Genomic DNA, 72,089 nt, shown 5'->3' with positions numbered 1-72,089 from the left:
CTCCCTGGAACATATTAATATCTGGATTTTCAACATTTTCCTTCTTCTCTCCTCTTCCTTCAGCCTGATGAAATCATTTCCAGTCTGGGGAAGGAGTAAATCCTATACTCCTTAAATCTCCTGATCTACAGTTTAGTAGACAGTGCAGTGAAAACTAGCTCATTCTTTAGAGTAAAATGAAGTTGAATCCCTACCTCACACTATATACAAAAGTAGATTCTAGATTGGTGGAAGACCTAAATATGGAACATAAAACTACACAACTAAAGAATTAAATATTGGAGAGTATCTTTACAATCTATCACAGAGGGGAGACCTTGTAAAACCAGACATCAAAATCTCAAAACATAAGGCCACAAGTAAACGGCTTTAATTACATCAATATTAAAGATTGCTGTTCAACTACTGTATAGCATAGGGCACTCTACTCAATGCTCTGTGGTGACCTAAATAGAAAGGAAATCTGGAAAAGAGGGGATCTATGTATATGTATAACTGATTCACTTTGTTGTACAGCAGAAACTAACACAATATTGTAAAGCAACTACACTCCATAAAAACTAATAAAAATAAAATAAAACCTCCAGGTGAACAAAGAAAAAGAAGATTTCTGTTTAACAAAACACACGGTAGACAAAGTTAACAGAAGGATGACAAGTTGGGAGAAGATATTCACAGTGTTTACAACAGACATGGAACACCTGCAAAGGAACACAGACAGGAAACCTGCTTTAAAAAAAAAAAAAAAAAGGAGAATGAATGAATGAATGAGTGACTATGATGAGTGAATGTGCATGGGTGAATATGAAATGAATATAATCAAGCAAGTGCTAAGTAGATGAGAAGTTTCTCAAAATCACTGATAACCAAAGAACTACAAATCAAAACAACAATATAGAGCTTTATTCTCCTCAGACTGGAAAAGATCAGAGAGAAGAATAATGGTAATTCTTGGTGAGATGTGAGGAACAGGCAGCTTTTTGCACACTGCTGGTGAGTGTTGAGATATTGTTGTCATTCTAGAGAGTTCTCCGGCAGTACATATCTAAATTAAGTGTGCTTGTATGTGCAGAAATGTCAACCCTCCATATATTCCCAGAGTCTTTATTAAATAGGACCATAACTGGACATACGAGAAAGGCATTTATCACAGAGTTGTTTATGGCATTGAGAAGTAAAAGGCACAATGGTAAAATATGAGTAAAATATGGTGGCTCTACTCCAAGGAATTGTACCCACAGAAGGAATAAAGTCATTTTATCCTTTTATCCATTAGAAGGAATAAAAAAGATATGCACACATGAATGGGCCTAGAGATGATCACACTAAGTGAAGTGAGTCAGAAAGAGAAAGACAAATTACCATATGATATCATTTCTCTGTGGAATCTAAACTATGAAACAAATGAACTTATCTGTGAAACAGAAACAGACTCCCAGACATAGAGAACAGACTTGTGGTTGCCAAGGAGGAGGGAAGTTGGGGGAGGGATGGATTGGGAGTCTGGGGTTAGTAGATGCAAACAATTATATGTACAATGGATAAACAACAAGGTCCTGCTGTATAGCACAGAGAATTACATTCAATATCCTGTGATAAACCATAATGGAAAAGAATAAAGGAAGTCGGCCCAGAAAAGCTTGGTCATTTGAAGGGGAAGGAGGGGGACCAGGAAAGGGGTTGGTGGAGGTGATCAGTTAATCAGCTAACCAGTGAATCTCTCAAAATGTTATCCCACGGCAACTGTTTCCGGCTTCTTGGTGTTTTCAAACAGACAAAAAATATCCCATAAAAACTATTATGTAAAGAACGGATAAGCAAGATCCTGCTGTAGAGCACAGGGAACATCTGTTCAATATTCTGTGATAAACCATAATGGAAAAGAATATGAAAAAGAATATATATTATGTGTATAACTGAATCACTTTGCTGTATAGCAGAAATTAACAACATTGTAAATCAACTGTACTTCAATAAAAAAATTTTTTTTTAAATCCAGAAAAAGAAAATCTATTCCATCTCATCATTATCCTGTGACTTGGGAGAGTCTGTTTTAAATGAACCTCAGTGAGGGCTGCTACTTACAGTTGTACAGTCTGTGCACTGCACAAAGATGCCCCTGGCCAAGGGAGCAAGGGAATGCTAGAATCCATCAGGAGCTCTGTTTATAAGCTGGGCCAGCCTAAAGCCACTTTAATCACAGGTAGGAGAGTCTTTTGGTAATTAGCTGCCAGAGAGTGACCTCTTGTAACTTCTACCGAGGCATGGTATGTGCCAGCTGGAGCCCTGAGTCTCAGCCTCATCAACATTCTTATCAGAAAATTCACATGTCAACTCAAAGTTGTCTTTGTAACCTCTGCTTTTAGGACAGTCCTGAGACAATTTCACTGGTCCTTCCCTCTGCCTGGAACGCTCTTCCCTGATCTGGGCCTGGCTGCTTCCCTCCTTCATCAGGATCTCTGTTCCAATGTCACCTCTGCAGAGAAGACTTCCCTGAACATCCCCTCTAAAATCAGCCCCCCTCCCCATCCTTACATTGTTCTATCCTCTTAGCCAGCTTTCTTCACTCTACTTTTCGCTCCCTGATATCCTGTATGTATTGGATCATTGTCTGTCCCCCATGGGAGTATAAGTTCCCCAGGCGAGGGACTCAGTTTCATTCACTGGTGCCTGTCTAGTGCCAGCACGCAATAGATGCTCAGGAGATGTATATTGGATGGATGAATGGATTGGACCTAGAGGGTATCATATTCTTCTCAGAAGAGTTACAGAAAGGTAACGGCGAGTCCTTAACCAGAGCAAAAAGAAAGGTGAAATATTATTTCTTCCTTATTTCTACCCTATTATGTTAATTTGGCTAATGAACCAGTTTCTTAAAACCCATAATGGGGTGACTCAGCTTTCTCAGAATCATCAACATTGTGTCTAGCCTCCAGGACCTATTTAAGACGTAATTGGCTTCCAAGTGATATTCAGCGTTGCTTTATTTTTAAACAAAGAGTCAATTCATGATGTGTTTTTCAGATGCTTTTTGTGTGAGACACACTGAGTTTTCAGTCCCAAACAGAATGCTTTTAGGATTATTGCCTCTGTATTTGAGGAACAAAAGCCTAAGGCCTGTCTGCCTGCTGCCCACAGTCCAGCCCCCATCTTGGGCAGATGGCAGGTCCACTCTGCACTTACCCACAAAGATCCCTGCAGCCAACCCACCGCACCTGAAGAACAGGAAGGGCCACTTTGAACCAAGTGAAGGAGGATGCTGTGGGTTCTTTGATGTTTGGTCCATCCCTTTATTGCTGCGACCTCCATCCCTGGCTGTACATTGAAGCATTAAAAATCCACATTCCAGGTCCTGCCTTTTTAGATCCTGATGTAATTTGTCTGGGTCATGGCCCAGGAAATTGGATAAAATTGAGACTTTTTAAGCTCCCCAGGTGATTCCAAGCTGCAGCCAGTGTTGAGTTACTATTTTAGAAGGTCCCTGGTAGTGATCTCACCGGCGAGGCTGCAGTGAGCAGTGGTGGGAAGCGAGATCTTAATTCCCTGCCCAGGAATTAAACGCGGCCTGGATGAAAACCAGGAATTCTAGCCACCAGACCAGCAAGGGCTAGAAGCGAGAAGCTATTTTTCCCTGGCTCTTGTCCTCAGTGAAAAATGCATTTCTCACAGAGGCAAAAACTGTAAAAGCAGGTACAAAGTTTATTATTAGAGATGTAGCATAACAACAAGTGGGAGAGCACACAGAGAAACTCTGTTTAGTTAAGAGAGAAGCAAGGCAGAGATGCGCACCCGGACAGGAAGGGTGCGGGCGTCCCCCTTAATGAGGAGGAGCACAGTAAAGAGGAGATAAGTCTTTTATGCAGGGCAGTTCTTCCAGGTCTTTTTTTACCTTTGGCCAATTATCTGGTTTCTTTTTTCACACCTGAACCTGTCGTAGGACCCTCTCCATCACGCGTGCGCAACTTTTTTCCAAGATGGATTTCAGCCCAGAGGCCTATGGGAAAGGCTTAGCCTGACATATTATGGGGTGGTGCCCCCTCCTTTTTGACCCCCAAGGAGCCTTTCTGTGCATGTGTAATGTCTCCCTTGTCCCAAGGATGGGGAGTGTAGGACCTCTTGATCTGTTAACAGGGTTTAGCCCCTCCCTGACCCTACCATGAGAGGGTCCCATGTCTGGTTATTTACCCTATTCCTGTCGCTCTTCCTTATATCAAAGTGCAGATATTGAAATGTAGACAGGGGTCCAGTCATAAATACGTAGTCCTGGAGCCCGTTTGTCTCTTGTCCCAGGAAATGTAAATAGGGGGCTGGTAATGAATGTCCGGCCTGGAGCTCATCTCCTTCTCTGCCTCATGAGATGTGAACGGGAGGCCAGTTGTAAATGCCCAGCCTGGAACCTGTCTATCTCCTACCTCAGTAGGACTTGGGCAAACAGCATGAAATCCCACTCTGCCGATACTCTGCCTCCATAAATGCCCTAGGCTGCCCATTTGTCCATTTCGCTTTGCTGGCCCCTTGGTTTTCCCTTCTTGGGCACTGGCTCTGGCCCCATTCTCTCTCTAACCTCTCCAGTGAAGGAACCCATGAGAGTACTCTTTCCAGCTTTGACCTCACCCCTCCCAGAGAGGATTCCTACATGCCCTCCAGCTATGTTCCCCCCTCCTGTCTGGAAGCCTCTTCTCCACCTATCCCTACCCCTTGAGACTACGGACAAGCCCACCCCACGCCCATCGTTCCCCACATGGGCCACAGCTCCCCCACCCACACCCAACTGGTTGGGCTTCTACACTACTGCACATACTGTTCCCCCTGCAAGGAATGTCCTTTCCTGCCTCTTCACTTCGCTTTCTCCTACTTGTCCCTTAAGTCCTGGTTCATCTATTACCTCTGCCAGGAACCCTTCCCCAACATGTGTGCAGCAAAGGCCAGTTTCCTTCCTCCAGGCTCCATGTCTGCTGCTGAGACCACCTGACCCTGCCTGTGTTGGGCCCCAAGCACCTTACCGGCAGGTGGACTCTGTCTAACTCACCTCAGTGGCCACACTCTACACTCATGGGGCTTAAAGTGATGCAGCATCAGAGAACATGGTGAGGAAACCAACACACAAATGGGACATCAGAGAAAACTAGGACATTTGCCTTGGTTTTCAGGTGAATCTCAGTTTGGGCTACGAGCAGTAATTTAACATTCCTATTTTTGACTTTCCAAAGTGAGAATGATCAGAAAGCAGATGTTGCATGACACAGTTGAATGTACAAGAAGCAAATGAGTGAAAAGTGGCCTGAATCCAGCCCACAGATGTTTTCTGATTGTCTCACCTTGTACTTAAAACAATAACTAATCAACATTCAAAAATCAGGAAACTGTATTTTGTGGATTTCTGGTTTCTCTCGAAACAAATCAGAAGATGTGGCCCCTCAGGGCTCATATTCCCATGGCAACAATGTGCTGGGCTGGGAGGACTCTGCCCTCTCTGGTGGATGTGCCCTGACCACTCTACCCAGCTCCACGCTCTCTGCTGTTCTCATCACCAAGACCAAGACCAAGACCAAGACCCTCAGGCCCTTTGCGCTCCAACCGCTGGTCTGCCTTAACCTTGCACATGGCGATTAGTGTGTACTCCACCATGCACTGTGGTGTTAAGAGCAATTAACCTTAAAAAAAAACACAAAAAACCAAACTTTTATTGGAATACAGTTGATTTACAATGTTGTGTTACTTTCTGCTGTATAGCACAGTGATTCAGTTATACATATACACGTAGTCTTTTTTAGCACTCTTTTTTAGATTCTTTTCTCATATAGTTCATTATACAGTATTGGCTAGAGTTCCCTGTGCTGTACAGTAGATCCTTATTAGCTATCTATTTTGTATAGAGTTCAGACCTGAGAGTGTCCCAGAAGTCAACTGGTGGGTTGCCAAGTTACCTTCAGGGAGCAAAACACAGAACTTTTCCAGGACTACATTCTTCTCACACCTGCCCCCGCTCTTTTCCTATTTCACATGGTGTTTGACGCTACAGAAATTGACCCAACATCCAAGATGGGAAAACAGTGCGAGGAGGAAGATTGCAAGAAAGATGTGAGAACAAGGGAAGGAAGTGATGCCCACGTAATGCAGTCAACCTTCAATAACCCTTATGAGTTTAGCTCTTTTCTAGCCATGAGTTGACCCAGTCTGCCCCTCCTCCTGGGAGATATGAATGGTAGTAAGTCTTTTTGGTTAAGAACACAAGCTCCAGAGGCCTTGGGCCACTATTTAATCTTTTTATACTTCACCTTGTCCACCTGCAAAATGGGATTAATAGTATCTCCATCATATAGCAGTTAATGGGAATATTAAACAATGACAGTATTAAACAAACAAAAAAAAAAGAGCAATTAACCTGGAATCAGGCAGACCTGCAGTCACAGAAGCTGTGTGGCATTAGGTATATTACTTCACAGCTCTGAGCCTCCTTCTTTGCCTTATCAGAGCTCACAGACAGGAAGAGGGGACAGACAATGATCACAGAAATTTATGAGATGAAATAAGTGCTCTTACAACATTAATATCCAATATTTATACCAAAGTGTGCACCCAGTGGAGAGTACAATAAAGCGCCCGACAAACTGAAGGAAAGCTTCCTGGAAGAAGTGTCTTTCAGCTGGGTTTTGAGGGATGTGTATCAGTTTGCCCAGGAATCAAGACTTTCTGGGGAAAGGCATTCCAGATAAAATTTGTACAAAGGCAAAGAGGAAGAAAACAACCTGGTACATTCTGGAAACAGTGAGCTGGTCGATGTGTCTCCATCAGGGTTTAAGGCAAAAGGTGTAACTGATTGGAGGTTAAGGTCAGTATCAAAAAGCCTCAAATACCATACCAGGGAGGTTGGACTTTATCGGGAGGCAAGAACCAGCTTTCATGTGGGGAGTGACATGTGCTTCAGATCTTGGAAAAATCACACCAGAGGCAGAAATTAGGTAAAAACACATACCCCAAACATATGAACTAAATGCAAAAACAAAACAAAACAAACAAAAAAAAACGCTGCTCTTTTATCCATAAGAAGATTGTACATGACTGTTTACATCGCAGCTGCTTTATTCATAATAACCCCAAATTGGAAACACTGTAAATGTTCATCAACTGGGAAATGGACACAGCAATTGTGGTCTATACATATGAAGTAGAATTCTACGCAATTGGAAAAAAAACTACAACTACATCCAACAACATGAATACATCTCAAAGACATGCTGAGTGAAAGACACCAGACACACATGTAAAAAAGCACATACTGTATGATGCCGTTTAGATGCAGTTCTAGAACAGACAAAACTAATTAGAAATGAGTGCTAGGCATCACAGAAGGCAGGTGACAGAAGTCCAGAGAGTGTTACCCCAGGAGAAATCAAGGAGTATGTTGACTGAGAAAGTGCATGAGGGGACTTCCTGGGGTGATCCCCTTACCCACCCTTGTGCGAGTGGAAGGCAGGGGCCATCAGCCTCTACAGAAAAGTCTTGATGTGGCGCTGGCACTTGACCTCAGCTCAGCCAATCAGATGCACATGACCAGACAGTGGCAAGTCCATTCCAGCATTGGCTGCAGTAAGCAGTTCCAGGAGCAGTAGTGACTCTTGTGCAAGCTGCAGTGTCCTACATGCAAGGGTGGAGGCTGCAGGGTCCTCACCTCAGTGGTGCTGTGGCATGATTTCAGCAGGCAGGGTAACTGCAGCAAGCATTGTTCAAGGAGCTGAGAATATAGTGGCAGATAAGGCAGACAGGATCCCTGCCCTTATGGTGTAACATTCTAGCAGAAGAGACAGAGAAGAAACAAGTCAACAAATAAGTCAACAAATAAGTCAACAAGGTGATTTGGGGTACTAAACGTGCAGTAAAAGAAATAAAAGAGTGATGAGCTCCAGTGGGAGTAGGAGGGGCTACTCCAGACAGGTGGTTAAAAAAGCTTCTCTGGGGAGGTGATATGTGACCTGAAACCATCCTAGGCAGCAGGAACAACATATGCAAAGGGCCAGAGGTAGAAATAAGTTGGCTTGTTTGGGAGTCAGGAAGTTTAGTGATATTGACATGAAACTGCAGAAATAAGACAGGACAGATCATGGGGGTCCATAGCCCATGATGGAAAGTTCAGATCTAATTGAAAGTAAAACTGGTAGCCATTGAGGATTTTAAAGCAGGGGATGAATTGATCTGATTCACATTTTTAAGAGATCAGGAGATGGATTATTCGAGGAAAGAGTGGAGTGGGGATATAAAATCAGGGGAAAGGTAGTGTGATGCTTAGTTTTATGTGTCAGCTAGGCTAACCTAGAAACCCAGGTATTCAATTAAGCAGTAATCTAGGTGCTGCTGTGAAGGTATTTTGTAGATATGTTTAATATCTGCAATCAGTTGACTTTGCATAAAGAAGTTTGTCTTCCATAATGTGTGTGGGCCTTATCTAAGTAGTTGAAGACCTTAAGAGCAAAAATTGATTTTCCCAGAGAAGTTCAGCCTTTGAAGACTGCAGCATCAATGAGATTTTTCAGCCTACTGGTCTGTCCTATAAATTTCAGGCTTGCCAGCCCCCACAATCATGTGAAGAATTTCCTTACTAAAATCTCTAGGTAAGTAGGTAGGTAGTAGATTGATCAATCAATCAATTGATCAATGGATAGATAGATAAATGGATAGAAGGATGGATGGATGGATGGATGGATGGATGGATGGATGGGTGGCTATGAGATAGAGATGTATCATATTGGTTCTATTCTCTCAATGAACCCTAACTAATACAAGTAGTTAAGGCTCAGAGTTTCTCTGAGGACTGGAGAAGATGTTTGTGAAAGTGCCCAACTCACAGTGGGCACACAATGGCTGTTATTCCCCTATGTCCCTTCTCCTATAAGGCTCCAGATAAACAGCGGTTTGATTAGGTCAGAAAAGGAAATCCTAGAAGGAAACAGACTAAAAATCTCTCAGGGAGAGTGCTGGGGAACAGCACGGCATGTGTGCGTGAGTTTTTCCATACCTCTCAATTCATATGATTACGTACTTCTTTCGTTATCATAAATAACTTTGCTAATAGCATCTGGAACTTAAGGTTTTCATTTAAATATTAATTTAGAAGAAACACATTATCTCACTGAATTACCTGTTCTACCATGAGGAAACTTTCATCTCGTGATATATTCTGCAAGATCTTTGCTGAACTCACTGAACTTTCACTATGCTCAGAAGTGTCCCCCGATCTTTGCTGACTTAAGCGTTGTTTTGTTTTTGCCATGCCCTGTACAGTTCAAAGTCCATATTAAAATGCCAGGGTTTTGCAACCTTTGTCAGTGCTAGCTTAGCAAGAATTCCCAAGCCCTCAGTTTCCTTATCAACAAAGGCAAAAAATACTATTTTAGCTTCCCTGGAAGCTGTTTCTGAAAGACATTTATTTAAAACAATGGTGGGAACACATATGGACACCTGCTTTTTTTCTTTAAACCTTAGCTCATTTCTTCTTCCTTCATCTGCCTTCTTTTCCTTGATTCTTCAAATTTGGCTTCATTCAGCTCAAATGTCACCACTTCTGTGAACCCGCAGTCAGCCTGAGACAGAACCCCAACTCAAAAGAGCTTATGATTTAAAAAAAAAAAAAAAAGTGTATCTGGGTGGATTTATTGGCTCCTATAACTGGAAACCCAGTAGGTAGATCTAGCTTCAGGATTGGCTGAGCCCAGAGCCTGCAATAATGTCATCTGAACGCTCTCTCTTGCCATCTTTCAGCTTAGTTTCAATTCTGCAAACAGGCAAAAAGAGCAGCCCTGGCAGTCCCTGATCCGCATTCTCCCAGGTTAGCAACCCCTGCGGGGCAGAGGAGGGGGATGACTTTCTCTTTTTCCCAGTATCTACTGGGAATCTGGGTGGGATTCTGTTTGGCCAAGCTTGGGTCACATACCCATAACAGTGGCAGGCGTGAGAAGATAAACCCCATGATTGACAATCTGACCAGGATCAAATGAAGTGAGAGTGGGGGTCTCCCCAAAAGAAATTGGGATGCTGGGAAAGCAAAAGACACACAAGAAAGAAGTTTTGAAAGATAATGCCCCAATTCTTCACTTGTCTATATATCATATCTATTTATAACGTCCCTTTGCAGCTCCTCCCATTAAGAAATAAAGAATCTGGGCTGGTCTTGTGACTTGGTTTGACCAATAGGCTAAAGCAGAAGTGAAGGCAACCTTGAGTATTCTCTCTCCATTACTTTGCTGGAAAAAGAAAAATGAGGCTTGGAACAGAGCCAAGTCAGTCCACTTGTCCAAACTGAGGCTTCAGACAGTAAGAAAGCTCTGCCAAGACCACAAAGCCACCAATTGAGTAAGCCTTGCAGAGCCCGGCTCTGATTGGTAGAACTGGCAGCCAATCCAGAGATGCAGGAACAAGAATAAACATTTATTATTGTATACTCTTGAGGTTTTTGTGGCTATGCTGTGTAGCATCATTGTGGCAAAGGATAACGGATACACTTTGTATCTACCAGACCTCTCTGGTATCCCCACTTTTCAGGCAGAGCTAGGCATCCCTCTGGTACTCTCAAAGAGCACTGACTTACACAGCCCACATTATAGTGTTACAATGTTTATTTTGAATTGTAGTCATTTATTGTAACTACTTGTTTATATGTTTATCTCCTTGCCACTAAGTTATTTGAGGGAGGAATTTTCTTTTAATCTTTTTGAGCCCAACACTTAGCACAATGTATGGTAAAGAATAGAAACTGATTAAACGTTCCTAGGAGTTATGAGGATGAGAGGTGCCACCAAAAATCTATCTGTGAAGACTATGCTGAGTGCCCAAATCGCTAGCCAGGTTGGATATCTGTTCTTAGGTATCAGGGTCATTTGTTTTTTCCTTCTCTGTGAATTGCATGTTTCTGCGTGTTTTTCTGTTGGATTGTTTCTCTTTTTTCTTATTAATTTGTGAATTTTAAAACATCTCCACATGTATTCTTTGCCAGATCCATGTATTGAAAATATTTCCTGCCAATCTGCAAACGCTTTCCCTTTTATTTTTTAGTTTTAATGAAATGAGTGAGTTTTTTAGTTTTAATGAGGTTTAACTTTTTCATCTTTCCTTTACAGTCCATCCATTTTGTGTTTATTTAAGAATACCTCATTATCCTCAGTCACAAACATTCCCTCCTATGTTGTCTGCTAAAAAGTTGGGAGTTTTGTTTTTCATATTTGGGTCTTTAATATGCCTGGAGTTCAGTTTTGTATATGGTTTAAGGTAGGGATTCAATTGCCCCCACATCATTTAGTGAATATCTAATCTTCCCCACTCACCTGGGATGCATCTAATAGCAGGTTTCTCTATGTGCAGGGTCTGTGTCTGGTACCTCTATTTGGCTGCACAGTCAGTCAGGAACAGAACTCCAACTCAAAAGATCTTATGATTAAAAAAAAAAATACACAACCTCTCTGTGTTCATAGGACAAGTCACTCCATCTTGCTCTTTTTCTTCAAAATTGTTTTCGTTATTTCTGGCTCTTTATTTTTCCAATTACATTTTACAGTCACCCTGTCAAGTTATACACCAAGCTCTTATATCCACTAGAGTTGACAGGTTTTTGTTTGGAATTGCATTATATTTTTCAGTTAATTTGGGGAGAATTTACCATTTTAAAAATGAAATCTTCTTATCCATGAACATGATGTACTTTCACCACTTACTAGATTTTACCTGTCTCCAAAATATACCCAGAATCCAATAATTCTCACCGCCTCCCCTGTTACCAACCTGGTCCAAGCCACCATCATCTCCCCTCTGGTTAGCCCCCGGTAGCCTCCCTACTGGCCGCTTTCTGCCTCCATGTCGCCTCCCCTACAGCCTATTCACACAGCAGCCAGGATAATTCCTGTTTAGACATAAATCGGGTCGTGGCCCTTGTACCACCTAAAATCACCTTGTAGCCCCAGCGGTGCCAAATCCCGCACTTTGGGAAGCAGTGGTTTGAATGAATGAGCGAGTGAATGAGGGAGTGAGACGGTGCGGACTCTACGTAAGACCCTGGGAATTGAGAAATGATCAAGTAAGGGGTCGATCTCGGGGAAACCCAAATGGGAAACATGGCCCTGGCCTGAGCGGAGCCCGGCACCGCGTTGAGGATGAACCAGGGAGTTCATGAACGAGCCAGAAGCAAAGGCGCGGGCACGAGGGATGGCGCCTGGACGCGGCGGAGGCTGCGCCCAGGGCGCGGCGACTGCGAGGGCGCGTCCCGGGCCTCCCGCGCGCGGCCGCCAGCCCGGCCTCGTGGTTCCGCGCGGGGACGCGCTCCGAGGGCGCGCTCCGGGCGGCGGCGGCGCGCGGGGCCGCCGTGGCGGGAGAAGCGCTTCCGGTGGTGGCGGAGGCGGCGCCGAGCGGGTCCTGAGAGCGGCGCGGGCGGTGGCCCGGGGGGGAGCGGTGAGTCGGGGCTGCGGGCCCAGGTGCCGTGGGTGGGAAGCGCGCAGGGAGCCTGGCGAGAGGGGGGCGCGGGCTGGAGCCCGGGCGCGCGCCCGCGGGCTGCCTGCGGGGGGACCCTGGGGCTGGGCGGTCAGACGCCCCCTCGCCATCCTGGGGGCTCCCCGGGCCAGGGGTCCCTGCACCTCGGAGATCCGCCCACCCCCCGCCATCCCGCTGCCTGCGCTCCCCATCTCCAGCAGCCTGACCTCCTCTGCGCTCCGCCTGAGCCCCCGCGGCGCCGTGGGGCTCCCGGCACGGGAGGGGCTCGGCCCCCCACGCCCGCACGCGCCCGGCCACGCTGTCCCCGCGGCCGCGTGACGGCAGTCGCCGCGGGGAGGGCTCCCAAGATGGCTGCCGCGGGGACAGGCCACGGCGGGGACGCGCGCGGGCGAGTGCTGGGTGGCCCGCAGGCACCGACCCCCACGCCCCTCAGGCTCCTAGCTCCTGGCTTTTCGTCCCGGTGCAGAGCGGGGCTGGGGGCCGGAGACCACCTGGCCGCTGCCCTAGAACTTGCCGTCTAGTAGGGCAGAGATAGGCAGGTGATGGGAACAGGAGTGGTCCTGCTGGGACCTTGCATTTCCGTGCTGACCTCCTGAGCTTTCCCACTTGTCACGGGCTCTCTAACCTTCTCAGAATGACAGTAGCCGCAGTGTCTACTAAGTGTGTGCAGGTGATATGGATCCGTCTGCTTTTACATTCCTCCAGCCCCTTCAGCCCCGGGAGGTACTTGGGCTTGCCTTCCTAATCCAGATGGGGGAGGGAAACTGGGGCTCAGAGAGGTTGTGTAACCTGCCTAAGGTCACACAGTTGGTCATCTGTAGTCTCGGCTAAAATGTTACTTCCTCAAAGATGCTCTCCCATGGCTGAGTTGTTTGAAATTGCCCCCTCATGCACACATCCTTTTGCTACGTTACCCCTGTGATTTTTCCTTAAGAGAGTTTGTCACCAGTTGAAATTAACTGTTTACTTGATTGTTTGAGTCTCTGCTTATAATCAGGGCGTCTGTTTGTCTTGCTCATTGGTCTGTTCCCTGCACCAGGTAGACTCTCATTGAATATTTGTTGAGTGCCTGAATGAAAAAGCTCAGCATGAGTGACTTCAGAGCTCAGGCACTTAACTACTCCATGGGCAACTGTCTTCTGAACCCCCATGGCATCTTGTTTTTACTTTTCTCAAAGTCATAATCTCTCTTCTGCCTCATCTTCTAAATTTTTACTTGTGTTGCCTCTAGCTTTTCTTTTCCTATGCCCATCCCCATTTTACTGAGCTGCTTCCATGTTCCAGTCATTGTAATAGGTGCAAGGCGGGTATACAGGTAAATAAGGAGGCTTTTGCAGCTCTCCTCGTGCTGAACTCAGACTTGCCATGTAAGAGCTGTAAGATGAGAGGCTCTGGGAGGATGAGTGAAGGCTCCACCAGGACGTTCTGGGACCTCAAGCAGCTCCTTTCTCCCCTCAGCACTGCAGGTGTATAGTTTGCAAAAAATGATGGTTTTTGGAGAGGAGGATATATCGGTTTCTATCCAGCTCTAATATATAATTGTTTTAAGGGTTTGAATGAATGGGCAGGCATTTAATTTAAGTCCCATGGGCTTTCAGGAAAGAGATCATATCTGTGGTTGCAGTTGTCAGAGAGGAAGCTGTATAGCAAGAGGTAGCTGTAATTCAGGATCAGGAAAATATTTAGAATGCTTTTAATATTCTGTAAAAGTTTTATGAAATCCCATGTGGATGAGGATAGAAAGATGTTGGGGAGAGGGAGGGAACCCCTTCCCTCTCCTCACTGCCAAAGAAGCTGAGAAGACAACCAGAGCAGCAGTGACCCTTAGAGCAGATCCATCATACAACTTCTTTGCTCTCTGATGCCTTAGAATGAAATATGGCATCTACATCCTACTAAGCAAGCAGTGGTTAGATGCATTCAGTTGGAGTATAACTGTGAATGGAATCAACCTTTTGTTTGAGGTTAAGGGTAAGAAATCAGCAGTAAGTCATTTTTTTTTTAAAGGCAGGCTATTGCCTAGACAGTGAAAAATTAAGTCAGAATACAAAGTAAACCTACACTTAGTTATACAAAGTCCAAAGTTATTAAGTTTTTAGTTAAATACTATTATTTTGTGAAGTATTTTCATAGACAGTATATATGACCTGTGACTTGATTCTTTAAAGTATGTGGTAAAGTATTCAACTGAATATGTCCAAAATATTACAGTTTGGGAGTATTTTATTATTTTTACAGGCTGATACCACCATCTCAAGTATAAACCAATAGAGTTTTGTTTTTTTTTTTTAATAAATGGATAAGAACTTCACTCATCGTAAGAAATTGTTTAAGAAACCTAAAGTTGATCTTGAGGTCCACCAGAATATGAACAATGATTGTACAGACATTTAGGTGTTTTAAACTTTGTCTAAGAATGGGGTCTGCCTTGTGGACTGGGAGGTGGGGACGGGGAGGATGGTGGCAGGGAGACAGACAGAAGGCAGTCATTGCCCATGGCCCCATGTCTCCATGCAGACCTATCCCTGGAATGGAGGAGGGTATGCAACAGAAAGCCATTGCTAAGGGGAAGCTGAGACGAAGTGAGAGAGTAGCATGGACATATATACACTACCAACTGTAAAATAGATAGCCAGTGGGAAGTTGCTGTATAACAAAGGGAGTTCAACTCGAGAATGAATGATGCCTTAGAGGACTGGGATGGGGAGGGTGGGGGGGAGTGGAGGGAGGGAGGGAATATGGGAATATGTGTATAAATACAGATGATTGAATTTGGTGTACCTCAAAAAAAATAATAAATAAGAAAACAAAACAAAACAAAACAAAAAAGAATAAACAACAACAACAAAAAAAGCCATTGCTGAGTGGAAATGCTCTTTGGAAGAATCTACTTCTTAGCACAGGGTTCAACTTTCTGATGTATAATTTGATCTCCTGGGTGACCACACCCATAATCAAGCAATGCTGTGTGTGGATGACCAGCACAAAGCCAAGTTAGGAAATGTGCTCCTGAATGAACATGATTGCCCTTGCTGGACACATCACTTCCCACCCTGCAAGGGTCAGAAGTGGGGTGTAAAGTCAGGCAGAACTGCCATCTGGGGCATGGCACTTGATTTCTCTGAGTAACTCTACAAAATAGGGGGAAGTTTCTTAGAGAACTGAAGTGAGAATTTAGCAGTCCAGTAATGCATGGAAAACCCTGTCTGACACACAGTGGACACTTGGCTGTGTCGCCCTACAGTGACTTGGATAGGGTATGTCACACCCCTCTGGCCCTAACTAAATAAACCAAAGGCAACCAGACTCTTTTTCAACTTTTTCAAATGCAGTTGTTTGAACTAACAATGTTTCCAGTTTAATCATTTAGTTATGATTGTTAATCTTTAGCCAGGGTTAAGTCTTTCTTACCAAGTCCCTGAGAAAGCACATTCCCTGCTTGTTTGATTTCTGTGAAGTTTTGGAAAATTCTTTTTTTTCCGGTAGTTAAGTATTTTCTTGGCAGGTAGCTAGAAGTTTGAAATAAAGCTTATCTTGGAGAAAAGTTATTTTTCTTAGGCATCGTCTTCAGGAAACTCAGGCAGCCAAGCACCATTCCATTCACCACCTCTCCCCCTCCCCCCCCCCCCCCACCCCGACCCCACCAGTACCACCAGCCAGTATTTTTATGGACAGAACTTCAGCCAGTGAGGATAGGAGATCCCACACGTGGAGAGTGATGTGTCAGTAATGATCCCACCTTTGTTTAGTCCTTCACACTTAATAAAGGTCAATAAAGCCTTCTTGTCCACCTCAGTTTTCTAATTCTTCCAACTCTGTCAGCCACCTCTCATCTCCATCTTACAGATGAGAAAATTGAGCTTCAGAGAGGTGGAGTGACTCACCCAGTGACATGCTTAGAAAGGAAGCAACAGAATCAGGATTCTAATCCAGATTGCAGTGGCTCAAGTCTGTCCGTGGGTTGTCAGGGTAGGCTCTCAGGGGACCAGGCCACAGGGCAAGGAGCCTTCCTCCCCAGGACCCAGCCAGCAACCAGCGTGAGTGGCCATGGAGCTGTCTAAACGTTTATATTGCCCCTGAAACAGGGTGAGAATCTTGCCTTAACTGGTAGGGCATTTGGTTATTTATAAGTTTTATATTTTCCCACATAGTGTTTCCCAAACTTAGCTAATCATAGAAAAGCGCTGGTGTATTTCTTAAAAATCGAATTCCTAGGCTCCACCCCAGCTTTATTGAATCAGGATTTCCAGGAAGATGCTTTTCAGGTCCCTGCTCTAGGGAGCAGGGAGTCTGGAGCCAGATAATATAACGTCACATTCTGGCAGTACCACTTCCTCAAGCAAGTTCGTTTAGCATCCTTGTAACCAAACCGTTATGAGGGTTGGATGGGATAATATAAGGAAGACTCTTAGGATAAGTGGTTATTAAACATCAGTGTTATTAATATCCTAACTTTGTTGATAAAGATACAGAAACTTGGGGCAGTGGGGTAAGGTGTACAAGGTCACAGAGTCATCAGTGGAGCTGGGATTTGAACTCGGATCTATTGCCTCCACAAGCATAAGCTCCTAACCACTATACAGACGCGCTCCCTCATCACCTCCACTTGAGGATTCCAGGTTACAGGACAGTTAGGGAGGTGTGGCTTGGAGCCAGTAATTCAGGTTCCACTAACCAGCTGGTTCAGTAGACTTATTCGGAAATGAAACTGATCACTGTTGTCTAATTGGAGCAAACTGTTTACCAGCCATGAAGGCTTATGTGTGGTGGGAGGTGGTCCTGGGCCTCTGAGTCAGGGCTGCTCCTCGCCCTTGCATACCTGTGCACTGACTGTGCGACATCCAACCTAAAAGGGAGACAGTATTGCCCTCCAGAATTGTTCATGAAGGTTGTGCTATGACTTAAATAATGACTTGAAAAAAGATGGGAGTTAAGTACCATTTCCAATAGGCCTGTAATGTGTAATACAGTATTATGACTTGGGAATCTTTGTCATGGCACTCATTTTGACTTTTTTTAAATTTTATTTTATTTTATTTTATTATTTTGGGGGGCTGCATTGGGTCTCGTGCTGTGTGCGAGTGTCCTCTAGTTGTGGCGAGCTGGGGCTACTCTTCCTTGCAGTGCACAGGCTTCTCGTTGCAGTGGTTTCTCTTGTTGCAGAGCGTGGGCTCTAGGCTCGCAGGCTTCAGTAGTTGTGGTACACGGGCCTAGTAGCTCTGCAGGATGTGGGATCTTCCCAGACCAGGGATCAAACCTGCATCCCCTGCATTGGCAGGTGGATTCTCAACCACCACCAGCGAAGTCCCCATTTTGGCTTTAAAAGCTTATAAATTCTTTGACTGAGTTATTGTGGATTTTAAAGCAAGTTTATTTCATTGAAATAATGGGTATTTTTGGAAAGTGTGTACAGATTTGGATATTAGAGTTGTTAATATCAAGTCTTCAGTAAGGTTTACGCAGGTTAGTAATCTGGTAACTCAGCTGAGGACTGCATCAGCTGAGGTGGGCGATGTCCACCCATAATAAGCTCTGTATGGGAAGCGTGTCTATAAGTACGTTTGGGGAAATTTAGGCTGTATTCATTAGAATGTGTTTGCTTTTCAGTTTATTTGCTGCATGATGGGTCTTTCCAAATTCAGGGTCAAGCCAGTGTTGGGTATAGGAGAGGCCTTAGGTGCATATTGAATGCATATATTAATTTTGTTTGCAAATGAATGAATAAAGAAAACTTGAAGAAATTCATTTTGATAAGTTTTGATGAGGCTTCATGATACTATATTTACCCCAAACCTTAGCCAAGAGGTAGAATTTAAACAGGTGTTTTTCCCTCTAAGAGATTATTTCTATCCTCTTTGAGGTGTTAATTAATGTATTAACATATATAATATGTAAAGTAATATCTTCACAAATGATTCATTTGAATGCAATCTAGTGCTATAATTATTAATGGCCCCAGATAGCTGACGTTCTTAGTTTATTGATTTTGTCTTTAGGTGACAAAGCCTTGACTTTATTTCTTAGCATAAGTGGTGTCAGTCACCACAGAAATTTTTTTCTAATCTCGCTTTTTTTTCTCATACAGAAAAAAATTTCATACCTTTGAAATCCAGGTTTTTCTTTAAAATCATTAATAAAAAAAGGATTCTTAAGTCAGAATTAACACCTCAATTGGTCAAGCGTCAGAAAGCTACATTATAACTCTTTAAATATACAGAGACCTCCTTTCATGAGTCAGTTCCTGTTAATGCCTCTGTTTCAGAATCTTCCAGCCTCCTTTGCTTCTCTATACCGCCTATTCCATCATTTCTTCAGGTCACGGAAATTGAATTTGTTGAACATCAGAAATCTGCTGATACGATTGTTTGTAAACCATAACATTCCTCAGTTAACCGTCCGCAGCTATTCAGTCAACTGGTCACTGGTTAGTAAATTTCTCCTTGGGAAGCTCTTCACTTAATCTATCTGTAGCTGTGATATTTCCACCTTTCCTGTCTCTCCTTCTATAGCCTCTCTAAATTTCTGAAGATATTTCAGCCCTCTGCATAACTGTCAAAGCCTCAGATAGACGTGGCAGAGAGAAGATCCTGCCACTGATGTCTTCCAAGTCTATCCATGGCATCTTTCAGTTGCATGGGTTGCTGTAAAGCTGATAGACTCGCACATCCTGGAACACATTCTTTGGCATCCTGTGCAGTCTGTCCTTGGAGGTGTGGCATTTTCCCTTATCCCTGCCACCCCTGGAATTGGACGATATATACATATAGATAGGTAATAGATAGATTAGGTAGATAGATGGATGGATGGATGGATGGATGGATGGATGGATGGATGGATGGATGAAGGTGAGTCAAAAATTATCCACACTCTGAATTTACTTTAGAATTTACTTTAATTAACTTTTAGAAAAGACCAATACATCATTTTTTGACATAATTTCCTTGCTTTTCAATACACTTTGTCCATCTGTCAACAAGCTTTTGTATTCCCTCATTTAAAAATGCTTTAGGCTGAGCTGTGAGCCATGAAGGCACTGCTGTCTTCACTTCTTCATCCGAAGTGACTCTTTGTCCTCTTAGGGCTGCTTTCAGAGGACCAAACAGGTGAAAGTTTGATGGAGCAAGATCAGGACTATAGGGAGGATGCTTTAACACCTCAAAATGAAGTTTTTGCAGAGTGTTAACAGTGTGGGCAGAAGCATGCGGACATGCATACCCTCAGACCACAAAAAATGAATCACTGCACACTCCTCTTCTTTCATGCAGATGACAAATGTGGCATCCATTTTTGCTTACACTGCAGTCACAAATGAACTGATGTAACATGTTCATACCTGCACAGCAGTGACTGGGGAGACAGTAGCCTTGAACAGAAAGCACTGACAAGACAGTGTGGCCAAAAGAAGCTTTAATATAACAGGAGTGCAGATAATTTTCGACTTGTGTGTGTGTGTGTGTGTGTGTGTGTGTGTGTGTGTATCTTGTTCTCTGAAACTTTCTTTTGAGCCATTGTGGCTTCGCGATCATCCACACGGTCCCCGGTGTGGTCACGAGGGCTGTACAACAGAATGACTTACCCAATCTAGTCTGCAAAAATCCCTAGCTGAGAAGCACTTGTCCTGAACTGTCCCCGTCCACTGTCATGAAATACTTATCAGAACCACGCGATCAGCAGTGCTTAAGAACTCTCTTGTAAAGTGTCTGATCTTTGACCAATGTCAACCTTGGTGGGGAGACAGGGAGGAAAGTTCAGGGACCGCAACTTCAGGGGTGGCTGTGCTCTTCATGCGTAAACTGGACTGTGGGGAAGTCAAATCCGTTCCTTCCCCTACCACCCCGGGGACTTTGCTTCCTCCCACGAAGGTGCCCACGGTGGCCCCGGCCCCACGGCCTGGTCCATTGGTCGGTACGGAGTGTGCAGAGTGGATGACCCTGAAGCACAGACCCCAGCAGCCAGTGGCTGCCAGGGATGCTGCAGGTCCCCTACCAAGTGACCTGCCCCCAAGCCCCGGTGATGAGGCAGGAGGAAAGGCAGTGCACCCCCCACTGCAGCCAAGGCCATGGCGGTGCCTTGGCCCCAGAGGCCGCTACCATGGCCCCCTGCCCCATGGTCGGATATGCAGAGCTGCTCCCGGGTCCACAGCTGGGGGGAGACGAGTGATCCAGAGCAGCAGCGCCTGGTCCCACTGGTTTTTTAGTGTAAAATAAGAAATAATTTTTTTGGAAACTGGACTCCTAATTATAGAAACTGGTTATTTATTTAGAGTGGGAAAAAAGTGAAAACCATTCCTGGGCTTGAAGGTTGGTGTGTGAAAATGCTTGTCTATGGGAACATGGGAGTCCTAGTTAATAATTAAAATTTTATCTGGTTTGAGATCAGCTGTCTTTGTAAGAATGTTCATATGGCATTCCTGATTAGCCTTTATGGCTTTGAAATTGGTGGGGACAGGCTCTCAAGTCTAGTTGGTATTTCTTATGCCAGTAGAGAGTTCTATTAAAATCCTTCTTAAAATTTTTTTATTTATCTATTTTTATTGAAGTATAGTTGATTTACAATGTTGTGTTAGTTTCAGGTGTACAGCAAAGTGATTCAGGTATATATGTGTGTGTATATATTCTTTTTCAGATTCTTTTCCCGTATAGGTTATTACAAAATACTGAGTATAGTTGCCTGTGCTATATAGTAGGTCCTTGTTGTTTATCTATTTTATATATAGTAGTGTGTATATATTACTTCCAAATTCCTAATTTATCCCTACCCCCACCTTTCCCCTTTGATAACCATAAGTTGATTTTCTAAATGAACTTATTTACAAAATAAAATCCTTTTAAGTAGGGAAAAGAGAGCTGTATTAGCAGCCTATTGCTACTTAGCATATTAGCACAAATGTCGTACCTTAAAACAACTACGTATTATCCTAAAATAACCATATATTCGCTTATTGTTCTGAAGATCAGAAGTCTCAAATGGTTTTGTGTTGCTTCTGGAGGCTCCAAGGATGAACCTGTTTCCTATGCTGTTTCCAGCCGTCCAGCGGCTGTGCACCTTCCTTGGCTCGAGGCCTGGCATCACTCCACGCTCTGCTTGCCCCTCGTCACATCCACTTCCCTGACTCTGCCTCTCCTGCCTCCTTCTTCCTCTTATAAGGACCCGGCCTGAATAATCCAAGGTAGTCTCCTAGTGTCAAGATCCTTAACTTAATCATACCAGCAAAGTCCCTTGGCCACGTAAGGTGATATATTGAGTCTATGGGAATGGGAAGTGGACACTTTTGGGGGCCATGATTCTGCCTACCACAGGTCTATACAAAGTGGATCAGTATGAGCCTTCAATGTTGGGGTGTTGTGGACTTGTCCTGGTGTCTGATGGTAAGCCTGCTTCCTCCCTTGCCGGGTAGATAAGGGAATCGCTGTGAGTGACATCTCAGAATCTTACTTTCCTCTTCTGTGAAATGTGAATAATATGCGTAAAGCACAGCGTTGTGAAAACTGACGTAGACTGTTCTGCCACTGGCGCATAGTAGGGGCTTGCACTCTCAGGCAAGCTTCCAGCCCAGTTCCTCATATGTAATAGAAACTCTGAGAACGTTGGCGTTCCTTTTCCCCATCTGTCCCCTTTTTCTTTGCCTTTTTAAGAAGAGACTCAATACACACACTCTATATAAAACAAATTACAAAGTCCTGCTGTATAGCACAGGGAACTGTATTCAATATCTTATAATAATCTACAATGGAAAAGAATCTGAAAAAGAATACATACATATGTACATATGTAAATATATCTGAATCACTTTGCTGTACACCAGAAATTAACACAACATTGTAAATCAACTATACTTCAATTTAAAAAAAAGAACAAATTCGGGAGTGTTCCTCTGCAGTTTTTTGGAAGAGTTTGAGAAGGATAGGTGTTAGCTCTTCTCTAAATGTTTGATAGAATTTGCCTGTGAAGCCATCTGGTCCTGGACTTTTGTTTGTTGAAAGATTTTTTATTACAGTTTCGATTTCATTACTTGTGAAAGGTCTGTTTATATTTTCTAATTCTTCCTGATTCAGTCTTGGAAAATTGTACCTTTCCAAGAATTTGTCCATTTCTTCAAGGTTGTCCATTTTATTGGCACATAGTTGTTTACAGTAGACTCTTATAGTCCTTTATATTTCTGTAGTGTCAGTTGTAATTTCTCCTTTTTCATTTCTAATTTTATTGATGTGTCCTCCCTTTTTTTCTTGATGAGTCTGGATAAGGATTTATCAATTTTGTTTATCTTCTCAAAGAACCAACTTTTAGTTTTATTGATCTTTGCTATTGTTTTCTTTGTTTCTATTTCATTTATTTCTGCTCTGATCCTTATGATTTCTTTCCTTCTACTGACTTTGGGTTTTCTTTGTTCTTTTCTCTGGTTGTTTTAGGTGTATGGCTAGATTGTTTATCTGAGATTGTTATTTTTTGAGGTGAGATTGAATTGCTGTAAACTTCCCTCTTAGAACAGCATTTGCATAGGTTTTGGGTAGTTGTGTTTTCATTGTCATTTATTTCTATGTATTTTTTAATTTCTTCTTTGATTTCTTCAGTGATCACTTGTTTATTTAGTAGTACACTGTGTAGCCTCCATGTATTTGCGTTTTTTACAGTTTTTTTCCTGTAATTAATTTCTAATCTCAAAGCATTATGGTCAGAGAAGATGCTTGATACAATTTCAGTTTTCTTAAATTCTCTGAGGCTTGATTTGTGACCCAAGATGTGATATGTCCTGAAGAATGTTCCATGTGCACTTGAGAAGAAAGTGTATTCTGCCACCTTCAGGTGGAATGTCCTATAAATATCGAATCTATCTGGTCTGTTGTGTCATTTAAAGCTGTGTTTCCTTGTTTATTTTCTGTTTGGGTGATCTGTCCATTGGTGTAAGTGGGGTATTAAAGTCCCCCACTATTATTGTGTTACTGTCAATTTCCGCTTTTATGGCTGTTAACATTTGCCTTATGTATTGAGGGTGCATAAATATTTATAATTGTTATATCTTCCTCTTGGATTGATCCTTTGATCATTATGTAGTATTCTTTCTTATCTCTTGTAGCAGTCTTTATTTTAAAGGCTGTTTTATCTGGTGAGTATTGCTACTCCAGCTTTCTTTTGATTTCCATTTGCATGTAATATCTTTTTCCATCCCTTCACTTTCGGTCTGTATGTGTCCCTAGGTCTGAAGTGGGTCTCTTGTAGACAACATATATGTGGGTCTTGTTTTTGTATCCATTCAGCTAGTCTGTGTCTTTTGGTTGGAGCATTTAATGCATTTACATTCAGTGTTATTATTGATATGTATGTTCCTAGTACCATTTTCTTAATTGTTTTGGGTTTGGTTTTGTGGGCCTTTTTGTTCTCTTTTGTTTCACTCCTAGAGAATTTCCTTTAGCATTTGTTGTAAAGCTGGTTTGGTGGTGCTAAATTCTTTTAGCTTTTGCTTGTGTGTAAAGCTTTTGATTTCTCCATCAAATCTGAATGAGACCTTGCTGTGTAGAGTAATCTTGGTTGTAGGTTTTTCTTTTTCATCACTTTAAGTATATCCTGCCACTCCCTTCTGGCCTGTAGAGTTTCTGCAGAAAAATCAGCTGATAACCTTATGGGGTTTCCTTTGTATGTTATTTGTTACTTTTCCCTTGCTGCTTTTAATATTTTTTCTTTGAATTTAATTTTTGTTAATTTGATTAATATGTGTCTTGGTGTGTTTCTCTTAGGGTTAATCCTGTATGGGACTCTCTGTGCTTCCTGGACTTGGGAGACTATTTCTGTTCCCATGTTAGGGAAGTTTTCCACTATAATCTCTTTGAATATTTTCTCAGACCCTTTCTTTTTTTCTTCTTCTTCTCGGACCCCTATAATTCATATGTTAGTGCTTTTAATGTTGTCCCAGAACTCTCTGAGACTGTCCTCAATTCTTTTCATTCTTTTTTCTTTATTCTCTTCCTTGGCAGTTATCTCCACCATTCTATCCTCCATCTCACTTATTCATTCTTCTGCCTCAGTTACTCTGTAATTGATACTTTCTAATGTATTTTTCATTTCAGTTATTGTTGTTCATCTCTTGTTTGTTTGTTCTTTAGTTCTTCTAGATATTTGTTATACATTTCTTGTATTTTCTTGATTCATGCCTCCATTCTATTTCCGAGATTCTGGATCATCTTTACTATCATTCCTCTGAATTCTTTTTTGAGCTAGGTTGCCTATTTCCTCTTCATTTATTTGGTCTTATACGTTTTTATCTTGTTCCTTTGTCTGTGACATGTTTTTTTGTCATCTCTCTCTCTCTTTTTTTTTTTTTTTTGATTGGTGGGATTGCATTCCTGTCTTATAGGTTGTTCGGCCTGAGGCTTTGAGCACTGCAGTTTGTAGGCTGTTGAGTAGAGGTGGGTCTTAGTGCTAAGGTGAGGACCTCTGGGAGACCTCACTCTGATGAATATTCTCTGGGCTCTGGGGTTTCCTGTTAGTCCAGTGTTTCAGACTCAGAGCTCCCACTGCAGGAGCTCAGGCCTGATCCCAGGCTTGTGAACCATCACCCTGATACCAAAACCAGACAAAGATATCACAAAATAAGAAAATTACTGACCAATATTATTGATGAACATAGATGAAAAAATCCTTAACAAAATACTAGCCAACAGAATCGAACAACACATTAAAAGGATCATACACCATGATCAAGTGGGATTTATCCCAAGAATGCAAGGATTCTTCAATATACACAAATCAATCAATGTGATACACCATATTAACAAATTAAGGAATAAAAACTATATGATCATCTCAATAGATGCAGAAAAATCTTTTGATGAAATTCAACACCCATTTATGATAGAAACTCTACAGAAAATGGGCACAGAGAGAACCTACCTCAACATAATAAAAGCCATATATGACAAACCCACAGCAAACATTATTCTCAATGGTGAAAACTGAAAACATTTCCACTAAGGTCAGGAACAAGACAAGGATGTCCACTTTTGCAACTCTTATTCAACATAGTTTTGGAAGTCCTGGGCATGGCAATCAGAGAAGAAAAAGAAATAAAAGGAATACGAATTGGAAAAGAAGAAGTAAAACTATCACTGTTTGTAGATAACATGATACTATACATAGAAAATCCTAAAGATGCCACCAGAAGACTACTAGAGCTCATTAGTGAATTTGGAAAAGTTACAGGATACAAAATTAATGCACAGAAATCTCTTGCATTCCTATACACTAACAATGAAAAATCAGAAAGAGAAATTAAGGAAACAATCCTATTTACCATCTCAACAAAAATAATAAAATACCTAGGCATAAACCTACCTAAGGATACAAAAGACTTGTACTCAGAAAAGTATAAAATACTGATGAAAGAAATCAAAGATGACGTGAACAGATGGAGAGGAATACCACGTTCTTGGATTGGAAGAATCAATACTGTGAAAATGACTATGCTGCCAAAAGTAATCTATAGATTCAATGCAATCCCTATCAAATTACCAATGGCATTCTTCACAAAATTTGAACAAAAAATTTTACAATTTGTATGGAAACATAAAAGACCCTAAATAGCCAAAGTAATCTTGAGAAAGAAAAACGGAGCTGGAGGAATCAGGGCCCCCGATTTCAGACTATACTACAAAGCTACAGTAATCAAAACAGTATGGTACTGGCACAAAACCAGAAATATAGATCAATGGTACAGGATAGAAAGCCCAGAGATAAACCCACACACATATGGTCACCTAATTTATGACAGAGGAGGCAAGAACATACAATGGAGAAAAGACATTATCTTCAATAAGTAGTGCTGGGAAAACTGGAAAGCTACATGAAAAGAATGAAATTAGAACACCACCTAACACCATACACGAAAATAAATTCAAAATGGATTAAAGACCTAAATGTAAGACTGGACACCATAAAGCTCTTAAAGGAAAACATAGGCAGAACACTCTATGACATAAATGACAGCAAGAGCCTTTTTGACTCACCTCCCAGAATAATGGAAATAAAAACCAAAATAAACAAATGGGACCTAATGAAACTTAAAAGCTTTTGCACAGCAAAGGAAACCATAAACAAGACAAAAAGACAACCCTCAGAATGGGAGAAAATATTTGTAAATGAAGCAACTAACAAAGAATTAATCTCCAAAATACACAAGCAGCACATGCAGCTCAATATCAGAAAAACAAACAACCTAATCCAAAAGTGGGCAGAAGACGTAAATAGGCATTTCGCCAAGGGAGACATACAGATTGCCAACAAACACATGAAAAGATGCTCAACATCACTAGTCATTAGAGAAATGCAAATCAAAACCACAATGAGGTATTACCTCATAGCAGTCAGAATGGCCATCATCAAAAAACCTAGAAACAGTAAATGCTGAAGAGGGTGTGGGGAACAGGGAACCCTCCTGCACTGTTGGTGGGAATGTAAATTGATACAGCCACTATGGAGAACAGTATGGCAGTTCCTTGAAAAACTAAAAATGGAACTACCATATGACCCAGCAATCCCACTACTGGGCATATACCCAGAGAAAACCATCATTCAAAAAGATACATGTACCACAATGTTCATTGCAGCACTGTTTACAATAGCCAGTACATGGAAGCAACCTAAATGTCCATCCACAGATGAATGGATAAAGATGTGGCACATATATACAATGGAATATTACTCAGCCATAAAAAGGAAGGAAATTGAGCTATTTGTAGTGAGGTGGATGGACCCAGAGTCTGTCATACAGAGTGAAGTAAGTCAGAAAGAAGAAAAACAAATACCGTATGCTAACACATGTATATGGAAAAATGGTACTGATGAACCTAGTGGCAGGGCAGGAATAGAGATGCAAATGTAGAGAACAGACTCGAGGACATGGAGGATGGGGGGAGAGGAAGTTGGGACATAGTGAGAGAGTAGCATTGACATATATACACTACCAAATGAGAAATAGATAGCTAGTGGGAAGCTGCTCCAGAGCACAGGGAGATCAGCTAGATGCTATGTGAAGACCTAAAGGGATGGGACAGGGAGGGTGGGAGGGAGGCTCAAGAGGGAGGGGTTATGGGGATATATGTATGCGTATAGCTGATTTACTTTGTTGTGCTGCGAAAACTGACACAATACTGTAAAGCAATTATACTCCAATTGAGATGAAAGGGAGAAGGAGGTAGAGATGGAGAAGGGGACTTTGTGAGGCTTCCACAGCATTTTTTTTTCTCACATATACTATGGAGGCGCCATAGGGTTAGCATAGCACAGAGCTTCATGGTGTGAATAGAGCTGTTTTTATTGAAAGGAAAAAAGGAGGTCCTTGAAGATGCCAATTCTGTGCAGATGTTAATTGCTGTACTTTGGGGCAATGAGTGGCCAGCTAAAAGAGAGTAACGAATCCAGTCCGGCTTTGCGCCTTCGCCCACTTCCTTCTGCCACCAGCACCAGGGACACACCCTGGACAAGTTGTTTCCCCCTGTGTGCCTCTGTTTCCTATATGAGGAGCACATTGGGTGGATCGTTTTTAAGATCCTCTCCAGCTCTTATGCAATTAAAACATTTTTATTTTATAAAGTACCATGTTATAAAACCAGGTCATGTTTTCAACAGCTTGCCCTAAAGTTTGCCCTATATTTAACAAGTTGGAGATGGTTTATTATTAAGAACTAGATTTCTATGAAAGCTACATTTTAATTTTTTGTTGGTGCTATTGTTATATAAATATAAAGGGGAAATAGTGATAGTGAGAATTAGACTTTAAAGGGAAGATAGATTGCTTAGTATTCAGTTTTATGAGAAAATGTCACTATCAGATATCCACTGGGGAGCGTTGCAGATTGCCCAGGCCTGAGGGAAGACAGTCAGTGCAGAGAAAGATGCAGGGAAGGAAACAGCTCCCAGCTTCATGTAGAGTCACAGCCTGGTGCCCGGAGAGCTGGAGGCCCAGGCCCAGAGCGCCTGCAGAATCACACGCCCGGCCTTATGTTAGACCTCCTAGATCTGAGTCTCTAGAAGAAGGATAGTACTTGTCTTTTTCAAAAGCTCTCCAGGCAATTTCCATGTGTTCTGTTGGGTAGGAACCACCAGTCTGTGCCAGCGGCTTTGCAGGAATAAGCAGTGCCCCAAAGAGGGGGCTTTTCTTGTGCTGTGTGTTCACTCCCTACTGGCTACCACATTGCTTAGAATTTTAGAATTTGCAGAGATAACTATCTTGGCAGTGTTCCCATTCCCTAGCTGGCCCTTTGGGAGTTGTATCCCCCTCCTCACTATTCCAAGATGGGAGTAACCAACTAAAGAAAGGTGTTCTTCCTTTCAGCCAGTGGAGCTACCAATAGACTCACTTCACCTGTCCTCCAGGCTGCCACACTGCTGAGTTCTTACCCACTGATCACTCTTTCTCAGCCACCTTTGCTATAACTTCGTCTTTCCTGACCTCTTAACATTGGAGGCCTTGGATCTTTCTCTGTTTCCATTCACGTCCCTGTTGATCTCCTCCCACTGGCTGAGTTTCAGTAGTCTCTGTGCTCACAGCTCCCAGATGAAGATCTGCACACTAAACCTCTCCTCTGAACTCTGGACTCGTGTTCAGCTGCCTCCTGGACATCTCCACTTGGAAGTCTCCTGGGCATCACAAACTCCATCCATCCAAACCTGAACTTTCTGTTTTCTCCCTAACACCTGCTCCTCCTCCAGTCAAACATCTTAGGAGTCCTGCCTTTTCTTTCTCTCACACCCAACACCCAAGCTATCAGGAAATCCTGTTGGCTCCCTCAACAAAATATCCAGAATGTCAGCACTTCTTGCCACTTCCTTGCTAGCACCTGTGCCACCATCGGCCCTCTCCCAGATGCCTGCAGGAGCCTCACAATTGCTCTTCCTGCATCCATTCTTATTGCCCCACTGCATTCTCCACACAGCAGCCAGAGAAATCCTTTTAAATTGTAAGTCAGGTCATTTTAGCCTTCTGATCAGAGCCCACCAATGACTCTCATTTCCCTCAGGGTAAAATGCAAAGGCCTCACAGTGGTGACGAGGTACCAAACAGTCTGATTCCAACTTAAACCCCTTCCTGTACCTCTCTGACCCCTCATCTCCTGTCTCCCTCTCTCTCTCCACTCCAGCTGCATACCTTCCTGCTGTTCTTTGGAGGCACCTGCTTCAGGGTCTTTGCAATGTCTGCTCCTTCTACCTGGAATGCTGTTCCCCCGAAGTCGCAAATGATTCCTTTCCTCGCTTCTTTCTGATCTTGCTCCACTGTTATTTTCTCAATGAGGCCTACCCTGACTGCCTGTTTAAAAATATTGTCTGTCCTCATGATGCTTCCCATTCTGATTTTTCCCAAAACCATTTAATCTTCTAATGTAATGGATATTTGACTTACCTTTTTATTGTTTGTCTCCCCTTCTATTGCCACCACCCAATGTCAGCTTCACCAAGGCAGAAATTTTTTTTTGTTCACTGATTTAGCCCAAGAATCTGTCACATAGTGGGTGCCCAGTCAGTGAACACTAAAGATAGCAACATTTTCTAGATCTTAAAGAAAAAAAACTTAAAGTTTTGTCCTGGTAAGGATTTCTTCTGTTCTGTATTTAATCTGTGATCTACTAGAGGGAAGGAATTATACCTTATATTGGTCCATTCAAAACCAGGAGCAAGTTAGACCAGATTATGTTTTTTCCAGTTATATGATTATATCTAGCATAGAAAGTATAATTATAGAAACAAATTGTGACCTTTGTGCATAATTGTGAATGCAAATTGTGACCCTTGGACAAGGCCAGTGTGAACTGTTTGTTACAGATCCATACTGGGAAAAGTAAAGAAATTGGAAGTAAGCATTTAGAAGCTTTCATAACTATCTGATAGGGTTCTGTTATATCTGCTGAACCTAATATAAAAAATGGGGACTTTTATTTTGTGTCCAACTTTTTTTCTTTTTTTCACAATTTATTTTTAATATAGTTTACAAAAGCATTGGTTCATGATGGGGACTGGAATTAGAACAAACAAAGCAGGTCCTTCACAGCACGTAGTTTTAAGGAGCACTAATCAAATGGACACCAGGGTTGACTTAGGAAGTTGGAATAAAAAATAGCTTGAGACTTTCTGTACCTCTATAAATTGTCTCATAGATCTTCAGATTGTCCTCTCCTATAGTGATTTTCAACTTTTTTCTTTTTTGCTTTATTTTCCCCCGAAGCAGTAGAACCCTCTCTTTAAATGATCATTGCCATAAAACACAGATGTAGAGGGCAGATGAAAGCAGACCTGCTCTATCTGAGTATAAGCTTAGAGGCTCAGAACCCACCTGCTTGAATCCCCTCCACTACTTGGAGGTCACTAAGGTGCCTCAGCAGAACCCTAGGTCTCTGCATAGAAATCGGAAAACTATTCTCCTGGGTGTGAATTTGTTTTGCTTCTTGTACATTTTATAAATAATACATTTGATATATTCTCATTTACAATTGAGACATTTCTTCATACGACACAGCTCTTTGAAGTGCATTATATCCTTATATCCCTGGACTTGACCTACATGACTTGGAGGTGTCCTAATCTGAAGTTTAAACACTTCCCTTCTCATAACCCAATTGGCTGAAAACCAGCAGGGACAAACCTTAGTTAAACAAAGTTATGTGTGTTTCCATGAGGGAAACTACACACTGGAGGAACCAGGAGTGTCTCACCAACAAAGGAAGAAATAGGTCTTTCAGAGCATCTTGGCGAATGGTGGGATTTAGGGAAGTTTAATGAAGCAATATTTTGATTGGCTCAAAGCAGGGCTGGGTGTAAAGACCTGAGCTATGAATTAGCTCCATGATCTCGTTTCCTTGGAAACTACAAAGTAAAGAAAGACGTGGACTATTGTGTCCAGAAACTCCCTAATCTGAAATTCTGTACCTGGGCTGGAAATCCAGGCTCCTTTTCTGTGTCAAAAGTGGGATGTTTTGTTCTTGTATGATTTTTTTTTAGGTTTTATTTCTTTTGTTTGTTCTATTTTTTTTATTTTTAAGAACTTTTATTGAGATATAATTGACATACAATGAACTGCATGTATTTAAAGTGTACAATTTGATTTTGTTTTCTTATTAGTAATGTATATATGGCAATCACAATCTCCCAGTTCATCCCACCCCAACCCCTCATCCGCTTTCCCCGCTTGGTGTCCGTATGTTTGTTCTCTACATCTGTGTGTCTATTTCTGCCATGAAAACCAGTTGATCTGTACCATTTTTCTAGATTCCACATATATGCATTACTATACGATATTTGTTTTTTTCTTTCTGACTTAATTCACTCTGTATGACAGTCTCTAGGTCCGTCCATGTCTTTACAAATGTCCCAATTTTGTTCCTTTTTACAGCTGAGTAATAGTCCATTGTATATATGTACCATATCCTCTTTATCCATTCATCTATTGGTGGACATTTAGGTTGCTTCCATGACCTGGCTATTGTAAATAGTGCTGCAATGAACATTGGGATGCATGTGTCTTTTTGAATTATGGTTTTCTCTGGGTATATGCCCAGTAGTGGGATTGCTGGGTCACATGGTAGTTCCATTTTTAGTTTTTCAAGGAACCGCCATACTGTTCTCCATAGTGGCTGTATCAATTTACATTCCCACCAACAGTGCAGGAGGGTTCCCTTTTCTCCAGACCCTCTCCAGCATTTATTGTTTGCAGATTTTCTGATGATGGCCATTCTGACTGGTGTGAGGTGATACCTCATTGTAGTTTTGATTTGTATTTCTCTAATGACTAGTGATGTTGAGCAGCTTTGCATGTGCCTCTTGGCCATCTCTGTGTCTTCTTTGGAGAAATGCCTACTTAGGTCTTCTGCCCATTTGTTGATTGGGTTGTTTGTTTTTTTGATATTCAGCTGCATGAACTGTTTATATACTTTGGAGATTAATCCTTTGTCTGTTGATTTGTTTGCAAATATTTTCTCCCATTCTGAGGGTGTCTTTTCATTTTTCTTATAGTTTCCTTTGCTGTGCAAAAGCTTTTAAGTTTCATTAGGTCCCACTTATTTATTTTTGTTTTTATTTCCATTGCTCTAGGAGGTGGGTCAGAAAAGATCTTGCTGTGATTTATGTCAAAGAGTGTTCTTCCTATGTTTTCCTCTAGGAGTTTTTTATAGTGTCTGGCCTTACATTTAGGTCTTTAATCCATTTTGAGTTTATTTTTGTGTATGGAGTTAGGCAGTGTTCTAATTTCATTCTTTCACATGTAGCTGTCCAGTTTTCCCAGCACCACTTATTGAAGAGGCTGCCTTTTCTCCATTGTATATCCTTGCCTCCTTTGTCATAGATGAGTTGACCATAGTTTATCTCTGGGCATTCTATCCTGTTCCATTGATCTGTATTTCTGTTTTTGTGCCAGTACCACATTGTCTTGATTACTGTAGCTTTGTAGCATAGTCTGAAGTCAAGGAGTCTGATTCCTCCAGCTCTGTTTTTTTCCCCTCAAGATTGGTTTGGGTATTTGGGGTCTTTTGTGTCTCCATACAAATTTTAGGATTTTTTTGTCCTAGTTCTGTGAAAAAATGCCATTGGTAATTTGATAGGGATTGCGTTGAATCTGTAGATTACTTTAGGTAGTATAGTCATTTTCACAATGTTGGTTGTTCCAATCCAAGAACATGGTATATCGCTCCACCTGTTTGTGTCATCTTTGATTTCTTTCATTAGTGTCTTATAGTTTTCTGAGTACAGGTCTTTTACCTCCTTAGTTAGGTTTGTTCCTAGATATTTTATTCTTTTTGTTACAATGGTGAATAGGATTGTTTCCTTAATTTCTCTTTCTGATCTTTCATTGTTAGTGTATAGAAATGCAAGAGATTTCTGTGTGTTAATTTTGTATCCTGCAACTTTACCAAATTCATTGATTAGCTCAAGTAGTTTTCTGGTGGCATCTTTAGGATTTTCTGTATAGTATCATGTCATCTGCAAACAGTGACAGTTTTACTTCTTCTTTTCCAATTTGGATTCATTTTATTTCTTTTTCTCCTCTGATTGCTGTGGCAAGGACTTCCAAAACTATGTTGATTAGTAGTGGCGAGAGTGGACATCCTCGTCTTGTTCCTGATGTTAGAGGGAATGCTTTCAGTTTTCCACCATTGAGAATGATGTTTGCTGTGGGTTTGTCATTATATGGCCTTTATTATGTTGAGGTAGATTCCCTCTATGCCCACCTTCTGGAGAGTTTTTATCACAAATGCGTGTTGAATTTTGTCAAAAGCTTTTTCTGCATCTATTGAGATGATCATGTGGTTTTTAGTCCTTAATTTGTTAATATGGTGTGTCACATTGATTGGTTTCCATGTATTGAAGAATCTTTGCATTCCAGGGATAAACCCCACTTGATCTTGATGTGTGATCCTTTTAATGTGTTGTTGGATTCTGTTGGCTAGTATTTTGTTGAGGATTTTTGCATCTAAATTCATCAGTGATATTGGTCTGTAATTTTCTTTTTTTGTAGTGTCCTTGTCTGGTTTTGGTATCAGGGTGCTGGTGGCCTCATAGAATGAGTTTGAAAGTGTTCCTTCCTTTCTAGTATGATTTCAAACAGCAAAGTTTCTGACAGTCTGTGGTTATGGAGAGCAAAGTTTCCCCGTGAGATTAAAAAAAAGCAGTGGTCACCCAAAGAAGGGGGTTGTTATGACCCCTTTTAGGTGCAGTGTGACCTTGGTAGAAATATGGTTTCCTGTTAACTTCGCAGCTGACTTCACCTGTGTTTGTCATCCCAGCCTGCTTTATGAATAATGGGGCTGATTTTTCTCAGTCTCACTGACCTGCTCTTTCACACACACTAGATTCCTCACATCTGTGGGCTGAAATAACATGCTCAATTTTGATCCAGTGGGCTGTGATATGTGTTAATTTGGGATTCTGATAAAGTTCAAATGACAGGGATTTGCATCTGACATCGTAACATACCTATGATCTGGTGAAGCACTGAAAAATAACTTAATGAAAAATGACCTGGAAAAGAAAGCCACTATAAGAGCCAATATTAGAAATGTAGCACGAGGAAACAGGTATGAGAAAGCGATGGTTTGAAGCCTTAATAGTGATAAGATCCTTTGAGCTGCTAATATCATGTAGAGAGATCTAGTTTAAGGAAGTCACCAACTATGAGGAAAAAGATTAATAGATAAGGATACAGCATTACACCTTCAAAGTTTGTGTTATTTTCAGTTTTTCACCATGAAAAGTCATGCTGTGCTCATGAAATAAGTGCAGTAGGAAACAATCAGGATATTAAAATATAGAGTATGGTATCAACTTTATTTTTTAATTAGATGATAATATGTATAGAAAATGTCTGCAAGGAAATATACCAAAGCATCAACAATGGTTATTTCAGCATGGCTAAATTATAGCAGATTTTGTTTCTTCTTTATTTTCTACAATAAGCTTATATTATTCAAAATACTACAGTAAGCATGTATTACAACAATACAAAGCAGTTCTAAAAATAAGCATATATTACTCAGAGAAAGAAATTAGTTACTTTAGAAAAAAGTAATGGTTCTTAGCCAGAAAATAAGTATTTTATGAGGAAAATTATATGCTCTATGTTATTACTATTCATGGGGTTGTCAAAATGTGTTTTTCTGACTATGACCCTGTTAGATTAAAGAACATAATTATTCATTTTTGATTGGTGCTTTATACACTGAATAAGGCTGAATGAATCTGAATCTTTTTTAAATTGTAGAATTTTTAGCATGTAAGCCTTTTTTGCATAATTAGTCACTTCTACTTGTAGCAATAATAAATTTAGTAAACCAGAATGCCGCAATAGTTTGACGTTGGTTCTTTCACCCAAAAAAGGGGTTTCAAACTTCAGGCTGAATTAGTGTTGATGTTATTTTTAACTTTTTCTATTTTTTTTTTCTAAAACCTATCTTTTCTAAAGATGGGTTTCCAAAAGTAAGGGATGATGAAATACTATGTCCTTATAAAAAGAACTGTGTGGGAAATTACTGAAATTTGGTTAGGATAAATTGAGATTTACAGACAAATTTAGCTTTGGATTTAAATTGTCTTTCTACCATTTATAGCAAAATTATTTTCATAAGTAGGAATGTACATAACTCTTTATTTGAAGATTAGTGTGACTACAAAGTTTCTAAATGTGTAGTGGCTTTGTAAGTCTTAACCAGGCTTGTCTTTTTGACGCTCTACAGTCCAGGACAATGTCTGGAGAACTTCCACCAAATATTAACATCAAGGAACCTCGATGGGATCAAAGCACTTTCATTGGACGAGCCAATCATTTCTTCACTGTAACTGATCCCAGGAATATTCTCTTAACCAATGAACAACTGGAGAATGCAAGGAAAGTAGTGCATGATTACAGGTAATGTTAACAAGTGTGCTTAATATATTCATAGATCATCATGTTAGCCTATTGTCTTTAAACCTTCCCTTAGTGATTTTTCAACATTTTTTTTGCAATTGAATACATTTACAAAAAATATATATATAAGAAGTAGGAAGACATGTTTTATCCCCCACTGTTTACCCTTAACACAGATATCCAGGGTTCATAGTAACCTGAAAATAAGCAGCCATCCCTCCAACTCACAGGTGCCAATCCGTGAGGTCCCCTTTCTAGTGCCCTGCCTCATACTCTCCAATGCAACCACCCCTGCACCCACATCTTTCTGTCTCCAGATGGAGACTGCATCTTACAAAAAGCAGGTTGTCAAGAATTAGGGGGTAGGTTGGGCTTCCTAGGTGGTACAGTGGTTTAAGAATCCGCCTGCCAATGCAGGGGACACGGGTTCGAGCCCTGCTCCAGGAAGATCCCACATGCTGCAGAGCAGCTAAGCCCATGTGCCACAACTATTGAGCCTGTGGTTTGGAGCCCATGAGCCACAGCTGTTGAGCCCATGTGCCACAACTACTGAAGCCCATGCGCCTAGAGCCTGTGCTCCACAACAAGAGAAGCCACAGCAATGAGGATCCCGCGCACCACAACAAAGAGTAGTCCCCGCTCGCCGCAACTAGAGAAAGCTCATGTGCAGCGATGAAGACCCAACACAGTCAATAAATAAATAAATAAATTTATTAAAAAAAAAAAAGAATTAGGGTAGGTTGGTTGCTTCTTCTCAGATAAAGCCGCAATGAATAAACCCTACACATAGTAGCTCAGATGGGAAGGATGCTGGTGGCACAGTTTGTAGGTTTGGGGTGGACTCTGTTAGTTCAAAGAGCCAGGCATGAGGTGAGAGAAGAGACATGCTCTAAGGCAATGGTCGTGACTTTCTTTTTGGTTTTTTTTTTAATTTGTTTAACTTTTTAATACAATTTTTAAAGGTTACACTCCATTTACAGTTATTACAAAATATTGACTATATGCTCCTTGTACAATACATCCTTGAGCCTATCTTACACCCACTAGTTTGTACCTCCCACTCCTCCACCCCTATATTGCCTCCCGCACGCTGGTAACTGCTAGTTTGTTCTCTATATCTGTGAGTCTGCTGCTTGTTTGTTAAATTCACTAGTTTGTTGTATTTTTTAGATTCCACATAGAAGTGATATCATACAGTATTTGCCTTTTCCTGCCTGACTTATTTCACTTAGCATAATGCCCTCCAAGTCTATCCATGTTGCTGCAAATGGCAGAATTTCATTCTTTTTAATGGCTGAGTACTATTCCAGTGTGTGTGTGTGTGTGTGTGTGTGTGCGCGCGCGCGCAAGCACACCACATCTTCTTTAGCCATTCATCTGTTGATGGACATGCAGCTTTCTTGATAAAAGACCATATAAGAAATATTTCAGGCTTCATGGACCACCAAGGACTTCCATCTTATTCTGCATGTTCTACCTATTCTTCTTAGTTTCTTGGGGGTTTGTTTGTTTGTTTGTTTGTTTGTTTTCTAGGGCTTTTTGTTTGGTTGGTTGTTTTACAGTCCTTTAAAAATCACTCTTGGGGCTTCCTAGGTGGCACAGTGATTGAGAATCCGCCTGCCAATGCAGGGGACACGGGTTCAAGCCCTGCTCCAGGAAGCTCCCACATGCCGTGGAGCAACTAAGCCCGTGCGCCACAACTGTTGAGCCTGAGCTTTAGATCCTGTGAGCCACAACTATTGAGCCCATGTGCTGCAACTACTGAAGCCCACGCACCTAGAGCCCGTGCTCCACAACAAGAGAAGCTAGGACACTGCGGAGCCCACACACCACAACAAAGGGTAGCCTCCGCTCGCCACAACTAAAAAGAAAGCCCGCGCATAGCAAAAAAAAAAAAAAGACCCAACAAGCCAATAAAATAAATAAATAAGTAAATAAATTTATTTTTAAAAAAATCACTCTTAGCTAGCCAGCCATACAGGACACGGACAGTGGTTTGCTGACTCCTGCTCTTAGGGAAAGTCAGCTGGAAGCTGAGAATTGGATTAGCGGGAGCTGTGAGCCTAAACATGCCGTGACTAATGCCTGCAGGTGCGCATTTGATTGTCACATGCGTAGTCAGTGAGGCCACCAAGGATGGTCTGTAAACTTTGTTGCCAAACACTGAGTCTGGCCAGGTCTTAGCATGCACAGCTGTGCGGAGAGAGGGCTCCCCAAGCAACAGAACGCCGTGGAGCCCTATGAGCAAGTCCTGAGGAACGAGGCAGAGGAGGAGAGCAGAAGCATATTTCAGGAATTCCGGCGAGTCAATGTTCCATGATTCTGGAACAAAAGCCATACAAAGAGGAGAGGTGGAGATGTAAAGGCAGCTAGAGGAGCTGCAGAGAAGCCACAAAGGGTATTACAAAGCCCCTACACTTGTAAGAGCAAAATTAAAATCTTCACGGGAGGCAGTGCTGGAGAAGTAACGACAGCAATGGTACCAAGAAGACGTGGAGTCAGATTCTGGGGATCAACCTGAGGTCGCTCTCCGAGGATGAAGATCCAAGGTTGGCACACTTTTTCTGCAAAGGGCCAGATGGTACATATTTTCAGCTCTGCAGGCCCAACATTCTGTGTTGTGTTGCTTCTTCATCACCCTTTAAAAATGGAAAAAGCGTTCTTAGCGCACCAGCCATTCAGAAACAGGGCGTAGGCTATAGTTTGTCAACTTCTGATATAGATGAAAAGGTGAGAGTTGACAGGGATTATATTTCAAGGGGCTAGAGGATGGAGAGTGAAGATGCAACTCACTGATGCTTCTCAAGGAGAAACCAGCAACACGCAAAAGGTCATATTAAGTAGATAAAAGAATTCTCCTGTAGCGAGGAAAAACATCCACAGATTAGGTTCACCCTGCTGTTTAGGCAAAGAGACCCACATATGGAGATTTTTTTTCCTTTTCTTTTTTCTACAACTTTTAAAAATTTCATAAGCATTCAGAACAGGGCAAAAAAGTTATTAAAAAGAACAAATGACAAGAGAAGTCTCAATCTTTTCATCTACCCACTGAGCACCAGAAAACAGCTAAGCAACGTGTGCCGAGTTTCCAGGAAAAAGCATGTAACCCAGATATTTTATACCATAGTGTCTCTGTTTACAGAGGCGACAGAAAAATACACAACAACATCAAAAATCAACTCCTCATAAATCCTTCTTGAGAGGTCAGGAGATGAAGCAAAAGTGAGTTCAAAAATAAAGAAACCATAGTATGTGATGATTCCTCAAACAATTCAGAATGGAATTACCATATGATCCAGCCATTCTACTTCTGAGTATGTACCCAAAAGAATTGGAAGCAGGGTTTGAACAGATATTTGCACACCCGTGTTCATAGTGGCATTACTCATACTAGCCAAAGGTGGAAGCAACCCAGGTGTCCATGGATGGATGAATGGAAAAATAAAATGTGATATATTCACACAATAGAAAAACTATTCCGTCTTAAAAAAAAGGGGAAATACTAATACATGCTACAGCATGGATAAACCTTGAAGACATCATGCTAAGTGAAATAAGCCAGTCACAAGAGGACAAATTACAGCATAATTCCACTTGTATGAGGTGCCTAGAGTAGCCAAATTCGTAGGGACAGAAAATAGAGTGGTGGTTGCCAGGGCCTAGGGGGCAGGGTAATCAGGAGTTATTGTTTAATGAATACAATCTCAGTTGGGGACAATGAAAAATTTCTGGAGATGGATGGTGGCAATAGTTGGACAATAACATGAATATGCTTAGTAACAAAACTGTACACTTAAAAATGGTTAACATGGTAAATTTTATGTTATGTATATTGTATTACAGTAAAAATAGAAAAAGTAAGAAAGCTGTAATATAAGTATACTAGTGATGAATGTTGAAATTGTTAAAATAGAAATAGTTGTTACATTTCTAGTTATAAAGCATTGTATAGGCAAAAAGAAGTTTTGTAAAAAATGGTAATATCTATCTGAATCTAAAGCTCTAGATTGTAGTATTAAAAGAAAAAACAACAACAACAAAACAACAACAACAAAAAAAAACCAAGAAGAGGAAGAATTAAAAGTGTACCAAATATTTATCTTAAATAGGAGGTGGACTCAAAAGTATATATGGTTTGAGTCTTCACTGTATTAGAGAAATGCATTGTAGAACAGTTTTGAGAATCTTAATAGTAACCACTAGTCAAGTTAAATCTTAGTATATATCTGCTAAAACCCCAAAGGCATAAAAACAAAGACAGTGTAATAAGTGTAACTAAAGATAAAACCAAAAAACTGACATAGAAGCTTTTAAAATAACATAAAACAAGAGGGAGGAGGCCAGACAGCTTAGTAACAACGGTATAGGTAAAAGGAATTAAAACCCTCTATTAAAATCAGAGACTTTAAAATTGAGTAAAAACACTTAAAATACTCAACAATGACATGGCATCCTAGTGAGAATGTGTGAGGGTTGCTAGCTACGTGACTAATGTATGAGGTCATCGCGGGTGCAAAAATACAACGCCTTCTTCCAAGAGTCGCTGAGCACCTCACCTTCTTTTCTTTTCACCTTTTAAGGAATATAAAGCCCTTAAAGTCTGTGTCATAAATTGCTCCACTGGGGATTGGAGGTAATGCTGCTTTTATCATGTCTGCTTTTATATTTATTGTCTATCTATCTATCTATACACACACATATATATTTATTGGTAAAACCCATTGTTGAATTAATGGATAAGAAATACCCCTGAGTTCTCCCCCTCCCCACTAAGAGACAAATTAGCTGTGAACTTTCAGGGGAGAATAGCTCAAAGGGTTAGTCGGGGTCGAGGAAGTATCATATACAATGTACCTTCAAGGAGTATAAATACCAATAATCTATAGTCCTCGTGGGATACCAACAGTGCTATTTTAATGTGAACCCAAAGGGAAGTAATAAAAATAGCTAACATTATAAAGCAGGATGAAGGTGGCTGCAGATAAAAAGGGAGCTGTATGAAAATCAGACAGAATTCAATTCAGGGCAAATAGATCAGAAAAATTTGATATTTATGAAATGATCATGTTGGGTATTCATGAACTAGTTAATGCTGCATCAAAAAATACAAAGAAAAGACTGTTAGAAATACACACAGAACTTGATTAATCACATCAGAATTGTTCACTACTTTCCTTTAACTGTACCAAAAGAAAAACCAAAAGTAAAATTACAAGGTAAAAACAATGAGAAAATTACTATGAAAACTTAAGGCATTGTGCCAAAATTGTACTCTGAATGGAAGTTTATAGTTTTACACATCTTTCTGATTAAACATAAAAGGCTGATGACAAGTGAATTGAGACTTCAGCTTAAGAAATTAAAGAACAATGCAAAATAATAAACAGAAAATAGCAATACCACATAGCCCATGCTGTGTACTGATACTGCCTGATTGCATTCATTTGAGCCTCATGATAGCTGTTGCAGGTAGGTGCTGTTGTTTTGCCCATTTTTCAGATGAAAGAACTGAGGCAGGAAAGTCAGAGTCCTACCACTACTAAGTGGTACAGCCAGCATAGAAACTCAGACCTTCTGACTCCAAAGTTCATGTTGTTAAGACATACACATTGTTTTTCAAAAAACACAAAGAGAAGGTCATATTTTTTTAAGGTCAGAAAGTAGTAGAGTTGAAAAATAAATGAAAAGCTGGTTCTCTGATAAGCCCAGAGAAAGACAAGTGTCTAGCACGTCTAATCAATATAAAATAAACTCAAAATATGTAACAAGAGGATAAGAAAGTTGCTTATGAGAAATAGAAATATAAAAAGAAAGCCTACTACGTAGCTCTTTGCTAAAAAATTTTAGAAATATTAGTGAAATATCTAGCCTTCTATGAGTATATAAATTACCAAAATTGACTCAATCCAAAAGAAGGCAAGGAAAGAGAAAAAAAGGAACAAGAAAAGACGAGACAAATAGAAAACAAAGAACAAGATGGTTAAATAAATAAATAAATAAATAAATAAATAAAACTTTCCCACAAAAATTTGCAAGGCCAGTTAGCATCACAGGTGAAAGAAATAATTTTTTCACAGGAAGAAACTATACCAATTCCATCACAAACTCTCCCAGAAAATAGAAGAGGGGGAAAGACTTCCTCACCCATTTTATGAGACAACAGATAGCAAAACCAAAGGGATTACAAGAAAAAAAGTACATACCAATATGTGTCATAAACATAGACACAAAAATCCTCAACAAAATTCACTTAAATCTAGCCTCTATAAAAAGAATACCCAAAATAAGCAGAACCCAAGTGTGGTTCATTACAAGGATGCACGTTCATTTTAACATTTGGAAATCACTGTATCAGTAGACTATGACAGAAAAACATACAGTCTTCTCAGTAGATGCAGAAAAAGCAGACAAAATCCAACATCCATTCATGGTAAAACTCTCAGCGAACTAGGAATAGCAGGAGTAAAGTATATCTAAGAAAAGCCTACAAACTAACACCAAACGTAATGATGAAAGAATGAAAACTTTCTCCCTGAGATCAGGAAAAAGGCAAGGAGTTCAGTTTTCACTACTTCTATGCATCACTGTGCTGGGTAGCTAGCTAGTCCAGTAAGAAAAAAAGCAAGAAAAATAAAACACGTACAGATAGGAAAGGAACTAAAACTCTCTTCATTCATAGAAACCATGATCATCTATATAGAAAGAATCTACGAAAAATGCAAATACAGTGTGTTTAGCACAGTCACAAGATATGGTATAAGATCAATATACAAAAGTCAGTTGGGTTTCTATATAGTAACAATTAACAACTGGAAATTTAAATTTTAAAAATAATATTTTCAGTAGTAACAAAAATATTAAATGCCTGATTTTAAGACTTGCTATAAAGCTCAAGTAATCAAAGCAGTATAGATATACAGATCAGTGGAACAGAATAGAGAATCCTGGAATAGACTCAAACATATATAGTCAATTGATTTTTACATAAAGATGTCAAGATAATTCAATTGAGAAAGAATATTCTGTTCAATGAGTGGTTCTGGAAAAAATGGATTTTTATATAAAAAAGAAGTATTAATCCTTAAACAAAACCATAAACATAACTTAACTTGAAATGGATGATAGACCTGAATATACAAGCTAACACTATAAAACTTCTAGAAGAAAACAAGATAAAATCTGCATAACTTTGGGAGAGGCAGAGATTTCTCAGATAGGACATAAACATGAACAATAAAGGAAAAGGTATGTCTCTCCACTTCAGGAGAACTGTTTAAAAACAAAAATGCAATTCATGGACTGGAAGAAAATATTTGCAAAACTTATAGCTCATAAAGGATTTATGTCCAGAAGAGATAAAGAATTCTCTTTTTTTAGTTTTTAAAATTTTTATTTATTTATTTATTTGTTTTTATTCTTGGCTGTGTTGGGTCTTAGTTGCGGCACATGGGATCTTCATTGAGGCATGCGGGGTCTTTCGTTGCAGTGTGCAGGCTTCTCTCTGGTTGTGGCATGTGGGTTTTTCTCTTCTCTAGTTGTGGCGCATGGGCTCCTGGGCATGTGGGCTCTGTAGTTTGCGGCACACAGGCTCTCTAGTTGGGGCACATGCGGGCTTAGTTGCCCCGCGGCATGTGAGATCTAAGTTCCCTGACTAGGGGTCCAGCCACATCCCCTGCATTGTAAGACAGATTTTTTACCACTGGACCACCAGGGACATCCCAAGAATTCTTTTAATTCTAACCCAATTTGTTTAAATGGTCAAAGATTTGAGTAGGCTGACAACACTAAACCAAAGAAAATATAGAAATATCAAGTAAGCACATGGGAAGATGTTGAGCATCACTAGTTGCTAGGGAAATGTAAATTAAAGCCACAATGAAATATCACCTCACACCTTCAGAACCAAAAAGACAACAAATAACAAGTGTTGGAGAGGATGTGGAGAAAAGGGAACCCTCGTGCCCTTTGGGTGGAAATGTAAATTGGTGCAGCCACCTATGGAAAATAGTATGGAGGTTTCTTTAAAAATTAAAAATCGGGGTGGGGGCTTGGGGTGGGATGAATTGGGAGATTGGGCTTGCCATAGACACATTACTAATAAGAAAAAATTAACATAGAACTACCATATGATCCAGCAATAACACTCCTGGGTATTTATTCAAAGAAAACAAAAACACTAATTTGAAAAAAATATATATACCCCTATGTTTATTGCAACATTGTTTACAATAGCCAAGATATGGAAGTAACCTAAGTGCCCATCAATAGATGAATGGATAAGAAGATGTGATATAGATATGTAAAGCATATATTACTCAGCCATGAAAAAGAATTAAATTGTCATTTCCAACAACATGGATGGACTTGGGTGTACTATGCTCAGTGAAATAAGTCAGACAGAGAAAGACAAATACTATGTGATTTTACATACATGTGGAATCTAAAAAATAAAACAAGTGAACATAACAAAACAAAAACAAACTCATAGGTACGGAGAACAAACAGGTGGTTGCCATAGGAAAGGGGGTTGGGGAGAGGAGAGAAATTGGTGAGGGAGATTAAGAGGTACAAACTCCCAATTACAAAATAAATGAGTCACAGGTATGAAATGTACATTGTGGGCACACGTCAATAATTATAATTTTTATGTCTTTGTAAGGTGACAGATGGTAACTAGACTTATCGTGGTGATCATTTTGAAATGTACAGAAGTACCAAATCCCAGGAACTAACACAGTGTTGTAGGCCAATTATACTTCAAAAACAAATAAACAAACTCATAGAAAAAGAGATCCGATTTGTGGTTACCAGAGGCGGGGGTTGGGAGAGGCGGAATTGGCCGAAGGCAGTCAAAATGTACAAACTTCCAGTTATAAGGTAAATAAGTACTTGGGATATGATGTTACAACATGATAAATAGAATTATCACTGCTGTACATTACATATGAAAGTTGTTAAGAGTGTAAATTCTGAGTTCTCATCCCAAGGAAAAATATTTTTTCTGTTTCTTTAATTTTGTACCTGTATGAGATGAATGTTCACTAAACTATTGTACTGATCATTTCATAATGTATGTAAGTCAAGTCATTATGTTGGACACCTTAAACTTATATAGTGCTGTGTGTCAACTATATCGCAACAAAACTAGAAGAAGAAAAAGAAAAGAGTATACACTGGAAAGTCTAAAAGTGAAAAACAAAACAGAAACAAAAACCACAATGAGATACCACTTTATACCTAGTAGAATGGCTAAAAAGAGAATTAATAAATAGCTGTGGTTCACTCATTGAATAGAATACCACTGAGCAATTAACCAGTTACTGACACAACAGAGATGCATCCGGAACCACTACGCAAAGTGGAAGAAGCCAGACACATAATGCTATTCACCGTATGATTCCATTTATGTGAAATTCTCAGAGAGGCAATACCATAGCGGTAGAAAGCAGATCTGTGGTTGCCAGGAAGTGGGAGAGTGACTCCTAAGGAGTCTGAGGGAGGTTTTGAGGAGGTGAAAATATTCTATACCATGATTCTGAAAGTGGTTATGCCACCATGTACATTTTTCGAAACTCATCAAATTGTATACTTAAATGAGTGACTTTTAGAATACTTAAATGATACCTTAATAAAGAGATTTAATTTCTTTTAATGTTATGGAAACACAGAAAACAAAAAGAGATGCTTTCCCCTTTTGTAACCATAAGTTTGTTTTCTATTAAACAGTATTTTTAATATCATTCCTAAGAAATGTATATATATATATAAAATAACTAGGAATTAACTTACCCAGAAGTGTGAGGCAAGTGCAAGACCACTGGGCAATTAAAAGAAGACTTTGAGTAACTGGAGTAATATGTGGTAGGCCTAGATAGAAAGTCTTATTGTTTTAGAGATAACAGTTCTCTCCAGCTTAATACAGTTTTGGTCAAAACACACAATTGTGATCACCTATAAAATTAACAAAATAATTCTAAGGGTTATCTGGAAAAATAAATTCCTGAGTGTAACTAAGTCACTTTTGAGAAAGCAGAGGAAGAGTAACGGAGTGAGGGACCATTGCTCCACCAGATGTTAAAATGGACCGTCCATTAAAATGATGGGTTTGGCTGCATGAGATGTAGATGGTGGGAACACTGTAGAAAGTCCAGAAATCAAGCCTAACATTCACAGAAGCTCACGATGATAAATAGAACACTGAAATCTTGGTATTGGAATGGCAGACCAGCCAACTGGAAACTAAAGTTAAGCAAGTTTACGTATTCCTATCATAAGATAAATTCCAAATAGATTAAAAACTTTAAGTGACACACACACAAAAAAGCTGTTATGAAAATACAAGCAGTAAGGTGAACATACCTATAATCTTGAAGCAGGTCACACCTTCCTAGGCAGAAACTTCATTTGTTCCTACCTGACTGCATAATGAGAAAAATTTTCAGGGCAGCAGATAACATAATTAAACATAATTATCCACATTGTGTAAAGAATACGACAGGTTACCTAAATAATATGATGCTTCTGCTGCTGGGGATGAGACACAGAGACATACTCAAGTAGAGAAAAAGCATAAAAGACATATTTGCAATTTTAATATTTTACATAGCTTTTGTCTCAGCAAATGTACTCTTTTCTTTCTCAGTAATCTTGGATATGGGAAGAGTTTTATTTATAAGGATATATACTTCCTTATCCTTTACCAATGGAAAAGGTTAAAAGCAGTTAAGATGTCCAACAGTAGGGGATTGGTATAATTTCTAAGGCTGCCGTAACACGTTACTGTAAACTGAGTGGCTTAATACGCAGAAACTTACTCTCTCACAGTTCCAGACTCTAGAATTCTGAATCAAGGTGCTGGCAGGGCCCTGCTCCCTCTGACGGCTCTAGGGCAGAATCCTTCCTTGCCTCTTCCAGCTTGCTGTGGCCCTAGGCTTATGACTACCTACCTCAGTCAACTCCCTGCCTCTGTCGTCACATGCCCTTCTTCTTTGTGTGGCTGTACTTGGTCTTATTAAAGCATCAGTCATTGGATTTGCTCCCCTCCCCCAATCCAGCGTGACCTCATCTTAACTACGTAATTACATCTGCAAAGACCCTGTTTATAAATAAGGTCACATTTTGAGGTTCCAGGTACAAGTGAATTTTAGGGGGGCACTATTCAAACCAGTACAGATGATGTAGAAGAATATCTAAAGATATAGAGAAATGTTTACAAAATATTATTGAATAAAAAAGGTGATTTGATACAAGGCCTTTAAATAAAAACATCATGTATGTAGATCCTAGGAAAACCTGAAAGGGTATTCACCAAAGCATTACCGGTGGCAATGAGTCGGGAAAGGCTTGAATGATTTTGAGTGCATTAATGAATTTCTGTATTTTCTAAATTTCTCGCAATGAATATGTCTGATAAGAAGGAAAAATAATCAGCCTTTCTAATCTAGGTTTTCAAACTATAGTTTAAAAATGAATTCATATTCTTGATTGCCACAGCTTTTGTCTAATGAGTTAAAAATATCGTAGCATTTACAGAGTTCAAAGTACATTTTTAAATGTCATTTAAGGCAAAGAATATTTCAAAGCTGAATACGTCCCTTGTATACAAGATGTTTTTGTTTTTCCAAATTATAGATAATTTGAGCTTTATGGGTTTGACACGCTCATTTTAAGTTATTGTCCTTTGTGTTATTAGAATTTCCCTGACTCTGTAATATTTAGATCTGTCACTCCATCCAGATGTTCTAGGTAAACATAAATGTGAGAACCTTGTAGCTACGTGTCTCTAGAGTGCTGGTGAGATATTTGGAGTGAACAATTGCCATGTTATTTGTTGCTGTTTTCCTAGGCAAGGAATTGTTCCTCCGGGTCTCACAGAAAATGAGTTATGGAGAGCAAAGTACATCTACGATTCAGCTTTTCATCCTGACACCGGTGAAAAGATGATTTTGATAGGAAGGATGTCAGCTCAGGTTCCAATGAACATGACCATCACAGGTTGTATGATGACATTCTATAGGTAAGTTCTGGCCATGTAACAACAGTTCGTTTGCTTTATATTCCAGAAGCTTAAAGTACATTTTTGTATGTAAGTGGTTTTATGGGAACAAATGTCATTTCAGTGAAGTTCCATTTTGTATAAATGTTGCAACTCTAGGGGGTTGTTTTACCTTTTCCCTCTATTGAACAGAACTCTCCTTCTTGCCCAAAAGGCGGTTGAATTTTTCCCTAAATCTTAGACCCAAAAGAAAACAAGAAAGAAAATAAAGAGCCTGTAAGCAGAGTCTCTTTTTAATCCATTCGTATGATATAGGTATGAATATTGATGTGGGTGTAGACACATAGGCTTATACTTAGCCTGCAAATGGCTTTTTTCCCTAAGAGAAGGGCTCTGACGTTAATGACATTAATTGAGTGCCTCCTCTTCGTTGGGCTCCCTTACAAATTTAAGATAACATTTAAATAAGGTAACTCCATCCTAACCCTAATGCTCTGTTTGTTGCTATACATATTTAATGAATGAGGAAACAGAGAATCAGACAGGATAAAAATCCGCCCAGGCACACAAGGTCCTCGGGCTTTGACCCAGAACGCAGTCCTGGACCCAGCATTCTCCCTCTGCAGTCTATCTGCTCTCTGGTTACTGGTGATGGCGTTGTCCATTCTGCGTGGTGGCAGGATCACAGGGACGGTGGGTGTGTGATGGCTCGCTGTGTTTCATGTTTCAGGACCACGCCGGCAGTGCTCTTCTGGCAGTGGATCAACCAGTCCTTCAACGCCGTGGTCAATTACACCAACAGAAGTGGAGACGCTCCCCTCACTGTAAAGTAAGACTGGAAGAGTGAACCGTCCTCTGCACTTCTCTGGTGTCCATTTGATTCGGTGGTGATGCTCTCCTGGTTAAAAAAGTATACTTGTACAAATTGTTTATATGGTTCGGACTCTTAGGGACCATATTTCTCAGTAGTATTTCTTTTCCTCCCTTTCTATCTAGATAGTGTTTTTTTGCAGCCTGCCTTCCCAGACATTATCCATGCTGTTGGCAGGGCTGGTAGGGGGACATGACAGCTGTACTCTAGGGCACATCCCCTCCCCTTCCTCCCACAGAACACACAGCAGGCAGTTCAGGGCTGGCCTGTGGGAAATGACACACTGTACCCTCATCCACCCTGTGGGTGTAGACAAATACCAACATCAAAAGTAGTGGCATCAACAGTGTGATCTCTGCAGAAACCCCGGGACTTTTATATCTGATTTGGCTTTAAAATAGGGCATCTCTTGAGCCCAAAAGAAAGTGAATGGATTTAAAATTTTGCTCATGGGAAAAACTGTTCAGACAGGCTAAAGTGATTAGTTAACCAAAACTCTGAGCCTAATTTATGTAACACTTCAAAGCATTTTCTTTTTTGTTTTAACTCTTAAAATTGCTTTTGACTATCTGTATTCTGTTATCCTACGGAACAAAGAATATTGAACTCAGCAACTCAGCAGTGCTGATCGCACCTTCGTTTCATCCAATCCTTGAATTAAAATTTGTTTTAAAATAAGAGAGAACCGCTTGGGCTTAATTGTATTTTGAAGATGAGACGTTTAGTGTTTTTATACAATAAGATGTCATGTTAAGAATGGCAGCACTGAATTTTTACTTTCAGTATGTATAGTGATATTTTGAAAAGTATTTTTTATTCAAGCAAATAGGCTACAAAACTTTTAAGCTAGTATGCATTTCTCCACATTTGTAGCTTCCTACGCAATCCCAGCTTCCTTCCTTCCCCACCCCTACACATACATATTCTCTGTGTCTATGTGTTTGGCGTGGTGGTTAGGTTACATGTGAAGAATGCCATTTTTGTATATGCGTCTGCTTCCTTTTCCTATGAATATCTCTCCTTGTAGAGTGATGGTGAATGTTGTTTTGTGGAATCTTTTTTTTTTTAATTTATTTTAGTGAAGTATAGTTGATTTACAATGTTGTGTTAATTTCTGCTGTGCAGCAAAGTGATTCAGTTATATGTATATATACATTCTTTTTCATATTCTTTTCCATTATGGTTTATCCCAGGATGTCGAATATAGTTCCCTGCACTACACAGTAGGACCTTGTTGCTTATCCATCTTATTATAAAAGGTTGCATCTGCTAATCCCAAACTCCCAAACCATCCCCCCCCACCCACCTCCCCCTTGCCCACCACAAGTCCATTCTCTATGGCTGTGAGTCTGTTTCTGGTTCTTCGGTAAGTTCATTTGTGTCATGTTTTATGGAATCTCTATCCTTAACCTTCTGCATTTCTTCCCCAAGTGTTGGACTTGAGTTTTCTGACATACGCTTGTTGTTTATGTACTGTTCTCCTTCTTTTCAGTGAATTGGGAACAGCTTATGTTTCTGCAACAACAGGTGCTGTAGCAACAGCTCTGGGACTCAATGCATTAACCAAGGTACTCGGATTTTTATTTCCATAGTAGTAAAGCTTCTTAATTTGTTCCCACTTGCCTGGCTCTAAATCTGTTATTTCTCAAAATAGTTCACGCCCTGTGGTTCTCTTATTAGAGTCATTATCTGCAACTGCTTTTTTAAAGTATATCTTTTAATAAGCTTGAGAAGGGGGGTCACTGATAACATCTACCAATCACTGATAACATCTCGGGGCTAACCTCTGAAGAGGTGGAGGAGTCAGCATCTGAACCCAAGACCATGAGACTCCACAGCCCCAGCTCCATCAGCCACGTGAAGCCGTCAAAATATCTTAGAAGTCCACCTTGTCCTTGTCTCAGTATGCCCTGGCTGGAGATAGAAAAATAGCTCCAGGAAACAAATGTTGAACGTACTCTTGACCGGAGTTTCTGTACAAATAGGGCTCTGTATTTGTAGCAGTTCTCAAGAAGATATAAGTATTTACATTCAGTACTAGAGGAAAAATAAGATCTCGCTTTTGGAATTATCTCTTCTGCAGCACGTCTCTCCGCTCATAGGACGATTTGTTCCCTTCGCTGCGGTAGCTGCTGCTAATTGCATTAATATTCCATTAATGAGGCAAAGGTAAGATTAATATGCACTCTTAGAGAGGACTTTTGCTTGACAGTAAGGTCTTATAATAATTTGCTTTGTTGAAACTTAAAAAGATTTGTATTTTACTATTTACTGATGAAGTTATATGAAGTCTGGGATCTGCTTCCAGATAATCTGGTGTTGGGGGTGAGGATGGGTCCATTGGTGAAACAAGCTTAGCTCTGAGTTGCTGATTATTAGAATAGGCTGATGACCATATAGGGTTTAGAATAGTCTTTCTACCTCTGTATAATAAAAAGTTTAAACGATAGATCTCAAACTTCCATCTATGCCCAGAAAGCTTATTCTATAAAATAGGTTCTTCCCCCTTCCCCCCAAATATTCTCTTGGGGTTTAAAATAATATTAATCTATATCTTTGGAAGTATTTTTTAGAGCTGGCAAAAATTAAAGGAGAAGAAAGAACGAGAAAAAGCGTTTGGGAATGGAAAACGCAGAACAGGGTAGCAGTGGGAGCTATAGTTCAGCTTTAGTGACCGTCGTTACACACCCAGCAGCCCTGGACAGGGTAGCAGTGGGAGCTGTAGTTCAGCATTAGTGACCGTAGTTACACACCCAGTAGCCCTGAACAGGGTAGCAGTGGGAGCTGTAGTTCAGCTTTAGTGACCGTAGTTACACACCCAGCAGCCCTGGACAGGGTAGCAGTGGGAGCTATAGTTCAGCTTTAGTGACCGTAGTTACACACCCAGCAGCCCTGGACAGGGTAGCAGTGGGAGCTATAGTTCAGCTTTAGTGACCGTAGTTACACACCCAGCAGCCCTGGACAGGGTAGCAGTGGGAGCTGTAGTTCCGCTTTAGTGACCGTAGTTACACACCCAGCAGCCCTGGGTACTTGTGACTCCTCTGTCAGTGTGCCTAGTTTACTTCATCACACTGCATATTGTATCTGTCTTTGGAAAGTTGCTCACATTTGCACAGGAGCATGGAAGTTAGCCTTATCTTTAACGTAGTCACCCCTTGAGTCCTATTGTTACTCAAAATGCTGCCCCTTTTTTTCTTACAAAGTTTACGAGTGTTATTTTCCTTTTGTGTCTGTCACACGAGAATTACGCTTGTTCGTGGTATTTAAAAATAGACTTATGAGTGCCAAAAATGACACTGGAGTGGATTTTTGGCTTAAGTAGGCACTTGGTCTTTCACAGTATAAGTACTGTTTCCAGCCGTTCCTCAGAGGCACCTGTGAACTTCTTTGCATGTGTCTTGCTCACTAGGGAGCTCAAAGTTGGCATTCCTGTCACAGATGAAAACGGGAACCGCCTGGGGGAGTCGGCAAATGCTGCCAAACAAGCCATCACGCAGGTGGTCGTCTCCAGGATCCTCATGGCGGCCCCCGGCATGGGTGAGTAGAGCTTTGCCATCCATTCATTTGTTCCGTACATTTCAATCGAACAGACGTTGGTGCACCAGCGAGCTGCAACCACAGGAGATCCCTCCCCTTGGTGGACCTTACTTTCTGGTGGAGGAGGCAGAAAACTGACAAAATAAGTAAAATATGTGAGATGTGAGATGGTTCTAGAGCTAAGTGGGAAAAGAGAGTTGGGGATCTTGGGGTAGAAATATTATCGAACGCGAGTCCATGTGCCGCATGTGCAGTGAGGCCAAACAATATGCCAAAACATCAGAGTTTGGAGCAGAGAGCTGTTTATTGCAGGGCCATGTGAGGACAACAATGGCTCATTCCCAAAAAAGCCCCTGAAGGGTTTCAGCAAAGCACTTTTAAAGGCCAGGTGAGGGAGGGGGTATCCCAAGATATGTGATCAGCTCATGCACAATTCTCCAATTGGTTGATGGTGAAGTGATAGGGCAGTTAACATTTTCAGTCCTTAGGCAGCAGAAGGTCTGGAGGCTGTGTCCTCATGGTCAGAAAGTAGTTAATTTCTTCCACTTGGTGGGGGTTTTCAGCATCTGAAAAGCTCAGGAAATATGCATGAGCTACGATCAGTATTATCCGGGTGCTTCAGAGAGGAGCTGCAGCAGAGGATGTGGGGGAGGGGTCTGTCTCAGGAAGACCCCATAGGGTCCTGCAGTTACAGCAGTAGACTGGACAGAGGGCAGGGAGGGAGCCAGGTGATTCCAGGGGCAAATGCTCTGGGCGGACGGGAGAGCGGGGAGCCTGCCTGGTGTACCGGAAGCGTCACAGGAGGCAGGTGCAGCTGGAGCAGAGAGAAGGGGGCAGGAACAGTAGAAAGGAGTAGCCGGGGCCCCAGTGGGCAGAGCGCGGATGGCCCTGCAGGCGTTTGGAGTCCTGGCTTTTAGTCCAAGGGTAGGAGGCCGTGGAGGGTTTTGAACAGGAGAGTGGTAATAATAACCCAACTTGGGTTTTAACTGCGGGACTCTGGGTGCTGTGTTGAGAGTAGGCTGAAGAGGGAACAAGAATGGTGGTTATTCTGTTCAGGAAGCTGTTGGCTGCTGCAGGCAAGAGATGATGGTGGTTGGACCAGGGCGGTGACAGTGGAGGTGATGAGAATTTGAAGGAAAAGAATTTGGTCTTTGTAAATCTTGAAAAGAAACTTCCAGGGACTTCCCTGGCAGACCAGTGATTAAGACAGCACTCCCACGGCAGGGGGCATGGGTTCGATGCGTGGTCAGGGAACTAGATCCCACATGCCAAGGGGTGCAGCCAAAAAATTAAAAAATAAGAAACTTCCAAAAGTTCTTGACTAGGAATAATTTCTACTGAAGATTTATTTGTATCAATTGGAAACCCTTAGAACACGAACCAAGTTGGGTTAGTTAGAGGAGCTGTTGATATAATGTGTGCCAGCACGGACTCAGTTTTGTCCATAGGGCTTGGACTCAGCACAACCAAAAGCAGAAAATCTCCTTCATGATTTAGTTCCTCTGAGAATCTCTGATCCACTCCTAAGGCTTCTTCAGCTCTCGAGAAGGTTCTCAGACTTACTCAGAAACCAGAAGGCCTGGGAATACATCACTCTTTGCAGAAAAAAAAAAATAGAAAGGAGTTCATGTTTAATTTCCTCATCTAAATAGAATGCAAACAGCACTTGGGTATTAACTAAGCTCTCAAAAGAAACATCCTTGATCGAGTGCTGTCAGGTTTTCTCACTCATATTTTTTGTTGTCTTTAATTCCTTTGGTCGCTGGGAAAGCTCATCAGCAGACAGGTAGGAGTGGGCAGAGGAAAGTTGAAGAGAAGGGCATGAAAAAAAACTCTGAGGCATATTCCAGCTAATTGCACTGCAGCTACTTGGTTAGCTGATTTAACCACCATTAAGTGATTTAACAAAGAAGCACCTCCGTGCCCTCATGAGACAGCAGTACGCACTGAAGGGGTGCGTGAACTGTGGAAACCACAGACATGAAATGTAGGCCAAGAGTCCCCTGAATCTGGGACCAACATGCTGTCACTAACCTACAAGGAGGCTGGGGAGGCGGCCCCGGCGCACCTGCTGAGCCCAGATCTCCAGATTTGCCAAAATCAAGGTGGCCACTCCAGCTTCTACCCTGGCTTTTGGTTTTGATCCTTTCCATTTTGAAATATGAGGCTCCTCTTTGGAGTTCAGCCAGCCCAACAAATTTGTTTCCAGTGGCTTGGTTATTTTAAACATTATTTAGTCCCCAGGGAAGGAACACAATCTTTCCATCCCAGCAAAATCTCGAAAGGTAATTGACATACTGAAAATTTTTTTTTCGTTAGTTTACTTATTTTTTGGCTGTGTTGGGTCTTTGTTGTTCTATGCGGGCTTTTTCTAGTTGTGGTGATGCACAGGCTTCTCATTGCTGTGGCTTCTCTTGTTGTGGAGCACGGGCTCTAGGTGCATGGGCTTCAGTAGTTGCACCATGTGGGCTCGGTAGTTGTGGCTCCTGGGCTCTAGAGCGCAGGCTTAGTAGCTATGGCGCACGGGCTTAGTTGCTCCGCGGCATGTGGGATCTTCCTGGACCAGGGATCGGACCCGTGTCCCCTGCCTTGGCAAGCGGATTCTTAACCACTGCACCACCAGGGAAGTCCCAACATATTGAAATTGATGTGACAGTTTAGTCTAATAAAAATCATGAATAAATGAACTAATGCTATCTGATGTTTTACATGCATCATTGCATCTAATCATCCTGGCTAGTTTGATACAATTATCCCTATTATATAGATGAAGAAAACAGAAAACCGAGGCACAGAGAAGTGTCTTCCAGGATCACCCAGCTAGGAAGTGGTCTTTATAACTGAAGGCAGGAATCTTTACACTGTACTCCACACGGGATGAACACCTGGGGAAGGCTGCGTTTGTTTCATTGGTATAGGAGGGAAAGGTTCCTGATGTTTGCATGGTTGCATATTTCATGTTAAATGTACAGTTATCTTCAAGATCATAAAATTTTCTGGCTGGCAAAGAGCATTGCATTGTTTTTCAAAAATCTAGAGAATGGAAACTGTGGATTTTTTTTTAAATGCTAAGGTATTTTAAAGCATTATTGCAATTGCTTTTACTCTGCCAGTGTGAAAATAGACTAAACGTAATATAAGCCTTTTGTGAAATTGTTGGGGGGAAAAAAACATGAGCCGAAAATAGGCCTGAATGAGGATTTAAGCGGATCTCTCTGTACTTCCAGCCATCCCTCCGTTTATCATGAACACTCTGGAAAAGAAAGCCTTCCTTAAGGTGAGCCCCAGTTCTGTTTATCCTTGTCTCCGCGCCTTCGTCTTGTTTTCAGACTTCGAACGGTACAGAATGTTTCTCACGTGAATAGTGAGTAAAGAATTTGAAGGCCAGTGGCAGTTGGGCACTTTATGGATAATTTTATTTCTAATATCAGATATTTGAGAAAGCTCTCATAAATCCTCATTTATTCGATGCTGCTCACTTCTCTTGAGAGGTTATAACCAGGTACACACTTATCTTCGTCACCAGTCAGATCCCTAGCTAGGTAATAATGAAGAGCCGGTGTGAATTTGGAATGATTTGTTTGTACGTCCCTATACATACTATCAGAAAGGAAGAAATAATTTGGAGCGGTAGCTTCACAGAACACTGTCTTTAGCGCCCAGTGTATTTTTATTTGGTGATCGTATCTAATAGTCCATTAATCTATCAGCCGCCTCCCCTCAGGGCCTGAAAATATTACAGGACGAAACTGTCACTGAGAAATCTCTGTGCATTGTCTGCCTTCTTTTTGTAGCTTCCATGATTTAATGCAACCGTATTTATGCGTCCCCTCAGCTTTCCAGGTCTTGTAACAAGTAGGGAAGAGTGGGACAGGGCGACTTGTTTGGCTCCTGCTGGCACCATTACACCTGCTGGGAGGAGAAGGTGTCTTGTAGACACTGCAGCTCTCTTGGGGTGCATGTTTTGGTCTTAGCGACAGAACCCTCTCATTGAGAGGACACGATCAGACTTTGCAAAAAGGACATGGTTCACAGACCAAACACTTCCTGAGTGATTTTGGTGATTAGGAGAATTCTCAGTGTCCAAGAGGTAAATGTTCGTTGACCTGTATTCACCCTATGGGCTCCAGAAGGAAAATTAAGGCCAACGCTAAATACTTTAAATAGTCGCATTCTTAGAAAAATAAGCCCAGAAATTATGTTTTGAGAAAACAGTAGCGTTGAGTGCCTCATTTGACCAGCATGTCAATGCACCAATCCCATGTGAGGGAAAGGGGACCCTCTCTTCAGCACCCTCCTCACAGTCTTCCTTGGGAGCTTTGGGTATGTGGGCAAATTATATTCCCTGAGCTTCTTCCTCTAGCAATCTTACATGTCGATGTGAATTGTGTGATAGGGTGTCACCGTGGGTCTTAGTGATTGAACTGTCCCATTGCTCCTGGGAGCGTTCCCGGGGGGATTCAGAGACCCCCCCCCCCCCGGGCCTCCCCAGGAGGCTGCACCCTCAAAAGCCCCCTGAGTCCCCATCCATCTCCTGTGTGGGTTTCTACAGCCTTAAGTGTAGGATTAAACAAGAATATAAAACAGTTGCCACTGATCTAATCAGTAAAGACCAAAATGTAGAGGTGACCTGATTTGACATTTCACCTACTTTGATAAGCTCTTATTTTGAGGATTCATGAAAAGGCTTTGATGAAGTCTGTTTCTGCTGCAAAATTTAGAAAAGATGAATTCTTTAAAGCTGTTCGGGGATTAGTTTATGTACTGGAACAGGGACTAGATCTTGAAATTACCAAATTATGTAAACGGATGAACTCTTGAAAGCTTCCAAGGAATTATTCTATGTCCTGGAACAGAGACTAGACCTCAACACTACTAAATTATGTAAACATCTAAAACTCACCAACTTTGACATCTCAGTGCTTTTCAGATGATCTGAAAAAACATTAATGCTCCTTCCTCTCTCCATCCCTGCTTTCCTCGTGGGAAGTGACTTAGGCATTGAGGGAGAAAACCTATCCAAAGAACTTAGAAAGGGGGCCGTCAGCATTACTCTCCAGGGTGCTAGTAGGAAGTGGCCCCTCCAGTGGGTCCATAACTTTGCAGACGTGGAATTGATGCCCTGTGTTCTTCTTCACTGGCTCGTGATCTGCTAAGTCATTAGGATGATAGTATTTCTGCAAGAGCATATGCTGACCCCGGCAGCCTTTGGATTTGCCTGGTTGTTAATTTCTTAAGGTATTGGCGTGCCAACTTTGGGGGCAATGGAGAATCAAAAAACATATTTAATAAACCTCCCCCACTCCCCACGAAATGTAAGCAAAATCAGGTTTTTAAAGCAAGACCGGATTTCTGGGTAGATACAAGGCTTGGAAATTGTCATTTCATCGTGTTCGTTTGTCTGACACGAAAGTGGACTTTTGCAAGAGAGGAGCAGTGAGCATGGGTCTTTCCACCGATAGTGTATGATTGACGTGAATAGCAGGTGACTGTGAAAGCGCTTGGGCGGCGGCTTTCAGTGGCAGTATCCCCGCCATCGAAGCTTTCCCATCCCTTTCTCTCTGCCTCTCAAATGCCACCCAACACCCAATTAGCAGAGGGGTGTCAGCAGCCCAGCTCTGGAGCGGAGGCCCCGCATCTTACTGGTTGCCATGGCTGATGGGACATCATTGCCTGGAGTCTCACTCCTGGCCGAGGATGTTGAGCACGCATGGCTGCTAACGTGAGCTGATCGTGGCTTGGGATTCCAGAAATTCTGTAAGAAAGTCTGCATTCAAACCTACATTCATGCTGAAAAGTTAGATGACCAGGGAAAACATGTGACATGAACTTGGTCCTTTACTCTCCCAGCCGTCATGCCTTTGAACTCCTCAGTGTTGTAGGAAAAGTTGCCACAGTTACTCTAATACCTCAGTGATAAACACTGGACAGGAGACATAATTGGGCATATTGCATCGTTTTCTTGCTGGAACACACAGAAACTGCTACAGATACAGCCTGGCATTTTCTTCCACAAAAAGCACCCAGCAAATGGTACAAACAGTTAGCCGCTATTGCCACACTGCCCTCGGCTTTTCACAATGATACATGAATAAATATTGTTTTCCTCCCTCTCCTTAGTTTGTGGTTTTCAGCTTTGCTTGGTACCACATCCTTTCAATAACCATTTGGAGGTGTGCCACCTCTCTTCCCCTCTGCCCCCACTACTCCCCCACTTAAGGGCCTCACATGGAGCCAGAAGGGGCCGCTGGCAGCAGAAGCCATGGGTCAGGGCTGGTGGAGGCAGTCAGAGTAGCTCGTGGGTCAGTCTGAGCACCTCACCAGCTGCCAAGGGTCTGGCTGCAGCTGAACTTGTTCAGCCTTCCGTGGAGGCTGATGCTTTCAAAAGCAATGGCTAGATGTTGAACTCCTCAGACATACATCCCACGTTCAGGGTTGCTGTTACACCGAAATATTGCATTTTGCCCATGTAGCGAGTACCGTAGGACTTCACTGATACTGTGGCCACTGTAAAAGCATCCGCAGACGCAACTTTTATTCCTATCCATACGTTTCCATCTGCAAAGCACGTTCACATGCTATTTTGAAAGGCAGGCCTCTTTTATAAAGGCTCAGAGATCTTTTCCTCAGCCGCTCATCGTGTCCACGTGGGTGGCATCTGCCTGGGTCGGTCGGCCCTCTGTTCCCACAGCTCCAGCGGCCAGATGTGCCTCTCTGCAAGGATGCACTTATCTGGGCTTTTACCTTGAATATGACCAAACTCCTCTGCAAACATGAAATGAATTGAACGTTCCTGGCTTTTTTAAATGGTGAGCTTGGGGAGCACTCGGCATGACTCATCCTTCCCCCCACGCCGTATCTTTTTCCAAATGCAGCACTGGCAAAAAGCATCAGCTGTGGGCAGGTGACTCACAGAAGTCTTTGCAGTACACCAGAAAGTTCACGGCTTAAAATCTGGTGCTTTACCCAACAGTTTTCTTGAAAAATAGCTCCTGTTGTCTCTTTACCTTGTTGGCACTTTCATTAGGAATAAAGTTGATATGATTTGGGTCCGATAAGAGCTCCTCATTCCTTAAGTTCTAGTTCATTTATATTTTCTTTAGTGAAAGTGGAGGGCTCTGTCTACTCAGTAGGTTTTCAGGGTTGTCTCCTAATGGAGTATGGATGTAGCATTTATTTACTCGTTTCTTTCATTCAGCAGCCCTCTGTGGATGCCTGTTGCATGCCAAGCAATGTGCCAGGTCTTAGCAACATAGAAACAGGGCTTGGGAGCTGCTCTCAGGACCATATAGTGTGGTGGTGGGGAGAGGCACAGGGCAGGTGGTTCCAATACATGGTGACTGCAGTGTGGGGCACAGAGGGAGCACAGAAGAGGTTTCTCCCCCAGCTGCCACAGGTAGGCAGAGACTCGAAGATGACTGGCCAGAGGCACATGCTCTGCAGGAACTCAGAGAGGACTCAGGGCATGGCTCGTTGTGAGACTCGTGGATGGTCAGGTCGCCTGGGATGTGGGCCATGTGTAGGGAATGGACTGCACCACATGTAAAAATCAACTCCCAAAGGTTCGTGGAATCTAAATGTAAAAGTCTCCAAGGTCAAACTTCTAGAAGAAAATAGAACAGAACATCTTTGAGGTCTAGAGTTGGGCAAAGATTTCTTAGACGTAGCACCAAAAGCACAGTCCATAAAAGAAAAAATTGACCGATTAGGCTTTATCAACATGTTAAAGTTCTGTTTTTTGAAAACTACAAAGAGATTGAAAAGACAAGAAACAGACTGGGAGAACATCTATGCAAAGTGTGTGTCTGGTAAAGGACTTGTATCCAGAATATATAAAGAACCCACAACACTTATTAAAGAAAACAACCCAGTTTTTTTTTTTTTTAGAAAAGGGGCAAAAGGTTTGAACAGACATTTCACCAAATGTATATAGATATTAATATCGTGTGCAAAGATGCTCAGTATCATTAGTCATTGGGGAAGGTCAAGTTAAAAACCACATTAGCTACCATTAAATGCCTATCGGGATGGCTAAAATTAAAAAGACTGAGCATAACAAGTGTTGACGAGGATGTGGAGGACCTGAAACTCTCATTCCCTGCTTGTGGGAACGTAAAATGATACAACCACTTTGGAGAATAGTTTGGCAGTTTCTTAAAATGTTAAACGTATGCTTATCGTATGATCCAGCCATTTCACTCCTAGGTATTTACCTAGAAGAAATGAAAATATACGTCCATAAAAGGCAGGTGTTCAAAGCAGCTTTATTTGTAATAGCCCCAAACCGGAACAACCCAAATGTTTATCAACAGGAGAATGGAATATCAAATTGCAGTGTGTCCGTACCACGGAATACCTAACCCAGCAGTAAAGCGTCCTGAACTATGGTTACTCATGGCAGCATGAAGGAATCTCAGAATAATTACACAAAATAGTAGATACTGTATATAAACTCCTAGAAGATATAAACTAATGTATAATGAAAGAAAGTAGAAGATCCGAGGTTGTCCGGGAACGGGGACAGGGTTTAGAGAAGAGAGTAGAATTGCCAAGGACACAAAAAACGAGGAAAACATGAAGGATGATGGTTAGGTTAATTATTTTGATTGTGGTGATGGCTTCACAGCTGAATACATATGTCAAAACTTATATTGTGCACAATAAATAAGTGCAATTTATTGTATTTTGTAAAGCTGTTGGAGAAAAGGTCACTGGGAAGAGAAAGAATTTACTCATATCAACTTTTTGAGCTTCTACTTCATTCAATATGTATCTTTTAAACCTGTAATTACTGTCTTTAATTCGTTTAAACTTTTCATTTAAAATATCCTCTTTTTTGCACAATTCTGTGCTGGATAAGATATATGCCTCCCTGGAGGAGTTCTGTGATTGTCTAGGGGAAAAGCAAACACCCTCAGCTCACTTATTTAACCTCAGACTAGGTTCTGTTTAAGCAATAGAGATGAACGAGGTGGGATGGGGTGCTGGAAAGGAGTCTGGAGGAGGGATGACATCCAGGTTGGGTTTCATGGGAGAGATCAGAATTCCGTAGGATCCTTGTCGTTACCGAGAGCCTTTCCAACAAAATCCTCTGCACAAGCCACTGTCAGCCTTGGGTTTGCATGCGTCCATCGTTGATGTTACACACAGCTGCTCAAGAGTCCCCTTGATGTGAGGAGGCTGCTCTCGTGGGCTCTCTGTGGGTTCATCTTCCCTCAGGATCTCATCCAGTGCTCAGCTTCCCTTCCCATCAGCAAGTCTGTGTACCCACGCAGATGGCACATGTCTGGGAAGTGCTGGGAAGAGGATTTACCATCTCCTTATGGAAATCCTTCATCATCAGCCGGAGCCAGTTGCCTCAGATACAGTGTTTCCTTTTCCTGCTATCCTTTGCGGGGTGGGCCCCCTCTGGGTGAGCTCTGCGGGTCTGTCTCTGCTTGACGACATCTCTCCCTTCCTCTCCAGTCCATGCCTCTCCCTTCACATGTGCCCGTGTGATGTGCCTTTTCGTCAGAGGAGTCTTCTCAGGGACCAGGGTACGCCTCTCACGCAAGCCTCCTTGGAATCGTGATCTTTTAACAGCTTGTGTTGACTCTTAACTAAGTTGGCTGATTTCCTTACAGCCAGTTCACAACTTGGTTGCAGCTCTTTCTGTGGCCTTATGTATATAATCGACATATCTCCTTGCTCTTTATACTGCATTTTATGCTTTTATAAAACTCCCTTTTGAAAACTAAAAATCTAATAGCACTTATTCTCCAAAAGACCAACCAACTCATTCATTTCCATTAACAAAACAGTGACGGCCGGAAATTTGTTAAACCAGCAATAGTTTTAACCATACTGACAGCAACTAAAAGCAAGAAAGGAAAGGTGCAGAGGAGGAGGTGGGGGTGCTTGTTGGGTTTCTGCTATGTTCCAGGCACGGTGCTAGATGCTTTATGAGTGCTCTCTGGCGTATCTTCACCCACACGCTTTTAGGAAGCTGCTGTGATCCGCATTCTGCAGAGAAGGAGCCAAAGCTTGGAGAGGGTGGGCTCTGCCTGCCCTTTCCCCACAGTGGGGATGAACTGGGAGGGCAGAGATTTGATTGCAGGTTTGTCTGTCTTCCAGCCTTGGAACCACATTATACAGACCCCCAGTCAGGAGAGAAATTATCGCTAATAACGATTTCTCCAGCTCCTGTATGTAGCCAGGCATCTCTCAGAGTATATGTGCAAGGGAGAAAAATGAGAATCCACTTCATCTTTGCATGTGCCTTCATGGACAGATCAAAGAGGGCTACAGAAAGTTAGAACTAAGGCGCTATTGCAGTGTTACCCCCACATTTCACTAACCGCATTCCAGCTTGAATTTGAAATGTGGTGAGGTCCCTGTTCCAGTTAACCAGCACAAGAAGTTGTCTCTAAGAGCCTGTGTAAAAAGTATTCAAAATAATTCGTTTCTCAACACAGAGGTTCCCATGGATGAGCGCACCTATTCAAGTTGGATTAGTTGGTTTCTGGTGAGTAAAATTACCTTGATGTCATTAATTTCTTTTCTTTTTTTTAATAAATATACATCATATGAAAGGTGAGGGATAATAAGGGACACACCTTTTGAAAATGAGACCATCCTAGAATATCTGGAGCTTATGGTCCCAGTCATTAGCTAGAAATAAACTGTCGTTAGAGAAACCTACAACATTTGGCACTATTTGTGTGATTCTTTCTTAAACTCCTTTTATCTGTTTGATTTAAAAAAAAATTATTTTGGCAGTCCTTGGTAGTAAAATTACACAAACAGGACATGTTTTTGAGAGGCAGTATAATACTCGAAAGAAAGAAAGGGGATTGTTATCAAAGTAAAATAGAAAAAGAATCTGAAAAGTCAACTGTTTCAGAAATGCTCTGATTTGTCTTTTTCATTTTTTTTTTAAGTTTGGTGTTTGCTACACCTCTGTGCTGTGCTCTGTTTCCTCAGAAAAGGTATGTATTTGTTATTCTTCAGAATTGATTATATGTTTAATCCTAAAAACCATTTGAAGACACAGGTCCGTTTCACTACTAGGAAAGTTGAGTGTCAAAAAGGTAGTGAAGCCAAATCTCCAAAAGAAAAATAGAGGCAGAACTCAAATGCATGTATGCTTCATATCAAAACTCTCTTTGCCCAGCTCTTTTCTACCTGCTACTGTTACATTTGAAAATGCTTTATTCTTGTGTAAGACTCGGGTTAACTGTGGTGCAACTTTGCTCTTATAAAAATTTAAATACAGCTCTTGATTGGCAAATGCATCTATAATGCAGATATATTAGAATTTAAGTTCCACCCCCAGGAACAGCAATTATACACACTTAGCCTTGGCAGTTGGTATATTTGCTTCCCTTCTTCCTATTTAGCATTACCCTTTTTTTTTCCCCCTTAAGAGCTTGATTGTGCACGTGTCTTTCATCACAAACTGCCCTTGAATCCTGCCTTTGATGTAAGAACCGTATTGACAGGCATTAAATCAGCATCACATAAATCTAAGGCTTCAGCTTTTTTCTAGTCTAACATCACGTCACAGAAGAGCCACATTCTGTTGTTTTGCTGTGGTTTGTGTCATCAGGCTCCTGCCTTTGTAATGTCTTTCAGGGGCCAAGAGGCCCCAGACATATATGGCCTCTAATGCCCTAGGCTTTCACAATAGGTTTGGGATGAGGTGTTCTGTTCTAGAACTAACTTCATCAGGTCCCTCTACCTGATGGAGAAATCTATCTTTAACCTGGTCTTTCACTTCTGTCTTTGATCCCTACTGTTCATAGTTGGGGATTTAAATTTCACGGACAGGGAACCTTTATCACATCGATAATGCCTATAGCTAAGCCCCCCTTGAAGAGGGCGGGACCTTCAGAACCTGTTCTGAAGCCCAATACGGATGAATTTCCTAAAGAGGAGCTATTTAATTGTGCAGACCCCAGAATCTCAGGGCTTAAGTTAAGAGAGGTTAATTTCATTAGTACATTGCGTGGGAATATCAGTGTTCAGCACTTGACCTCGCACTTGGTGACTTAGGAGCATGGCGTTGGGGTCAAGAAAGATCTGACCTCAAATCTCGGTTGCACCTCTGGTTTCCGTATCTGTGAAATTAGGATAATACCTGACTTGCCAGGTTTATATAAGGGTTAAAATGCATAATGTCTGACCCCAAAAATGAGCACTAAGGCAGAGCCATTATCATTAACACCAGCAACATCATTTTAAAATGACCCAAGCTCCCACTATATAAGGAAAAAATAGCCACTGTGGTTTTTTGTTTGTTTGTTTCAATTTTTTTCCATATTCATCATTTTTCTCTTTTTTTCATATGTTTATAAATCTATATCCTATCTTTTTTACCTCGTAATTTAACTATATTGAAGAACAAATCTTTTTAAAAGGCTAATTATATAGTGTTACTAAACCCAGGTTCGGCTGCTTGCTGCTTAGAACCCAGTAATTCAAGACGTCAGTAGAAAGGAAAGGTCCTTTAACAGAGCAGCTGGCAATCTGGGGAGAAGGTGGACTCGTGTCCAGAGACCAACTCCAAGGTTCTGCTCAGTCACGACAGTTGTTAAAGGGACAAATGGAGCGGGGAGAATCTCAGTGAATCATCCAGGCAGGAGGTTGGATTCTACATCCTTCTCCGTGGCGTGCAGAGTGGCTGACTCGCTCTTCAGATGTTATCTTGCCCACGTGATCTGCCTGCGGGATTGCTTACGGGGGTAGAGAGCTAGTCATGTTTTTAACTGCTTAATTCTTCATTCTTACTTCTTTTTATCTAGGACAAGAACCAACAGGTTAGACAAGGCATGGTGTGCATTCAGGAGAGCCTAAGTCAGGAGTTAGGTTAATAGCCCAGTGATCTCATTCCTATCCGTAGGTTCTTTCAAGGTTAGAGGGGAACAGAAATGGGCAAACGGGAAAGGGACAAAAGAGCTGCTTTCAATAACAGAATGTCAGCAGTTTTTCTGGACAGTTTTTCTTCATCCTTAATACATGTGCACATATAAAACATTCAGGTACATTTTTTAAATGCATAAAGCAAAGACTAACAGTGGCCATCTCAGCAGTGTGACTGCAAGAGAGGTTTTTTCTCGTACATTTCAGTATTTTCTAAAAGTTTTAGAATAAGTATGTGTTACTATACAGTGGACAAAAGCACATTAACGCATGTGAATTTTTAGTGCTAAAAATTCCACTGAGTGCATATATCTTTTTTCCATTAATGGTGAACATTTATGGTGTTTTCCTCGGAAAGTGGCGTGACCACAGATTGTTTTCCGATACCATCAGGGTCTAAGGGTGTCATCAGCATATCTCCTTGCCAGCAATAAGTGGTTTTTAAGGCTTTTAATAAGATGAGAGGTAAAAAGGTATCTCAGTGCTGGGTTCTAATGGCGCCTTTCTTTGCTATTTAGTGACAGTTTCCTGAAAGGAACAGGATACTCATTTTCAGAGCACGTGAAGCATTTTTCAAGCAGGACTGTATTGCACCAGTCGTGGGGGTGAATGGGGGGCCTCTCTCTCCTCTCTCCAGGTGCTCATTCCCACCTCCGCCCTTGGAATGACCCTGTCGTTTTCTCTCTTCTCCCAGTTCCATGTCTGTGACAAGCTTGGAGGCGGAGCTGCAAGCCAAGGTCCGAGAGACCCATCCTGAATTACGGCGCGTGTACTTTAACAAGGGATTATAAAGTAGGGAAAGAAACATCTTCAGAGTATCCTGCCAACCACAAGGCTGGTGTAGCCAAGTTGGTGAGGAATGTCCTCGTCGACCTGGGTTCTCCCGGTGACAGGAACCTTTTCAAGACCCACATTAGCCTTTTAGAGTCAAGCTGCTACTACAGCACAGCACCTGGGGTGGCCCAGGTGCCCCACACCTGTGGGCCCCTTACATTTGAATCATGGTATAATTTACAGAAACACCCCTCCTGTAGCTTTTGTAGTCACTGTTTTTTCAAAGACAGCATCCCAACCCTCACCCAGAGTTTTCAAAAGCACCAGTAGGCGTAGAGTAGATATCCCCTACGTTGATTGTCAGTCAGTGAAAAGGAAATCTGTTTAAAATACTGAATTTTAAACCACTCTTGTTTCAAATCAAGGAGAGCTCAGTAGTGAGTTGAGAAAACACAAAAGCTCTGAGGCTAAACTGAAAAAAAATGACTCGTACACATTAAGGACAGTTTGCTTTTCTGCCCAGTTTGGGCAGGAGGCAGCCTGAAGCAGATGGTGAGTTTTTCGGATTTGCAAGATAGAAGCTCCTTCGTATACCTCCCAAAAGTCAAAGTGATAGACAGTTGTGATGCAAGGTCCCTGCTGTCAACAGCTGTGTGCTTTCATATTGCTGGTGGATTTCTTTGGTTGAGTTTTAAATTTATCCTATTTTACATTCTTATGAAGATATTAATCTTACCTTGTACTTGTTGACTTTACATTCAATCATTTTAAATCAACCAAGCAAATAACTAAAATGCACAAATGTCAAATTTTGGAAGTATATTCAAAACCAGCACTGTATGACTGGGTTGAATCTGGCTTGATTTTTTTTTTTTTTTTTTTAAGAAGCAAGAGAACAGTTCCATCTACCTATACGTCTTTTCTTGTCATCCTTATAGATCTCTTTGGCTTTCAGAAAGACACAGAAATAATGTGTATGTGATTCAGTGACTCAGTAAGTTTTACTTGAATGTTGTATATCACATTCCACCCTGTTTGAAAAGAACGAACCCGTGGACCACTGTTTACATCACCTGTAGTAGTTTCACATATAATATATTTAATGTAACAGATTCTGTTTTAATTCTTTAGCGTTTCAAAGGCATATGTGAGGTGGTTATTTCATTGAGTGCAGACCACTCAATCCAATTTGTAATTCAGAGACTTACAAGTGGAAAAAAATGTAGAACCTAGTTTGGGCAGATTCTTCCTGACAATGTGACCAGACTGAATTTCCTCATAAAGAAAAGATGGTGTGCCTTGTGTCTGTGTTTCTCTTTTCTCTAAAGCAGTGAATGGACCTGAAGCTTTGGGCCACTCTGAGCCTTCCTTTAAGCTGCCAGAATTTTCTCATTTAGGTTTTCTGTCTTAAGCCATTTGAAGCAAAAGCGCTTCCCCGTGACATTCTGGCCTTGGATGTCTTCTATTGCCATCGATGCTTCTCTTTAAAAATCGATAGAAGCCAGAAATTCAAGGCACAGCTCCACAAGGTGCTTAAAAGGCGCTTTTAACAAGAAACTAAAACACTTGAGGCCTAGCCCACTCACCCCAGCTAATCTCAGAATTCTTACCCCCAGTCAAGTGGCAGCTCCATGTCAAAATCTTAACCTTCACTGAAAAATTAATGACTGGTTGGAAGATTGACAAACTAACTACAATTTTAATACACACTAGGACAAGATAACCAAAGCATCATTATAAAAGGGATAATGAGCCTGGAGATGTGTCTTTTTAAACAGTATCTATTGAAGCTTGATGCTTTTATAGAGAAATATGAACTGTATAGTTGAATCATGGTATATAAAAAGGAACAAAATGAGCCAAGATTGGCAGTCTTTGCTGATCTCTTAGGAATACCTTTTCTGGAGAAAAGTTCACGTGAAGTGCAATAAGCTTGTAAAGGTAAATAGTTATTAATATTTCTAGTAACATGATATAAAGAATTATGATTGTAAGTATTAACTGACTGGCAGCTTTTATTTCAGTATTAGCACAGTGTCTGGCCAGTATTGGAGTCCATGTATTATTTCAGATCAACTGGATGAAATGCTAAATAAACTCCAAATGAAAATAAATTCTCTCTTTTATTTGTATGTAAAGGGTGATGCAGTTTTTATGTTACAGTCAATGCTACCTTTCATTCAGACGTAATATCTGGGTGCCATCAGTAACCCCTGATGGAGAGATATTTGTGTATTACGCCTGTAGCATAATATATTTCTAGTCTTGGTGGCCAGTTTTCCACCTTCTTGAACACCATAGAGCCCCCCCCCCCCCACCAGCCCCACACAGCATCATTCCAGGAATGTGCATTATGACACAGGGAGGATGAGATTCTGCTTTAGGCCTTGATGGCTAACACCCTTGCACATGGGGGTGAGATCAATTTGCTTTTATATTGTTTGTCAGATTCTAACGTGAAACTCGCATTGGCCGTAGTTTCACAGAGAAAATCTAAATTTAACCCAGGTTGGGGAGTGCCTTATTAACAGACGTAATAAAGACCTGAGCATTTTACCCTCCTTGGTCACATCTCTGCATCTGTTTTGCTACTGGACCTCTGTTCATCACTTAAATTATTGAAATAGATTCTAGCTCTTGGGTCTAGGAGTCAGAGCCAGTCCAGTCCTGGGGTGTGCCCACTTTGAAAATATACGTATTTGGGCTGCTGCCATTCTGTGTGACCTTTGGTTTTGTTAGCGTGGATTATTTGGAGAGCGTAACTGACTCTACCTCATAGAGCGAGAGAAACAAGAGAATTCTGGTACAGCGGTGCACGTGTTGCCCGGCAAAGAGTAAACAGTCGATGGATGATTGCCCGCCGTATGTCTGTCTAGAGACACTGGACAGCATTCAGAATGCCAGTGTATCCATATACTGGCCAGATTTCAGATCCCGGCAGCTTCTCCAGAGATAACCCACAACCTCACTAAAAGTAACAGATTAAAGGGCTTCCTAGATGGCACAGTGGTTAAGAATCTGCCTGCCAATGCAGGGGACATGGGTTCGATCCCTGCTCCAGGAAGATCCCACTTGCCGTGGAGCAACGAAGCCTGTGAGCCACAACTGTTGAGCCCATGTGCTGCAACTACTGAAGGTCACGCGCCTAGAGCCTGTGCTCCACAACAAGAGAAGCCACAGCAATGAGGAGCCCATGCACCACAACAAAGAGTAGTCCCTGCTCCCCGAAACTAGAGAAAAGCCTGCGTGCAGCAACGAAGACCCAACACAGCCAATAAATAAATTAATTAATTAGTTAAAAAAAAAAGTAACAGATTAAAGTGGTCACAGGGAGACACTTGAATCCATCCTTTTGAAATATCTAACAATTAAGGTTTTGCCTAAATGAGGCAGAGGTAGGAAAGTCTCTGCTCACAGATGAGAAAGCTGGGGCTTCAATAGTACAAGTTCAAGGCTGCTCCTGGTCGCTTGGAAACTATAGTGGCAGCCAAGGTCTGACACCCGAATCTACAGCCCTGTCCAAAAATGTAAACAACTGGAACGCTCCAATAAAATTAGGTTTTTTTGGTGGACTCTTATGTATTCAGAATTTCACTGAAAGCCAAAGAAAAATAAAGTTACATTTGGTAGTGATGATGTAAAGTACTACTTAAACTCAATATTCAAAGTGTGGTCCATTGCCCAGCAACATCCAAGTTTGTTGGAAATGCAAGTTCTTGGGCCTCAGCCCAGACCTACTGAGCCAACATCTGCAGGATGACAGGAGCCCTGAGGTCCCTGAACACATCATAGCTAAAGGAGTTTGTTGGGGTTTTTTTAAGATTATTTAAGTATTTATTTACTTATTTACTTATTTATTATTTGGCTGCATTGGGTCTTCGTTGTGGTACCCAGGCTTCTCACTGCAGTGGCTTCTCTTTTTGCAGAGCACGGGCTCTAAGCATTCAGGCTTCAGTAGTTGCGGCTCGTGGGCTCTAGAGCACAGGCTCAGTAGTTGTGGATCATGGGCTTAGTAGCTCCATGGCATGTGGGATCTTTCCAGACCAGGGATCGAACCCGTGTCCCCTGCATTGGCAGGCGGATTCTTAACCACTGCACCACCAGGGAAGTCCTAGCTGGAGGAGTTCTGGCTGTGGTGCATCTCCAGTGCTTCCAGGGACGCGAGCTTTACGGGGTCAATTTCAGATCAACTTCTAATACTCTGTGAATTTGCATATTTTTACCCCTCACCAGATTCCAAGGAAGCTTCCAGCTTCAATGTTGACCTTCTTAGGGACGTAGTTTCAACAAGCTTACGAGGGCAGGGATTCCTGTTTTGTCCAGGGCCATAGCTCCATCACCTAGAACAACTGGCACCAGCCAAGGGTCCCCATGGTCATCGGGTTCAACCAGGGCTCTTTATGGGAATCTGAAGAAGGGTCTTCACGTTTCCAATTTCCAGTCGTGGAAAAGAATCCATTTGCTGTCACAGAGAGGTCGTCACCAAGATGTGGAAAGAACAGGAAATCTGAGGGTTTCAGGGACCAGAGCCTGAAATGAATCATCCCTGGGAATCAAGAGGCAAGCTGGCTGGGAGCATCCAAGTTGGAACCATCGTTACAGAGGACACCGCTGCCCCTGGAGCTTTTAGAGCAGCAGGAACACTTGGGACAATACACATAGGGGCTTGTTTAACCCTCAAGGAGACCACGATATACCCAGTTTTAAAGAGAAGGAAGTTGAAGCTCAGAGAAGGGCTGATTTGTCTAATGTCACTCGGTGGCCCAACCGCTATCTCAGACCAGGCCTGTCAAACTCCGGTGTTTTCCACGGTACTTCACAGCCTCTCCATCAATAGGAATAATTAGAACTAGTTTTGGTACAGCATTCTATAATCTTCAGCGTGTTTTGTTTTGTTTTGTTTCTGCATACATTACTCCTTCTAATACCCCCAAGGGATCCTCTGAGCATCCTCTCCGTTTAAAAGGTGGGGAAACAGTCTTGAAGAAGTGAAATCGCCACCAACCTAACTTGGTAGATTCAAAGGACTATAAAAGATGTATTCACATTCCCACATACACCCCCACAAACAGAAGGTTTGTAGCACATACAGAATTCAAATAAGGACCCAACCAAGGTCAAAGGCAGATCAGCAAGGTCGTTTCCAGATAGGATCCCATATTAGAGTGATAGGAGCAGTGGTTCTCAAAGTGTGGTACCTGGACTAGAATCTCTGGGAGCTAGAAATGCATGTTCTAAGGCCCTTTCTACTCATACTGAATCAAAAACTCTAAGGTGGGACCCAGCCAGCTTCTAAAAAGCCCTCAGAGTGATTCTGACACAGTCCATTCAAGCTTGAGAACCACTGGGTGGATGTTAGGATGAATGCTAGAGTCACATTCAGCTCCATTCTATGAATTGAGGCAGGCTAAGCTCTAAACCTGTTTCCTCATCTGCAAAATGAAGTTAATACCACTTCCATCATTGGGTTATTGGGAGGAGTCAATGAGAGTTAGTAAATGGACAGCACTTAGCCTGGCACAGCAGGCACACTCAGCACATTGTAGCTAAATGGATGTGATCCCTGGGGCCAGAAGTCTGACAACACTGTTGGGGGTCCTACTGGGAAACAGGCCCTCTGACTGCTGGTGAGCCTCCAGATTGCTACAATGTTCCTGCGAGACAGTTTGGCAGTGTCTATCAAAACTTACAAACGCACATACCCTCCTTAAAGCAATGTCACTTCTAAGAATTAATCCCAGAGACCAACACACGCCAATTCACAGGCAGTCTGGCTACTCCTGGGAGCTGTATGGATGGAATGGTCGGGGGAGGTGAAGGAAGGGGGAGGTTGGAGAATGTTTCCAGAAGATGGCAAGACACTGCCAGGTAGGAAAAAGAAGTGTAAGTGTACACCATTGTGGGTAATCGAAAGTATACGGATAGGACCTCCTAGGTGGTGCAGTAGTTAAGAATCCACCTGCCAATACAGGGGACACGGGTTCAATCCCTGCCCCTGGATGATTCCACATGCCGAGGAGCAAGTCCGTGAACCACAACTATTGAGCCCATGTGCTGCAACTACTGAAGCCCACATGCCTAGTGCCCGTGCTCCACAACAAGAGAAGCCACAGCAATGAGGAGCCCACGCACCACAACAAAGAGTAGCCCCTGCTCACCGCAAC

General features: G+C 41.6%; 1 protein-coding gene and 1 pseudogene across 2 annotated transcripts; one reads left to right on the top strand and one right to left on the bottom strand.

The window, feature by feature from the left end:
* The first annotated feature begins 12,307 nt into the window (after window positions 1–12,307).
* On the top strand, window positions 12,308–66,809 carry SFXN1 (sideroflexin 1). 2 transcript variants are annotated; one of them, XM_057728827.1, is made up of 12 exons: window positions 12,338–12,432; window positions 21,424–21,640; window positions 35,676–35,848; window positions 47,694–47,864; window positions 48,574–48,672; window positions 50,207–50,282; window positions 50,798–50,883; window positions 52,124–52,251; window positions 55,479–55,528; window positions 62,706–62,755; window positions 63,171–63,218; window positions 65,846–66,809. In XM_057728827.1, exons 3-12 carry the CDS (start codon window positions 35,685–35,687, stop codon window positions 65,940–65,942), a joined length of 969 nt encoding a protein of 322 aa, XP_057584810.1. In that variant the 5' UTR covers window positions 12,338–12,432; window positions 21,424–21,640; window positions 35,676–35,684; the 3' UTR covers window positions 65,943–66,809. The 2 variants fall into 2 exon arrangements, with proteins under 2 accessions (XP_057584801.1, XP_057584810.1); XM_057728818.1 differs by lacking the exon at window positions 21,424–21,640 and having other exon boundaries at window positions 12,308–12,432.
* LOC130840242 (nuclear transcription factor Y subunit beta-like) lies at window positions 18,788–19,190 on the bottom strand (annotated as a pseudogene).
* Window positions 66,810–72,089: the final 5,280 nt, after the last annotated feature.

The sequence above is a fragment of the Hippopotamus amphibius genome, chromosome 1 (assembly GCF_030028045.1).
Source record: "Hippopotamus amphibius kiboko isolate mHipAmp2 chromosome 1, mHipAmp2.hap2, whole genome shotgun sequence".
NCBI classification, from domain to species: Eukaryota; Metazoa; Chordata; class Mammalia; order Artiodactyla; family Hippopotamidae; genus Hippopotamus; species Hippopotamus amphibius.
Note: the sequence above shows the minus strand (reverse complement) of the source record. Positions and strands in the feature narration are given on the sequence as shown.

What these genes read in the sequence shown, in the direction of transcription:
- SFXN1 (XM_057728818.1), top strand. Translation starts at nt 35,685, where the DNA reads ATGTCTGGAGAACTTCCACCAAATATTAACATCAAGGAACCTCGATGG. An exon ending in GACGCTCCCCTCACTGTAAA is followed by an intron (nt 48,673 to 50,206) that starts GTAAGACTGGAA and finishes CCTTCTTTTCAG; the next exon opens with TGAATTGGGAACAGCTTATG. An exon ending in GACTCAATGCATTAACCAAG is followed by an intron (nt 50,283 to 50,797) that starts GTACTCGGATTT and finishes TCTCTTCTGCAG; the next exon opens with CACGTCTCTCCGCTCATAGG.